The sequence below is a fragment of the Microtus pennsylvanicus genome, chromosome 21 (genome assembly GCF_037038515.1).
Source record: "Microtus pennsylvanicus isolate mMicPen1 chromosome 21, mMicPen1.hap1, whole genome shotgun sequence".
NCBI classification, from domain to species: domain Eukaryota; kingdom Metazoa; phylum Chordata; class Mammalia; order Rodentia; family Cricetidae; genus Microtus; species Microtus pennsylvanicus.
In genome coordinates this window covers 15,104,916-15,177,004 of record NC_134599.1, presented here as the reverse complement: position 1 = coordinate 15,177,004, position 72,089 = coordinate 15,104,916, and the positions used below count along the sequence as shown (strand labels likewise).

Genomic DNA, 72,089 nt, shown 5'->3' with positions numbered 1-72,089 from the left:
TAACTCACCAGCAACTGGAAGCTCACAGATGCTCACTAGAACTTTACAGTCTCACTCTTTCAAGCCAGTTCCCCTTTGATGAAGCAGCAGCAGCAGTGTCACTGCAGAGCCTGTGGGGAAGCAGTCAGACCCAGAGCTCGATCACAGGTCACATGGTGTAAACCTGAAAAAGACATGAAAATGTTCACTGAACAAGTGTGTGTGTGTGTGTGTGTGTGTGTGTTCTGTGTGTCTCTGTGAGTGTCTCTCTCTCGTTCACTCTATCCCTCTCTTTCTCTGTGTGTGTGCAAGCATGCATGCATGCGAGCATGCGTGCGTGTGTGTATGTGTGTGTGTGTGAAATGACTACGTGGAGTAAGAATAGATCAAGAGCATACTGTTTGCTGGGGCTACTGTCATGAGTAAATAAAACAGCATTGAGTGAAAACAGAATTATACAAATATATATCTAAAATAAAATCTCTATTTCCTGGATGACTAGATCAAATCCATGAAGGTACTGCCTAGTGTATCAGCATCAGTGTAGATTCTTAGAGTTATTTGGACAAAACAAACTGAAAAATTTTTTAAGGATTTCAAACAAAAATTCATGCTTCCATCATTTGGCTTTTTTGGAGTGGATGCTCTGTGTCAAGTGATTAAATGACATTTATTGACATTTTATTCCATTTTTAAAACAACAACTTCACAATTCCACATTTTATATTTATATTATATATTATAATTATATATTATTATAATTGTATTTGTGTGAGAGAGAGATGGAGATAAAAGAAGAAGCTCAACCTTTATTCAGACTGACTTCAATCAAACTCATGAAGCTCCTGTCTTAGCCTGCAAAGAGCTGAGTTCATAGGTGTTGCCACCACAGCTAACTTCACTATCCATTTGAGTCTGTTGTATGTATTAAAATGATATTCCAGAAATATTAAAATGGACTTATGACATTCACAAGCTAAACTTAAATTTACTTGACATAATTTTGTATGAATATTTTAATTAACACTTGTATTTTGAAATATTAAAAAAAATTGGGTATTTTGACTTGAAATAATTGGATACTGTTCAAGAACTGAAAATATTTCTCACTGCTAATAAAATTCTTCCTCGATAATATGTCAGTAGCAGTGTAACAATCTTCAACTTAGAAAACTATTGAAAATTAGTTCATTATAATTAAACCACTGAAACTCCTACTGAAAATTATTCAGTTTACATTTTTGTAAGGATAACATTGAAACAATTTATGTAGTTTGTTTTCTATTTTAGGAAAATAAAATATGAAGAGAAAAAAGAATTTGATTAAAAGTGAAGTATAATTCTAGATACTTTTGAGCTGACCAAAAAAGATCTACTTCATTAGAAATTATTACAGTAGAATAAAAAAATGTAGGAAAAATTTTAATCTTATTAATATAATGTTAAGACCATCTTACATTTTACTAAGTCACGAAATGAAACTTTACTAAGAATTCCTAAGTATACACAAACATAACAGAACAGAAAAATACTGATAAACACTAAATTAGTTAATATTTGTTGCATAGTCCTGATGAAGTTCCATATAAATCAATTCATAGGTTTGAGAAAAGTAAAAAAATTAGAAAATATAAAATATAATTTATATGTGAGTGGATATATATATATATATATATATATATATATCTTAGTATTATAAATGTACTCCTGCACACCAAAGAATGTGTGTTCTTTGTGTTTTACCCTCTAAGCCATTTCGGGTGTTTTGTGAGAGGGTTGGAAATTTAACACAGGTGCCATTAGCTAGAAGGAACCGCATTTATAGAATTATAAGATTACACCCTCAGGAGAATCCATAGGCAGATATGCTCATTAAAATACTCTATTTGCGGTCACATTTTACAGAGATATGAATGAACATTTACTGTAAAAAGAGAGACTTCATTATATTTTCATTCAATACATAATACTCATTGATCACCTTCACCCTTTCAGCCTTCCCTGTCTCTCTATCCACACTTCTGCTAGGTGCTGTCCTCTTTCCAAAATGCGACCTTCTACATCACATACATTACAATCCGAAGTCATAGCATGGGAAATCCATTTTCTTTTACAAATCATTACACCACAGTGTAATCTGTGGTGTTTACTATTGATACAAATAGGCTCAAAAATAAATTCTAAACAGAGAACTCTCTAATCATTTTATTACAGAAAAACTCTGCTTCCTTCTACCCCCTACAACTCTCACTATTAATGAAGAGAAAATGAAGCACTCACCTGCCAGGACCTTTGATAAACATCCATTTGGAATGAGGCCCTAAGAAGTACTTATAGGGAAGAAATGTCATCAGCTCATCTCTCTCTAGACCCATAATCATCATGTCACCTGGAAAGAGGAAAGTTCTGAACTTGAGGTTGTTAGGAAGTGGCACCATTAGCTGGAAGAGTGAACTTCTCTAATTCCAGGACAACACTAGAGAAGGAGCAGCTGAGCTCTGGCTTCCCCACGTGTGATCTCTTCTCCCCAGACCCTATCTGTCTGTGTGGATTAGTGGATCGCTGTCCTTCTGGACAAAGCTAAAGTAAAAATAACATCACATCCATAAGAAGTAAGAAAACATTTAATTCCTCAAGGAATCCTTCCTGCTTCCAAAATATTCCATAATAGCCTCCATACTTACTTGACAGTGGCTTCATGACCTCACCAAGAGATTAAAAGCACTTTTGCTAATATTAAGAAAATGTACATAAATACACTTGGGAAAAGTAATCTTTCTTACAGGGGCCACAGACCTCAGGTGATATCATCATCAGATAGTGAGCTGTCGGCCTGGAGATGTAAATTATTTGGCAGAGTACGTGTATAGACATTGTTGTTAATGTGGGATACCATGGAGAAATCAAACCTTGAACTTCTATGCACTGGTTAGGGAGAAGAATCCCAAGTCAATGGTGAAAACAAGACGTTCAATGTGTTCTTAGAAAAAAAACTGTCCCATACAAAGGAAAGACTCACCCACACATATAAAAGAAGCACACAGAATACATTAAAGACAAGAACTGAAAAGGAAATTTCCATAGCATTTCGTATTTAAAACGCTCAGGAGACAGAGCAACAAATGTGCATTGAAAGTTGGAAGGGAAAAATTGCAAAACTCGAGTAAAGAACACTTCTCAAAGAACAGCTGATTGCTCGAGGAAAGCTTTGAAAGCCAGAAATACTGGATAATTCCACCCAAGTTCTAAATGACAGCCAACTTAAAATAATATGGCCAGCACAATTACTGCCATGATTGAAGGAAAAGGAAAATTTTTACTAACATTTACAGCCTAAAAATAATTTATATTCAAAAACCAAACCTAAGGTGATACAGGAAGCTTTATTTGGTGGTAAATAGAGGGATAAGAACAACATAGAGACTTTGGAAGGAACATGAGCCATAATTATTTAACCATAAAGACCAATGAGAACAAAATCAACAATGTGATGACTAGAACATTTACATTTCTATACAAATTCAAGCTTGAATGGCCTCAATTTTGCACTCAAAAGACAGTGTGATTGAATAAATCAAGAAATAAAATCTATCTGTTGCCTAAAAGAAACAGATTTCAGTTATGAAGATAGGCACCACCTTAGAGTAAAAAGATAGACAAAAGTATTCCAATCAAATGGAATCACGCAGAAAGAAGGTGTCACCATCCCATTATTTAAGATATTAGACTTGGAACAGAAACTGATCAACAGAAAGAAAGAGGGAAACTGCATTCTGATCAAGGGATCACTTAACCAAGAAGACATTACTGCCCTAAACATATGCGCACCAAACTAAAAGACACAAAATTTCAAAAAAAAATCTATCTCTCTTTTAAAAGACAGAGATTAATACTAATTAATAGTAGGAGAATTCAATACTCAACTTTCTCTAATAGACAAGATATCACACAAAGAAAAATATACATATAAACTACAGAATTAATTGACTTCATATATCAAATGCACTTAAAAATGCCTACAGAACAGTCCACCCAAATACAAAAGAATATATATATTACTCTGCATTCTATAGAAACTTTTATAAAATAGACCACATACTGTAATACAAAACAAATCATTACAAATGAAAAAATTAGCACAAGCTCTTTGCCATGGTTCATTATCTTCCCATAATTTCTTTAGTTCATCAGCAGTGAAAGGCACTATAATTTCTGCTGGGTCTATGCCTGCTAGTTGACGAAGTCTCAGCTTGCCTTTTATAATTAACTCAGAGACTTTTTCCACGTAAGTTTTCAGTTTCTTACTTGGTTTATGTGGTAAAAAGATCCATTCCAAAATAATATCATCTCTCTGCATTAAAATTCCTGTAGGAGAAATTTTTGATGGTAGTATGACGAGAATACAATCGAGCTCTGGATTCACCCTGTCCACATGTGCCTGTTGTAATTTTTCCTCAATCATTGTCAGTTTGTTTTCTGCTTCAGCTGTTAATTCTCTGGGACTGTTTAAATCTTTATCACGATCCAAGGTTTTATTCAAAAGAATTATTAGATCAGGTGTTATTCCAGTAGCTGGTCGTAGACTGGAAATGTCTCCAACAGTCTTTGAAAGTCATTAAGAGTCCATAGGCAATCTCTCCTAATTTGTGCTTTTTGTGTCTTAATTTTTTGCAAACCTATTTTATAACCTAAATAATTAACAGAATCTCCCTTCTGAATCTTTTCAGAAGCAATTTGCAATCCCCATTTAGGTAAAAGTATCTTTATTTCTTCAAACAGTCTGTTCAAGGTATCCATGTTTGAATCGGATAACAAGATGTCCATGTAATGGTATACTATAGATTTGGGAAATTTCTTGCGTATTATTTGCAATGGTTGGTTCACAAAATATTGGCAGAGGGAGGGACTATTTAACATACCCTGGGGGAGGACGGTCCAGTGGTACCTCCTCGAAGGTTGAGAATTGTTATAAGTATGCACTGTGAAGGCAAATTTTTCTCTATCTTCTTTTTGCAAAGGTATAGTGAAAAAACAATCCTTTAAATCAATAGCTATGAGAGGCCATCCTTTTGGTAATAAAGAGGGCAAAGGAATTCCATATTGCAGAGGGCCCATAGGTTGAATAACCTTGTTGATGGCCCTGAGATCTGTCACCATTCTCCATTTATCTGATTTTTTCTAAACCACAAATACAGGAGAATTCCAAGGGCTGGTAGATTCTTTTACATGTCCAGCATCTAATTGTTCTTGTACCAGCTGTTCTAAAGCCTGTAACTTTTCCTCAGCTAAAGGCCATTGCTTTGTCCATATTGGTTTCTCAGTCAACCATTTTAGAGGCAAGGCTGTTGGTATCTCTGAAGGGACATCAATTGCTTGTTATTGTACAGCCCAAATGGCCGGTTTTCTCCGTTTGTAATTATCTTTAATATTATTCTCAGAAATATAGGCTCTAGAAGTAGCAGGAATGTTAATTTCGGTATTCCATTGTTGTAATAGGTCACGACCCCATAAATTCATTTCAATATTCGCTACATATGGCCTTAATTTTCCTATTTGTCCCTCTGGCCTTATACATTCAACCAATCTCGTGCTCTGCCTTACTCGAGATAGGGTTCCAATTCCCAGGAGCTGAACATTTACATTCTGAAGAGGCCAATACAGATGCCAAGATTCTGGGGTAATGATACTTACATCAGCACCTGTGTCCAGCAGGCCAGTAATAAAAATGCCATTTACACACACTCTCAGTTTAGGTCTTTGATCATTTATAGAAGTTTGCCAAAACACAGGTAACTTATCTTTCTGATCATTATTGCTTGTAACAGTAGGCATGGGCCTTCCTAATTGTCCTGATGAGACACGTTCTCTGCAGAAACTGGAAATGACTGAACCATGTTTGCCATGGGGGCCTGTGAGGCCCCCCCTCTCACGTTTCCCGACTGTATCAGGTTGCCTTGTCTATCTCTTGTAGACCTGCATTTATTCGTCCAATGTCTGCCTTTTCCACATCTTCTACATAAACCTGAAGGCTGAGTCCTCCTATTTCTGTTATTTCTAGAAGATGCATTATTATTATTATTTCTGAAATAAGCATTATTATTATTATTATTATTTCTGAAAATCCGTTGTCTACAATTCCTTTTCATATGACCCATTTTGCCACAATTAAAACATTTGGTATTCTGGTGTCTCCTTTTACCATTGGAAATTGCTTCTTCTACCCATGCTTCAGTGCCATAATCAAATGTATCAACCTTGAGTGTATGCAAGACCCATTCTTCCAAGGGCGCTGATCTGAGCTTTAAAGGCCCCAAAATCCTTTTGCATTCCACATTTGCATTTTCATAAGCCAAAGACTCAATCATTATACATCTTGCTTCTGGGTCAGATATCCCTATTTGTACAGCCTTAGTTAATCTTTGTAAAAAGTCACTAAAGGGTTCTCTCTGACCCTGTTTAACTCTGACAAATGATTCCATTCTCTGTCCTGGGTCTTGTACCCTGTCCCAAGCCCTTAAGCCTGCTATAGTACACATGGAGAGTGTGCTTTCATCCAAATTAGCTTGTTCCTGAGGGTCGGAAAAGAGCCCTTCACCTAGAATTTTATCTAGGGAAATGTCAATTCCCTTTGCTTTTTACTGCTGTTCTAAAAGTCTAGCCTCTTGCCTGAATAAGCATTTCCATTTCAATTGTGGTCCACTCTCAAGTACCGCAGAGCTCAGCTGGAGCCAGTCTGAGGGGGTTGCTCTGCTTGTTGTGGCCCAAGATCTTAGCACCTCTTTAACAAAAGAGGCTTGCATCCCAAAAGTCATGACAGCCTGTTTAATATCCTTGAGGTCATTCATACAGACAGGCTCCCATGTATCCTCCTTGATGACCCTAGGGTTTCTGGAACCAATCACCTTCTCTGTTGTTATTACTGGAAAGGCAGGTAGAGCTTTGTGGAAATTGTCCCAGAAAGATTTACCCACTGATGTAGTTAAAATTTGCCTTTCTACCCTTTGCTCTTCTTCATCAGAATTTAGAAATTCCTCAATCTTTTCAATTCTATTCACCATTGCCTTCTGCAATGTCTGAATCTCCTCTCCAGAATTATGTTCCAAAGCCTTCACTGATGATTCTAAAGTATGAAGTTTGTCCGTTAGAGATAACATCCCATCTTTGGACATAATTTTTATGGCATAAACCGTGCCTTCTTGTATTGACAATCTTTCCGTCAATCTGTCATAAGCTTTAGAAAAAATCCGATTGTCACATTCAGCAGTTTTGATTCTCTCAGTTAATGTTTCATTTCCTACAGAAAGGGACTGAAGCTTACAATCCAAATCAGCTGTTCCCTCTTCCATAGTAATGAATTTCTCTTAATATCAGCCACTAATGTTTCAGTTCCTACAGAAAGGGACTGAAGCTTACAATCCAAATCAGCTGTTCCCTCTTCCATAGTAATGAATTTCTCCTTAACATCAGCCTGGAGAACTTCAAACTGATTCTTGAGAAGATTGTTATCAGCCTGGAGAACTTCAAACTGATTCTTGAGAAGATTGTTGTCATTCTCAATTGTTTTTAAGCATTCAATCTCTGCCTTAAGAATCCTGGATTCGTCTCATAAAGACTTTATGATATTTCTATTATCAAACCATTTGGTGCCAATGAAAACTACGAATCCCAGAAGGATCCATAGATGTGGGGTGATAGACACCTCTTGTAAAATCTCCCACATGGTACAATTAAAAAAACTGTTAAATTCTTGAATACTAACGTGTTCAGACATTTTATTTATAAAAGAAAATTTTTTGCCTGCAATGATATTCCTGAATTTGTCAAATGCAAATGGAGTAGATATTGTTGATGTATTTATTGCCTGTATATAGTCATTGTACTTAATGTATATAGTTTTCTTTCTTTTTTTTGGCTTGCTGTATATTGCCTTTGTTATGTTTAGGTATGTTTCTTGTATCCCTGCTCTCTCCAAGACCTTTATCACGAAGGGATGTTGTATTTTGTCTAAAGATTTTTCAACATCTAATGAGATGATCACTGTGGTTTTTATTTTTCCAGTTTGTTTATATGGTGGATTACATTGACAGAATTTGTATGTTGATCCATCTTTGCATCTCTGGGATGAAGATGACCTGTATAGTTTTCTTTTCTTTTTTTTTTTGGGGGGGGGGTGAGACAGGGTTTCTCCGTAGATGTTTGGTTCCTGTCCTGGAACTAGCTCTCATAGACCAAGCTGGCCTCTAACTCACAGAGATCCGCCTATCTCTGCCTCCTGAGTGCTGGGATTAAAGGTGTGCGCCACCACCGCCCAGCCTATAGTTTTCTTATATTAGTTATAGCCTTCTTTTTATTTTACACAAAAAGGGAAAATTGTAGTGATATTTCATTTGTCTTTTAATAAATAAGGCTTGCCTGAAGATCAGAGAGTAAAACAGCCCCCATTGATAAGCCTTACAGACCAGGAATCAGTGACATTCACCTTTAATCCCACTAGCCAAACTGTTTGCAATAGAAACCAGGTGGTAGTGGAACACACCCTTAAACCCAGGTATAGAGAGGAATATAAAATGGGAGGAGACAGCTCTCTGATACAGACTTATTCTGAGATTCCTGGATGCAGGATCATCATTTCAGACTGGAGTAGAGGTAAGAGCCAGTGTGTTGACAGAGGTTTGTGTACTGCCCAGTCCAGCAGACATTCAGTCCCAAAGAAACACACAGAGGCCTACATTAATTACAAACTGGTTTGGCCTATTAGTTCAGACTTCTTATTATTTAACTCTTACATCTTACAGTAATCCATAATTCTTATCTGTGTTAGACATGTGGCATGGTACCTTGTGTCAGTGAGGCATTCTCATCTTGCTTCTCTGTGTCTGGGTGATGACTGAAGACTGGACTGACTTTTTCTCATCCCAGATTTATCCTATTCTTATTATCCCACCGTTACTTCCTGCCTGGCTACAGGAAAATCAGCATTTTATTAAACCAATACAAGTAAAACTCTTTACAGGGTACACCAGTGGCTGGCAGTTTTGCTTTTCTGACCTTCAGGTTGAACACTCTGACTGTGTCTGAGTTTTTGTTAATCATGCTACAAGATACCCTACCAGTCACCTCCCAGCCTATCTGCTTATGATACAGTTACACCACTTCACATCTGTGCGCTCTGTAAGAAATATAACTTTATAAAACCCAGTTTAGAGGAGGTAACATTTCCTTTATTTTCTTTCTCCCTAATTATTTTTAGACAAATAAAGAGTTTATTTTGGTATATGGTTTCACAGGATTAAGAGTTCATCATGTCAGGGAGTCATGCCAGAAAGAGGCAGGCATGGCTCAGAAGCAGAAAGCCAAGAGTTTACCTCTGGAATAACAAGCATGAAGCAGCAAGGAATGGAAATAGTATAAGTCCTTAACAATCAAAGCCTGCTTCCAGTGACAAACTTCCTTCTAAAAGTCATACCTCTTAAACCTCCCTATACAAAAATGTCAACTGGGAACTAAGTGTTTAAATTCCTAAGACTTCAGGGGACATCTCATTTAACCATCCCAGCTGTGGTCCAGTTTAGATCATGTGCTGTGTGCCCCATATCTTAGCCCCTGTGTAGCAACTTTCAAATCTCTACTTCAGGCTTTATTTTAGATAAGGTAAGAATTTTTGAGTATTTCCTTTTGAATAAGTTCAAAGCACAATTTTTAACTATAGATGTTCCCCCCCCTTCCTTCTCTTCATTGTCCCCTTCTTCTTTCTTATTCTTCTTTCCTATAGTTTGGCTGTGGGTCTGCATCTGTTGATGGATGAAGCCTCCCTGATGACAATTGAGCTACGCAAAAATCTACGTGTATAAAAGAACATTGTTAAGCATCATTACATTGACATTCTTCTTTTGTTGTGTGTGGTTCTATCCTAGGTCTCTAGGCCATCCAGTCTCTGTGTCCTGGTAATCCAGACAGTGTTAGGGGTGGACTTACTCTTCTGCATGGATTTTAGGCTAGACTGGTGATTGACGGACCACTCCCTCAGTCTCTGGTTCACCCTTATGCAAGCACATCTGACAGACAGAACAGGCTGTAGATCAAAGGTTGCATGGCTGGTTGAACATTCTGTTAATTTCAGCAAAAGTTATGTTAATTTCTAGATCAGACTCTGGAGCTGCTGTCAAGTAAGCATGGAGGCTACCAGGAATGTTTGGAAGCAGGAAGGATACCTTGGGGAAGAGAATTTTTTTTTTTACTTCTTTTAAATTGGATATTTTTTATTTTACTTTTGCTTTTTAACAAGGACTGGTATCAGCTAATGCACACAGACATGTAGGGCCTGGGGAGAATAGCTCACACACGGGAAACCCAGAGCTCAGCTGTTCCTACTGCACTGTTTTCCTGGAATTAGGAAAGTTCACTTTCCCATTTGATAGTTGCACTTCCTAACAACTTCAAAGTCAGAACTGCCCTCTACTGATGACATGAAAATTATTTTTTTAGAGAAAGATGTGCTGAAGACATTTCTTCCTTATAACTGCTTCTTAGAGCCTCATTCTACATGGTGTTTATCAAAGGCCTGGCCAGGTGAGTGTGTTTGTTTTTCTGTTTATTAATAGTGAGACTTGTAAGAAGGTGATGAGTGAATCCAAATTTTCTGTAATGAAATGATTAGAGAATGCTGTGCTTAGAGTTTACTTTTGAGCCACATTGTGTCATAAACAAACACAACAGGTTTTTTTGTAGACATAAAATAGCAGTTTAGGGGCGCTGGCGCTGGGACGGGGTGCTGAGGACAACGGGACCGGCAGGAATTGCTTTCTTTCAATAGCCTGCCTGCAGCAAGGTAGGCATAATCCTGGCCACCAAAGAAAACTAATCCTGTTCCGGGGGACCCATCAGAGTGGTTGGTGAGTGTGCTCTTGACCCGCAGAAACAGAGCAGGGACATTCCCTGACCCCCTTCACTCCCCGGTCATTCAGCAGAGGCTGCTCCCCTCTGCTGGGGCCTCTCTCTCCCTAACCCATCCCAGTTTGCACCCAGGAACCTCCTCCCTTCTCCCTCCCTTATGCGGGGCCATGGGATCCGCCAGCTCAGCCTGTTTGGGCACTGATGCTGGGACAGGGTGCTGAGGACAAAGGGGCCAGCAGGAATTGCTTTGCTTCAATAGACTGTCTGCAGCAAGGTAGACCTTTTGTTAACGAGGTTCCTGGCCACCAAGGGAATCTGATCCTGTTCCATAAGATCCATAGGATAGCATATGAAGGAAGAGGTGGGCAGGTGCCAAGGCAAGAATTCCTCCACCAATCTGAAAAACACCATGAAAACACCAGAACCCAGTGATCAGACAACAGAAGGTTTTGAACACCCTAATCCAGAAGAACGGGAAAAATTGACATTATGAAAGTGATAGAGTCCCTTAAACAGCATGTAAAAAACACCATTATAGAAATGGATGAGAAGTACAACAAAAAGTTTGAAGAAATGAATAAATATGTAAATGATACCATGGGAAACCAAGAAAAAACAAGCAAACAGGTAATGGAAACAGTTCAAGAATTGAAAAGTGAAATGGAGACAAGGAAGAAAACACAAACCGAGGGTCGACTAGATATGGAAAATCTAAGGCAACAAAAAGAGATTACAGAAACAAGCATAACTAATAGAATACAAGAGATAGAAGAAAGAATTTCAGACTCTGAAAACAACATTGAGAAAATAAAAGCACTGATCAAAGAAAATAGCAAATCCAATAAATTCTCATCACAAAACATTCAGGAAATATGGGACACAATAAAAAGACCAAATCTAAGAATAATAGGAATAGAAGAAGGAGAAGAATTACAGCTCAAAGGCACAGAAAATTTATTTAACAAAATTATGGAAGAAAACTTTCCCAGCATAAAGAAAGATATTCCTATGAATATTCAAGAAGCGGACAGAACAACAAATAGACTGAATCAAAAAAAAATCCCCTCACCATATAATAAACAAAACACAAAGCATACAGATTAAAAAAAGAATATTAAGAGCTGCAAAGGAAAAAGGTCAAGTTACTTATAAAGGTAAACCTATGAGACTCACACCGGACTTCTCTATGGAAACCATGAAAGCCAGAAGGTCCTGGATAGAGGTACTGCAGACACTAAGAGACCATGGATGCAAGCCCAGACTACTATACCCAGCCAAGCTATCATTCACTATTAATGGAGAAAACAAAATATTCCAGGATAAAAACAAATTTAAACAATACGTAGCTACAAACTCAGCCTTACAGAAAGTAATAGAAGGAAAATCACAACCCAAGGAATCCAACATTGCTAACACTGCCTATAATAACTCAGACAACTAGAGACCCTTCACCAGCACAACTCAAAGTAGGGAAACACACAAATTCTACAACCAAAAAAATAATAACTGGAGTCAACAACCACTGGTGAGTAATATCACTTAATATCAATGGACTCAATTCACCTATAAAAAGGCACAGGCTAAGAGACTGAATATGAATATAGGATCCCAAATTCTGTTGTTTACGAGAAATACACCTGAACCAAAAAGATAGACATCTACGTGCCCAAAGAGGGAAGAGAGGCAGAAGGGGGCAGGGTTCTGGATTTCTGGATGCAAGCTGGGTGGGATAGGAAGAGAGAGGCAGTATGCGGGGGGGGGGGGTTATAGGCCCTGCAGGAAGGCCAGGAAGTATAGGGGGGGATGATTCAATGCAATCCCCATCAAGGTCCCATCAAAATTCTTCACAGATTTAGAGAGGACAATAATCAAATTTATATGGAAAAACAAAAAACCCAGGATAGCGAAAACAATCTTATACAATAAAGGATCGTCTGGAGGCATTACCATCCCTGACTTCAAACTCTATTACAGAGCTACAGTATTGAAAACAGCTTGGTATTGGCATAAAAACAAAGAAGTCGACCAATGGAATCGAAAAGAAGACCCTGACTTTAACCCACAAACCTATGACCACCTGATTTTTGATAAAGGAGCTAAAGGTATACAATAGAAAAAAAAGAGCATCTTCAACAAATTGTGCTGGAAAAACTGGATGTCAATCTGTAGAAGAATGAAAATAGATCCATATCTATCACCATGCACAAAACTCAAGTCCAAATGGATTAAAGACCTCAATATCAGTCCGAACACATTGAACCTGATAGAAGAGAAAGTGGGAAGTACTCTACAACACATGGGCACAGGAGATCGCTTCCTACGTATAACCCCAGCAGCACAGACATTAAGGGCCTCATTGAATAAATGGGACCTCCTGAGACTGAGAAGCTTCTGTAAAGCAAAGGACACTGTCACTAAGACAAAAAAGAAACCCACTTACTGGGAGAAGATCTTCACCAACCCCGCAACTGACAAAGGTCTGATCTCCAAAATATATAAAGAACTCAAGAAACTAGACCATAAAAGGCTAATCAACCCAATTATAAAATGGGGCACTGATCTTAACAGAGAATTCTCAACAGAAGAAGTTCAAATATCCAAAAGACACTTAAGGTCATGCTCAACTTCCTTAGCCATCAGGGAAATGCAAATCAAGACAACTTTAAGATACCATCTTACACCTGTCAGAATGGCTAAAATCAAAAACACCAATGATAGCGTTTGCTGGAGAGGTTGTGGAGAAAGAGGTACACTCACCCATTGCTGGTGGGAATGCAAACTTGTGCAACCGCTCTGGAAAGCAGTGTGGCAGTTTCTCAGGAAATTTGGGATCAACCTACCCCTGGACCCAGCAATACCACTCTTGGGAATATACCCAAGAGAGGCCCTATCATACAACAAAAGTATATGCTCAACTATGTTCATAGCAGCATTGTTTGTAATAGCCAGTACCTGGAAACAACCTAGATGCCCTTCAATGGAAGAATGGATGAAGAAAGTGTGGAATATATACATCTTAGAGTACTACTCAGCAGTAAAAAACAAGGACTTCTTGAATTTTGCATACAAATGGATGGAAATAGAAAACACTATCCTGAGTGAGGTAAGCCAGACCCCAAAAGAGGAACATGGGATGTACTCACTCATATTTGGTTTCTAGCCATAAATAAAGAACATTGAGCTTATAATTCACGTTCCTAGAGAAGCTAAATAAGAAGGTGAATCCAAGGACAAACATATAGGCATCCTCCTGAATATTAACCTTCATCAGGCGATGAAAGGAGACACAGACAGAGACACACACTGGAGCACCGGACTGAAATCTCAAGGTCCAAACCAGGAGCAGAAGGAGAGAGAGCACGAGCAAGGAACTCAGGACCGCGAGGGGTACACCCACAGACTGAGACGATGGGGATGTCCTATCGGGAACTCACTAAGGCCAGCTGGCCTGGGTCTGAAAAAGCCTGGGATAAAGCCGGACTAGCTGAACATAGCGTACAATGAGGACTACTGAGAACTCAAGAACAATGGCAGTGTGTTTTTGATCCTACTGCACGTACTGGCTTTGGGGGAGCCTAGGCAATTTGGATGCTCACCTTACTAGACCTGGATAGAGGTCGGCGGTCCTTGGGCTTCCCACAGGTCAGGGAACCCTGATTGCTCTTCGAGCTGATGAGGGAGGGGGACTTGATGGGGGAGGGCGAGGGAAATGGGAGGCGGTGGCGGGGAGGAGGCAGAAATCCTTAATAAATAAATAAATTTTTTAAAAAAGAAAGTGAGGTGTTCATAGGTTTGTGGGTTAAAATCCGGGTCTTCTATACGATTCCATTGGTCGACTTCTCTGTTTTTATGCCAGTACCACACTGTTTTCATCACTGTAGCTCTGTAATAGAGTTTGAAGTCAGGGATGGTAATGCCTCCAGAAGATCTTTTATTGTATAGGATTGTTTTGGCCATCCTGGGTTTTTTGTTTTTCCATATAAAGTTGATTATTGTCCTCTCAAGATCTGTGAAGAATTTTGATGGGACCTTGATGGGGATTGCTTTGAATCTATAAATTGCCTTTGGTAGAATTGCCATTTTTACTATGTTGATCCTCCCAATCCAAGAGCAAGGGAAGTCCTTCCATTTTTTGGAGTCCTCTTCAATTTCTTTCTTCAATGCCTTAAAGTTCTTGTCAAATAGATCTTTCACTTCCTTGGTTAGAGTTACCCCAAGATATTGTATGCTGTTTGTGGCTATCGTGAAAGGTGAAGCTTCTCTGATTTCCCTCTCTGCTTCCATAATCTTTGTGTATAAGAGGGCGACTGATTTTTTGGAGTTGATCTTGTATCCTGCCACATTACTAAAGGTGTTTATCAGCTGTAAAATTTCTTTGGTGGAGTTTTGGGGGTCGCTTATGTACAGTATCAAATCATCTGCAAATAATGAAAGTTTCATTTCTTCCTTTCCAATTCAAATCCCTTTGATCCCCTTATGTTGTCTTATTGCTATTGCTAGAACTTCAAACACTATATTGAAGAGGTATGGCGAGAGTGGACAGCCTTGTCATGTTCCTGAGTTTGGTGGAATGGCTTTGAGGTTCTCTCTGTTTAATTTGATGTTAGCTGTCGGCTTGCTGTATATAGCTTTTATTATAATTAGGTATGACCCTTGTATCTCTAATCTCTCCAAGACTTTTATCATAAAGGGATGTTGAATTTTGTCAAATGCTTTTTCAGCATCTAATGAAATGATCATATGTTTTTTTCTTTCAGTTCATTTATATGATGGATTACATTAATAGATTTTCATATGTTGAACCAGCCCTGCATCCCTGGGATGAAGCCTACTTGATCATAATGGATAATTTTTCTAATGTGTTCTTGGATACGGTTTGCCAGTATTTTGTTGAGGATTTTTGCGTCGATATTCATGAGTGAGATTGGCCTGTAATTCTCTTTCTTGGTTGAGTCTTTGTGTGGTTTTGTTATCAGGGTAACTGTAGCTTCATAAAAGGAATTTGGCAATGACTCTTCTGTTTCTATATTGTGAAATACATTAAGGAGTATAGGTATAAGCTCTTCTTGGAAGTTCTGGTAGAATTCTGCATTGAAACCATCTGGTCCTGGGCTTTTTTGGTAGGGAGGTTTTTGATAACAGCTTCTAATTCTTTGTGACTAACAGGTCTATTTAGATTGTTCACCTGGTCCTAGTTTAACTTTGGTATATGGTATTTATCTAAGAAACTCTCCATTTCTTTTACATTTTCCAGTTTTGTGGCATACAGGCTTTTGTAGCAAGATCTAACGATTCTCTGAATTTCCTCTGTGTCTTTGGTTATGTCCCCCTTTTCATTTCTGATCCTATTAATTTGCATATTCTCTCTCTGCCATTTGATTAGTTTGGATAGGGGTTTATCAATCTTGTTGATTTTCTCCAGGAACCAGCTTTTTGTTTCATAATTCTTGGATTGTTTTCTGTTTTTCTATTTTGTTGATTTCAGCCCTCAGTTTGATTATTTCCAGTCTTCTACTCCTCCTAGGTGAGTCTGGACTTTTCTAAAATCAAGTACTGTGATAATGAAGGGGTAAAGTGATTTTCTTGTAAGAATGTAGAGCTATGTATCCACGCAGCAGCCCTTGGCTTTTATTGTTGCACATCTCCTCACACAGCTGCCTGCAGACAGCTTGGTCTCTATGTCTGGGACAATTTAATAGTGATGGCTTCTACATATTGTGAAGGTTTATATCAATGGTAGATTTTTTTCCTGGTTAAATCTCTATGCTGAGACTGGAACATCAAAAATTAAAGAGGCAGGTTAATCAAGAATAAGTAGAGACAACTGAATGATGATATAGACACATTGAATCACAAGTCTAATGTATATTGTATTATTTTTTCTTGTTGGAGAAAGTTGAGTATTGAATTCTCCTACTATTAATGGATTAGTATTAATCTCTTTCTTTTAAAATAGAGATAGAATTTGTTTGAAATTTTGTGTCTCTTAGTTTGGTGTGAATATGTTTAGGGCATTAATGTCTTCTTGGTTAAGTGATCCCTTGATCAGAATGCCGTTCCCCTCTTTCTTTCTGTTGATTAGTTTCTGTTCCCAGTCTGTTATCGTAGATGTTCGGATGACGACACCTTCTTTCTGTGTGATTCCATTTGATTGGAATACTTTTGTCTATCCTTTTACTCTAAGGTGGTGCCTATCTTCATAACTGAAATCTGTTTTTTTTAGGCAACAGATAGATTTTATTTCTTGATTCATTCAATCACTCTCTGTATTTTGAGTGCAAATTGAGGTCATTCATACTTGAATTTTTATAGAAATGATTGTGTTTTTGTTGTTGGACAACATGTTGTTGGTTTTTGTTCTCATTGGCTTTATGGATAAATAATTATGGCTCATGTTCTTTCCAAAGACTCTGTGTTTTCCTTGTCCCTCTGTTTAACCCAAAATAAATCTTCCTGTATTACATTAGGTTTTGTTTGTTGAAGTTAAATTATTTTTAGGCTGTAAATGTTTGTAATATTGTTCCTTTTCCTTCAATCATGGCGGTAATTGTGCTGGCCATATTATTTTAAGTTGGCTGTCATTTAGAACTTGAGTGGTATTATTCCAGTATCTTTTGGCTTTGAAAGCTTTCCTTGAGCAATCAGTTGTTCTTTAAAAAGTGTTCTTTACTCGTGATTTGCACTTTTTCCCTTGCAACATTCAATGAACCTTTATTGCACTGTCTTCTCGGTGTTTTAAATATGAGATGCTATGGAAATTTCCTTTTCAGTGTTGTCTTTAATGTGTTTTGTGTGCTTCTTCTTCTATATGTGTGGGTGAGTCTTTCCTTTGAATGGAACAGTTTTTTTTTCTAAGATCACCTTGAAGGTCTTGGTTTGCCAATGACTTGGGATTCTTCTCCCTCACCTGTGCATAGAATGTCAAGGTTTGATTTTTCCATGATATCCCACATTAACAACAATGTCTACACATATACTCTACCAACTAAGCTACATCCCCAGGCTCACAGCTCATTATCTGATGATCATATCACCTGAAGTCTGTGGCCCCTGTAAGAAAGATTTCTTTTCCCAATTGTGTTTATGCACATCTTCTTAAATTTAGCAAAAGTGCTTTTTAATCTCTTGGTGAGGTCATGAAGCCACTGTCAAGTAAGTATGGAGGCTATTATGGAATATTTTGGAAGCAGGAAGGATTCCTTGAGGAATTAAATGTTTTCTACTTCTTATGAACGTGATGTTATTTTTACTTTAGCTTTGTCCAGAAGGACAGGCATCCACTAATCCACACAGACAGATAGGGACTGGGGAGAAGAGATCACACGTGGGAACGCCAGAGCTCAGCTACTCCTTCTCTAGTGTTGTCCTGGAATTAGAGAAGTTCACTCTTCCAGCTAATGGTGCCACTTCCTAACAACTTCAAGTTCAGAACTTCCCTCTTTCTAGGTGACATGATGATTATGGGTCTAGAGAGAGATGAGCTGATGACATTCCTTCCTTATAAGTACTTCTTAGGGCCTCATTCCAAATGGATGTTTATCAAAGGTCTGGCCAGGTGAGTGTACTTTTTCTCTTCAGTAATAATGAGGGCTGTAAGTGGTTTTCTCTAATAAAATGATTAGAGAATTCTCTTTTTAGAATTTATTTTTGAGCCTAGTGGTATCTATAGCAAACACAACAGATGTCTGTAGACATAAAATATCATTGTAATAATTTGTAAAAGAACATATATTTCACTTGCTATAACTTCTGATTGTAATGTATGTGATGTAGAAAGTGGCATTTTGGAAAGAGTACAGTGCCTAGAAGAAGTGTGGATAGAGAGACAGCGAAGGGTAACAGGGTGAAAGTGATCAATGGATATTATGTATTGAATGAAAATGTAATGAAATCTATCTCTTTACAATAAATGTTCATTCATATCTATGTAAAACTGACCCCAAATAGAGTACTTTAATGATCATACCTGACTATGAATTCTCCTGAGGGTGTACTCTTAATATTCAATAAACATGGCTCCTCCTAGCTATTGGCAGCTGTGTTAAATTTCCAACCCTCTCACAAAACACCTGAAATGGCTTAGAGGGTAAAACACAAAGAACACACATTCATTGGTCTGCAGGAGTACATTTATAATATTAACATATATATATGTGTGTATATATACATATATAAATTATATTTTATATTTTCTCTTTTTTTTACTTTTCTCAAACCTACGAATTGATTTATATGAAACTTCATCAGGACTATGCAACAAATATTAACTAATTTAGTGTTTATCAGTATTTTTCTGTTCTGTTAAGTTTTTGTATACTTAGGAATTCTTAGTAAAGTTTCATTTCGTGACTTAGTTAAATGTAAGATGGTCTTAACATTATATTAATAAGATTTAAATTTTTCCTAGATTTTTTTATTCTACTGTAATAATTTCTAATGAAGTAGAATTTTTTTGGTCATCTCAAAAGTATCTAGAATCATACTTCACTTTTCTTCTTTCATTCTTTTTGCTCTTCATATTTTATTTTCCCAAAAAATAAAACAAACTATATAAATTATTTCAATGTTATTTTTACAAAAATGTAAACTGAGTAGTTTTAAGTAGGAGTTTCAGTGTTTTAATTATAATGAACTAATTTTCAATATAAACCAGAAACTGCAAGGTAGCTAGGTAGAGAGAAAAATTAAAAGTTCCTCTGCGAGGTTAGATTTTTTTTTTTTAAGGTGAAACTACAAGGAGGCTTTACAGAGCTGCTTTGGCATGGGTGCAAGATCCTTACTCTTTTCCATAGCTTGTCTTGGTTTTCTTTATCACCAGGTGGCTGGCTGAGTGTCTTTGTGCTTTGGAATTTCTCGGGTGGGAGGGGGAAGGAAAGCATTATCTTTCTGTGAAGCTAGTCTGTGTTTCTAATTTTAAAACATTCTGCTAGGAAATTCTCATCCCTTTGAGAATAAGGGGTGAGGGTCTCACAGTGACCTGTGATTGGGCTCTGGGTCTGACTGCTTCCACACAGGCTCTGCAGTGACACTGCTGCTGCTGCTTCATCGCAGGGGAACTGGCTCGGAAGTGTGAGACTGTAAGGTTCTAGTGAGCCTCTGTGTGCTTCCCGTTGCAGGTGAGTTAAATTCAATTTCTAAAGAGTACATGATACTTTAAAATTTTTAAGAGTTGAGGCAAGTGCTATGAATTAATACCTCAAATTAGTAATTCCTAGTGGCATATCATTCCATAAAAATCTGCTCGTGGACCTTATTTGAAGCTCTAAGGTCCTCATCTTTCTGAAATTCCTGAAGACATTTTAAAGTTGCTGACAGTGGACAGGACATTAACCACCACCACCACGTATCTTGTCATCTGAAAGTCACACAATCACTCCATGTTCTCTCTGAGCAGTCACACTGCATTTAGGTCATTGCTCACTAAATATGGTAAAACTTAAAATGAGAATGATAATTTTCATCTAATATGTTTGTATGTTCATTATATTATTATCTCCTCAGAGAAGAATGCAAAGACTAGTATAAATTCATAAAACAAGACTGTTCTAAAATCAAATGCTGTGATAATGAAGGGGGAAATTGATTTTTCTCAGAACAATGCTGAGCTATGAGATAATAGCTTGTTGTTTTTTTCTTTGCACATTTCTTAAGACAGCTGCCTGCTACCTGCCCAGTCTATTGGTTGGATCCTTTAATAGTGATGGCATCCGCACTATTACGAATGTTTATTGACTCTGTTCGGGTTTAGTCCTTACACTTAAGTAGAACTTACACTAATGTGAACACACAACCGCTGCATTTTTTCAAATAAAATGAATGACTTTTCTCAGTTTATGGATATGTTGACAACTCAGTATGTCGCTGTGGTAGCTGTGATTTTCTGGTCCAGTCTCACCTCCAGTGCACCCCAGAAAAAGATGGCACTTGAGGAATGAGAAGAAGCTTCATTTTCTGTTGGTGATAATATTTACTAAGCAAAGGTTGTGAAGTAGAGATGTTGAAGTAAATAGCCTTGAGATAAGAAAAAATTTTTCGATTACCATCTTTAAGTTCATTATAATCTTTTTATTTTACTTATAGTACATTGCCTTATTAATAAGTTATAGTTGTGTTGTTAATAAAGTGATTATACATATAGAATTTGTCCATTTGCACTTTTCAAATTGGAATGTGCTACAGTTCTTTCCGTTTAGAGACCAAGGTTTGAATTAATTGATATCTTAATCAGATATTTCTTTCTTCCTTTGATATTTACTTATTTTATTTTCTACATATGCATGTTTTACTTGCATGTACATCTGTGTGCTACTTGCTTGCAATATCAGAGAAGGCAATAGATTCCCTGTAACTAGAGTTACAGATTGTTATGAGCCACCATGTCATTGCTGGGAATGTAGCACAGGTCATTTGCAAGAGCAAAACATGCTCTGAACGACTCTGTCATCTTTCCAGCCTGTATCCTAAAACTTTAAAAAAAACAGAACACTACTGTGCAGATTAAGTGTATGCTGGTGGGAGAATCATATATTTGGTTCTGGCAATTAGACTCATGAATCTATGCCTTTGCCAGATAAAGCTTTTTAAGATAAAATATAATGTATATGTGTGAAATGTATGATTTACTGGCATACTCATGGGGATGTTATCGCATGGTCTCATTTACTGACTTCTGAATTATGTCTCTCTCTCTCTCTCTCTCTCTATATATATATATATATATATATATATATATATATATATATATATGAATGCACGTATATTTGGAGTATACAAGTGAACTTGAAATTGCAGTTGGCCACTCTTTCTCACAAGAATCTTAGTTGGTATAGTTTTCTATTTCTCTATCAGAGAGTTGAATTTAAAGTAACAAATCATACTAGTTTGATAAAATGATCATACTAGTAACCACGTTGAATAATTAACAAAAGCCCCAACTAAGACTATTTGTTGCAATTATAAAAACTGTCTCTGTGTTGTTGAGATATGATAACAATGGGACCCTTGATTTCCACTGCGTGGGGAGGAATCTCTTTTAAAACAGAGATTCTAAAACAGGATCACTACGTGGTCACCTTGTCTGTCACAATGTGTTGAAAGCAGAGTTTGTCTTAGTGTCACGTGCTCTCTCTTGTAGGGGTCTCCTGGCTCCACATCTTCAGATGAGAGTATTTACCTGTGTAAACTACAGATATCAGGAAAGCAAAATGGGACCATGGCAAGAGGGGGTTGATCGTGGGTAGCAATGTAGAGAAGAACAGGATACAAACTATCTTACCACAGAAATGGGAAAGGGTGGACTACATAGCAGGGAGGAGGGAGGTATATATAGAAGAATGTGGGAGGAAGGTACAGGGGAGTAGCAGTATATCATTGATTTGAATCGGAAAAGGAGAAAATTGGGGTTTCTTATTAAAGAGGAGGATTTAATTACAGAAGATAGAATAGGTAGGTAAAGTATCAAGGGATGGATGAAAAACCCCAAGAAAATCATACTATTAATGATTTATCCCCCGCCACTGTCCTGCTGTGAAATATAAAGAAAAATAACATTTGTTTTGTTAGCAGAGTGTTTGTTATTAAAACCAGAAGCAGAGTTCACACAAGTTTTAAATGGGATGGGATGTAAACTGGGAGACATCTAGGAGAATTTATATCAATAACAGTTACAAAATTAATATGCTGTGTAATGTGCTCTAATCAACTCCAACTGTATCGTTGTCTTTAATTCCAGATTCTAGGGCGGTGAGTTCATTGAAAAATAAAAATAGATGAATTGAGATAGACATACCACTGATTAAAATAGTGGGATTATCATGAATTATCAACTGTAAATCCACTAGAATTATGAATGAAAGCATGGATAGTTGTAAAATAGAGCTTAGGAAAATTATGAACTATGAGACTGACTCACCTCACTCTTTTGTATTTCCTTTGTGATTTCTCCCCAGAACAACATAATTTTTAATAAGTTATACAAATATGATTATGCTCCTCTATTCTCATCACTGCTGTTTTCAGTGTTAACTATAAAATGAGACAATGTAAGTCAAATCATTTGGATTCAATTTCTAAGGCATGCAGTCTAGGTGCAATACAGGCACATAAAGTGTGCATTCTGCATAGGCTATGGCTAAGAATGCATTCATCATGCTCAATATTTTGCACGTCCAGGAGAAATATTGAGACTATTTAGAAACATAGGCCTTGTCTAATGTGAAACTTCAAAAATTAAAGATATGTATCAATCAAGAATAAATAGGCAAAACAGAATGATGATATCGACATACTGACCAGAGAATCAAAAGTTTGGTGAATACTCTATTATTATTTTTCAGATATTTGAAATAGATTTCCACAACCATCTGTGTTGGGATCTGGTGTCCTCTGGAGGAAGATACCTGGTCAGTTGTCCTCATCAACATAGACCATGAAACCCAAGATGGACAAGGTCAACAGAACAACCACATACGGGCAGCTCATGCATGCTTCAGCATTGCCAGGGCATAGATTTCATTCTTTCTTTTCTTGTTTTTAAGATGAATAGAATTTCTACATATGTCCTCATTAATGATTGTCCTTAATTTCCAAGCTGGACTTGGAGTCCTGGCCAATATGTTTCTCCTTGTTTTCTACACTTTCATAATTCTAGGTCACAGACCTAAGCCCATGGACATGATGATCTGTCACCAGACCTTCATCCACATAGTGTTACTCATCACTGGAACCGATGATTTGTTTGGGGACATATCTGAGTCACTGAACATTGACAAAGACTTCCAATGTAAGACGAATTTTTACATAGCCAGGGTGATGAGAGGCCTCTCCATCAGCATCACCTGCCTCCTGAGTGTGTTCCAGGCTGCCACTATCAGTCACATTACCTCTTTGTTGGCAAAATTTAAATATAAACTAAAAAGAAACATGATTTCTGCTTTCTTATTTATTTGGTCTTTGAACTTGTTATTCAATTGCTACCTTATCTTCTATGCTGGTGCTTTTACTAATGTGAGCGCAACCAACCAGATGAAGGTCACTAAATTCTGCTCACTCTTTCCCATGAACTACATCATCAGGGCACTGATTTTAACAACTGCAATCTGCAGAGATGTTTTTCTTGTAGGACTTTTGCTGGCCACTAGTGCATACATGGTGATCATCTTGTTCAGACATAAGAGACAACACAAGCATCTTCACAGCCTCAGCCACCTGAGAGCATCTCCTGAGAAAAGGGCTACCCAGACCATTTTGCTGCTGGTGGTTTCTTTTGTGGTCATGTACTGGGTGGACTTCATCATCTCATCCACTGCAGTTTTGTTACAGATGTATGATCCAGTCACTCTGAGTGTTCAGAGGTTTGTGATGAACGTCTATCCCACAATTACTCCTCTGATACAAATCAGTTCTGATAACAGAATAACCAATATGCTGAAACACATCCAGTCTATGTGCCATCAGATTTTTAAAAAGAGATAATTTTTCACATTTTTCATAAAATGACTTATTTATTGTTTTTATATTCATGAGTATATTGTCCGCTTGTATGTATCTGTTAATTCCTGGTGCCCACAATGTCAGAAGAGGCCATTGTCTCCCCCTCCTGAGTTGGACAGACAGTTGTTTGTGTGGCGTCATTCTGATGCAGCCACAACTGATTTTTCAAAAAAAAAAACATATTCTTCTTAAACTCTGCAATAGTTCAAGTAGAAAATCAAGATTTTTCATATTTTAAATAAAATTTGTGGTATTACACATGAGCATTCTTGTGATATTTCTGCTGCCAAGTGCTGTCAATTCCTTAAACTTCATTCTACACTATAGTTGAAATTTCCACAGGAATTTTTTTCCTCTCTCCTCTTTATATCATAAAGTTCCCTGATGCTGAGGGCGCTCTAAGGAAGCTCCTTGCTGATACCGACTCTTTACATTTTTCTTTTGAATTTAATCTACTCTCAGTTATCAAAAAGAGTTCAAATGTCCCATTGCAGCTTTAATTCTCTTTTCTAAGTGTAGTTTCTCTGGATCCATAAATACTGTGAATTTAAAATTTCCATTTTTACTACAGTTACTTAATGAGTCTTCGATGAAAATCCCATGTGCCTGTGTATTTGTACTTCATCAATACAGAATTATTAGTAGGAAAACAAAAATTGTTTGTAGATATTCATATTGTACAGTGTGTTTTTAGTGTACATGTGTTTGCATGTGTGTGTGCACAGATGAAGGATGTGTGTGCATGTGTATGTTGAGGACAAAAGACAGCGTTTTCTGTTTTTCTTTAGAATCCACTCACCTTGGTTTTGATATTGTCTCCAGCGACCTCGGGTTTGCCAACTAGGACAAGATGATAGGCCTAGGTATTTCCCTGTCTCTGACTCTCCAGCTCGGGATTACAAGTGTGCAACGCCACACTCCACTTAATCTTTTTCTTTTATTGATAATAAAAAATATTTGTTTTTTACAAACAGTATATTCTGAATAGAGTTTCTCTTTCCTCTCAGTTATTTCCAGGAGAGCTGAGCTTAGGCAGTGAAGGAAACCATAGAAAACAGAGAGCTGGTGAAGATGTCATTGAGAGAGGGGTGGTATTACAGCCCCAGAAAGCAGCAGAACTTGGCAGCTTAGGCCACATTGTTCTGGCTTTAGATGAAGGTTACAAGAAAGAGGTTGTGTAATCTTCCTGTGACTGAGGAAAGCTGCTGAGGCAAGGCACAGAGGTGTCACTGCATGGAGGCCTAGAGAGGCCATTTTATGAAAATGTGAAAGTCAAACCGGGATTGCTTCAGAGACCTCAGGCTGTTGGAGATGCCAGAGCCATGTGATACCTGCTGAACAAAGCTGCTAACAGGGAGTGGAACCAGCCCAAGTGAGAAAAGTGTGATGTGGTTTTGATCCTAGCCATTCTAACTATTCTGGTGCAAGATGGTAGCTCAGAGTCATTTTGAGTTGCATTTCCCTGATGATTAAGGATGTTGAGCAATTCCTTAACTGTCTTTTAGTCTTTTGAGACTTTTCTGTTGAGAATTCTCTGTTTAGTTCTGGACCCCAGTTTTATTTTATTTATTTTGTACTTTGATATCTAGTTTCTTTATTTCTTTATATACTTTGGAGATCAGCCCTCTGTCAGATGTTGGGTTGGTGAAGATATTTTCCCATTTGTAAGTTGTCTTTTTGTCTTATTTATGTTGTCCTTTGCCTTATAGAAGATTTTCAATTCCTCTAGGTCCCATTTATTGATCGCTGTCTTAGTGTCTATGTTACTGGTGTTATATTTAGGAAGTGGTCTCCTGTGCCAATGTGTTGAAGGCTACCTCCACTTCCTGCTCTGTCAGGTTTAGTGTACCGGCATTTATGTTGAGGTCTTTGATGCACTTGGACTTGAGTTTTATATCGGTGATAGGCCTCGATATATTTTCAGTGTTCTCCATGATGACATCTAGTTATGTCAGCACTATTGTTGAAGGTGTTTTTCCCCCATTATATAATTTTAGCTTCTTTTTAAAAAGTCAGGCATTCATTGGTGTGTGGTTTAATATCAGGGTCTTCAAATTGTTTCTATTGGTCCTTGTGTGTGTGTCTCTTTTTATGCCAATACCAGGTTTATTTTATTTATTTATTTATTTTTTATTATGGGTCTATAGTAGAACTTTATGTCGTGTCAGGGATGGTGATGTCTCTGGAAGTTCCTATATAATATTGGATTGTTTTAGCTGTCCTGTGTTTTTTATTTTTTTCCAGAATGGATTTGAGTATTGTTCTTTTGAGTTTTGTGTATGATTGTTTTGGGATTTTGATGGGGATTGCATTGAACCTCTAGATTACTTTTGGTAAGATTGTCATTTTCATTATTTATTCCAGCCTATACAAGAGCATGGGAGATATTTCCATTTTCTAATATCTTCCTCAACTTCTTTCTTCAAAAACTGAGAGTTCTTGTCATTTTGGTCTCTCACTTGTTTTGTTAGAGCTGCTCCACAATATTTCATATTATTTGTGTCTATTGTAATGGGTGATGTTCGCTGAATCCTGCCTGTTTATCATTTGTATATAGGAGGGCTACTGTTTTTTTTTTAGTTAATTTTGTATCCTGATAAATTACTGAAGATATTTATAGGCTGTAGGAATTCGCTGGTAGAATTCTTAAAGTCACTTATGTATACTATATTTCATTTGCATATAGCAAAAGTTTTACTTCTTTCCAATTTGTATCCCATTTATCGCCTTTTGTTGTCTGGTTGCTCTAACTAGAACTTTGAGTAGTGTATTGAATAGATTTGGAGAGACTGGGCAACCTTAGCTTGCTCTGGATTTCATTTAAATTGCTTTGAGTTTCTCTTCATTTAATTTGATGTTGGCTGCTGGTTTGCTGTAAACTGTCTTTGTTAAGTTTAGGTCTGTTCTTTGTAAACCCAATGTTGCCAATACCTTTATCATGAAGGGGTGTTGGATTTTGTCAAAGGCATTTTCAACATCTAATGAGATAATTGTGTGAGTTTTTTCTTTTAGTTTTTTTATGTGGTGGATTACATTGACATATTTTCTATGTTGAACCATACCTGCATCTTTGGGATAAAGCCTACTTTATCATGATAGATGATTTTTTGATGTGTTTTTTATTACGTTCGCCAGTATTTTATTGAGTAATTTTGTACCAATGTTCATGAGGGAGACTGGACTGTAATTCTATTTCTTTGTTGTTTCTTTGCCTGGTTTGAGTATCAGGGTAACTGTAGCCTCATAAATGGAGTTTGGCAATCTCCTTCTGATTCTATTGTTTGAAATAATTTGAAGAGTATTGGTATTAGTTCTTCTTTGAAATTCTGGTGAATTTTTCAAACAATATCTCTTCCTCCTCTCCTCCCATTCTCTTCTCCACTCCATTCTCTCCCCCACACCTCCCTTCTACTCCCCCCCATCCACTCCTCCATCTCCATTCCAAATATGTAAGGCCTCACAGGGAGTCAAGAAGGCATGGCAAATCAAGTTGAGGCAGGTCTGTGCTCCTCCCTTTTGCATCAAGGTGGAGCAAGGCATCCCACCATAGGAAATAGGTTCCAAATGCCAGGTCATGCACCAAAGGCAGGTTCTGATTCCACTGTTGGAGGCCCTACATACAGATCAACCTACACAGCTGTCACTCACATGCATGGGACTAGGTTGGTCTCATGAAGACTCACTTGCAGTTGGTCTTGAGTCCATGAACTTCTACAAACTCAGGCCAGCTGTCTCTGTGGGCTTTCCATTCATGATCTTACCTTACCCCCTTGCTCATATAGTCCCTTCTCTTCTTCGGCTGTATTCCTAGAGTGTGGTCGTAGGCTCGGCTATGGATCTCTGCATCTGCTATTGATGATCTTTTTGGTGTGTTCTTGGATTTAGTTTGCAAGAATGTTGTTAAATACTTTTGCATCAATGTTCATTAGTGAAATTGGTCTGTAATTCTCTTTCTTTGCTGAGTCTTTGTATGATTTTGGAAGTAGAATAACTGTGGTCTCATATAAAGAATTTTGCAAAGTTGCTTCTTTTTCTATGTTGTGGAAAAATTTGAAGAGTATTGATATTAGCTCTTCTTTGAAAGTCTGGTAGAATTCTGTGTTAAAACTGTCTGATCCTGGGCATTTTTTTGGGCTGGGAGATTTTTTATGAATCTTTCTATTTATTTAGGTGTTATTGGTCTATTTAAATTTTTATTTGATCTTTATTTAATTTTAGTAAGTGGTATCTATCAAGAAATTTGTCCTTTTCTTTTAGATTTTTCAATTTTGTATACCCTAATGATTCTCTCTATTTCTTAGAGTCTGTTGTTATGTCCCCCTTTCATTTCTGATTTTCTTGATTTGGAGATTTTCTTCCTTTTATTTAGTTTAGATATTTGGGACCAGTTTCAACAAAATTACCACTTTCCTGGGTAAGGGTGTGGGAAATAGAGATATAAGTAAAGAGTATTAAGATGCAAAAATAATAAAACAGAAATCATAGAATAGTACTTGCAGGGAGTTCTAGTAAATAATGAGATTGCCTACATTTATTTTCAAATTGCTTAAAATACCCCAACCCAGGTTGTTAGGAGTAAGATAAAAAAACTGCATCGACATGATACAAGAAAGTGACCAGACCAGTTTAAGGTTGTGGGCTATATTCATAGATAAACATTCTGTTGGTAGAACAAAAAGAGTATCACTCACACCCAAGACCAAAACATTCTCTAGGCAACCCACCCTCTGGTTGGAATTCAATGTTAATATCCTTAAGGGAACTGGAACTTTCTTGGATTCTTACTTAGACTTTAATTTGGAGTAGAAACATATCCGCTTCTTTATACTTGAAGCACAAGGTCTGGATATTAGCCACACCTTTTGATAATAACCTTGAGAGAGCAGAACTCTCTGCGCAAAATCTAGGTGATACCTTTGTTTGAGGTAGAAACACAATAACCTTGAAGGAATAGAGGTAAGTTCCAACTTTCTGACCTTTCTTCAAAGTTGAAATAGGCTCACATTTTTGGGCCTCCACGTTTAAATAAAGGCTTATCCATTGTTGATTTTCTCAAAGATTCAACTCTTTTTTCATTGATTCTTTGTATTGTTCTCTTTGTTTCTATTTTATTGATTTCAGCCTTCAGTTTGATTATTTCCTGCCATCTACTCTTCTTAGGAGTTCCTGCTTCATTTGTGTTAGATCTTTCAGGTGTGCTGTTAACTCAGCATGTGCTCTCTCAGAATTCTTAATTAAGACTCCTTGTGCTGACCAAGAGAGCCATCACTGGGGTGAGTTTCGGATCCACAGCAGCAGCCTGGGAAATGGAACTCAGACATTCCTCATCCTCCCTATATTTCCTGGCCTTCCGGCTGGGCATATGCACCCAGCATACTGCCTCTCTCTTCCTATCACACCCTGCTTGCATCCAAAACCCTCCCCTCTTTTGCCTCCCTCACTCTTCGGGGCACTGGGGCCGAATCCCAAGGGCAAGCTAGCGGGCAGGAGCTCCTTTGTTTCAAAAGCCTGCCTGCAGCAAGCAAGGTAGGGGCTTTGTTTATGAGCTACCCAACCAGCACAGAGATCTGATCTCGGCACCAGGAGAGACATCACTGGAGCGTCAGGAGAGCCATCACTGGGAAGGTACATCAGTAGGCAAGGAGACCTGGTCCTGTAAAAGAAGATCCATAGGCGAGCATTCAGAAGAAGAGATGGGCAGGTGCCAATGCAAGAATTAACCCAACAATATGAAAAGCAACATGAAACCACCAAAATCCAGCGACCTCACAACAGGAGGACATGAACACCTTAATCAAGAAGAAGTAGAAATAATTGACTTTATGAAAGTGAAAGAGGCCCTTAAACAGCATGTAAAAAATGCCCTTATAAAAATGGGTGAGAAGTATAATAGAAAGTGTGAAGAATTGAATAAATCAGTGAATGATACCCTAGGAAACCAAGGTAAAACAATCAAACAGATAATGGAAACAGTTCAAGACTTGAAAACTGAAATGGAGGCAAAGAAGAAAACACAAACAGAGGGCCGTCTGGACATGGAAAATCCAGGTAAACGAATAGAGACTACAGAAACAAGCATAAGCAGCAGAATACAAGAGATAGAAGAAAAAATCTCAGATTCTGAAGAAACCATATAGAAAATAAACACACTGAACAAAGAAAACAGAAAGTCCAACAAACACTCATCAAAAAATCTTCAGGAAATATAAGACACAATAAAAAGACCAAACCTAAAAATAATAGGAGTAGAAGAAGGAGAAGAAGTGCAGCTCAACAGTCCAGAAAATATATTTAATAAAATTATAGAAGAAAACTTTCCTAACCTAAAGAAAGACGTACCTGTGAAGGTTCAAGAAGCATACAGAACACTGAATAGGCTGGATAAAAATAAAACATCCCCTCGCCATATAATAATCAAAACACAAAGCATACAGAATAAAGAAAGAATATTTAGAGCTGCAAAGGAAAAAGGCCAAGTTACTTATAAAGGTAAACCTATCAGACCTACACCTGACTTCTCTATGGAAACCATGAAAGCCAGAAGGTCCTGAATAGATGTACTGCAGAAAAGAAGAGAAGATGGATGCAAGCCCAGACTACTATACCCAGCCAAGCTTTCGTTCACTATAAATGGAGAAAACAAAATTTTCCAGAATAAAAACAAATTTAAACAATACATAGCCACAAATCCAGCCTTACAGAAAGTAATAGAAGGAAAATCACTAACCAAGGCGTGCAACAATGACCACAATAACTCAGACATCTAGAGACCCTTCACCAGCACAACTCAAAGATGGGAAACACACAAACTCTACTACTAAAAAGTGTCTGGAGTTAACAACCACTGGTCATTAATATCACATAATGTCAATGGACTCAACTCACCTATAAAAACGTACAGGCTAAGAGATTGGATACGAAAACAGGATCCAACATTCTGCTGTTTACAAGAAACACACCTCAACCACAAAGACAGGCACCTACTCAGAGTAAAGGGCTAGGAAAAGGCTTATCAAGCAAATGGACCTAAGAAACAAGCAGGTGTGGCCATACTAATTTCTAACAAAGTTGACTTCAAACTTAAATCAATCAGAAGAGATGGAGAGGGCCATTTTATACTCATAACAGGAACAATTCATCAGGATGAAGTCTCAATCCTGAATATCTATGCCCCTAATAAAAAAGCACCCACGTATGTAAAAGAAACATTACTAAATCTCAAGGCAGCCATCAAACTGCCCACACTAATAGTAGGAGACTTCAACACTCCTCTCTCACCAATGGACAGGTCAATCAGCCTGAAACCTAACAGAGAAATAAGAGAATTAATGGAGGTAATGAATCAAATGGACTTAACAGACATCTAATGAATATTCCACCCAAATAGGAAAGAATATACCTTCTTCTCTGCAGCTCATGGAACCTTCTCGAAAATTGACCACATACTCGGTAACAAAGCAAACTTCCACAGTTACAAAAAAATATTAGTAACCACCTGTGTCTTATCAGATCACCATGGATTAAAGTTAGAATTCAACAACAATGCTACCCCCAAAAAGCCTACAAACTACTGAACCATACCTGGATTAAGAAAGAAATAAAGAAAGAAATTAAAGTCTTCCTGGAATTCAATGAAAATAAAGAAACAACATACTCAAACTTATGGGACACTATGAAAGCAGTCCTAAGAGGAAAGTTCATAGCACTAAGTGCCCACTTAAAGAAAACCGAAAAAGGACACATTGGAGACTTAACAGTCCACCTGAAAGCTCTAGAAACAAAAGAAGCAGACTCACCTAGGAGGAGTAGAAGACTGAAAATAATCAAACTGAGGGCAGAAATCAACAAAATAGAAACACAGAAACAATCCAAAGAATCAATGAAACAAAAAGCTGGTTCCTGGAGAAAATCAACAAGATTGATTAACCCCTATCCAAACTAATCAAACGGCAGAGAGAGAATATGCAAATTAATAAAATCAGAAATGAAAAGGGGGACATAACCACAGACACTGAGGAAATTCAGAGAATCATTAGATCTTACTACAAAAGCCTGTATGCCACAAAACTGGAAAATATAAAAGAAATGGACACTTTTTAAGATAAATTCTATATGCCAAAGTTAAACCAGGACCAGGTGAATAATCTAAATAGACCTGTTAGTCATCAAGAATTAGAAGCTGTTATCAAAAACCTCCCTACCAAAAAAAGCCCAGGACCAGATGGTTTCAATGTGGAATTCTACCAGAAGTTCCAAGAAGACCTAATACCTATACTCCTTAATGTATTTCACAATATAGAAATGGAGGAGTCATTGCCAAATTCCTTTTATGAAGCTACAGTTACTCTGATATCAAAACCACACAAAGACTCAACCAAGAAAGAGAAATAGAGGCCAATCTCACTCATGAATATCAATGCAAAAATCCTCAACAACATACTGGCAAACCAAATCCAAGAACACATTAGAAAAATTGTCCATTATGATCAAGTAGGCTTCATCCCAGAGATGCTGGGCTGGTTCAACATATGAAAATCTATCAATGTAGTCCATCATATAAATAAACTGAAAGAAAAACAAACCATATGATCATTTCATTAGATGCTGTAAAAGCATTTGACAAAATTCAGCATTCCTTTATGATAAAAGTCTTGGAAAGATTAAGGATACAAGGGTCATACCTAAATATAATAAAAGCTATTTACAGCAAGCCGACAGCTAACATCAAATTAAATGGAGAGAAACTCAAAACCATCCCACTAAAATCAGGAACTCGACAAGGCTGTCTACTCTCCATACCTCTTCAATATAGTGCTTGAAGTTCTAGCAATAGCAATCAGACAACATAAGGGCTTCAAGGGGATTCAAATTGGAAAGGAAGAAGTTAAACTTTTGTTATTTGCAGATGATATGATAGTATCCATAAGCGACCCCCAAAACTCCACCAAAGAACTTTTACAGCTGATAAACACCTTTAGTAATGCGGCAGGATACAAGATCAACTCCAAAAAATCCGTCCCCCTGTTATAGACAAAGGATATGGAAGCAGAGAGTGAAATCAGAGAAGCTTCACCTTTCACAATAGCCACAAAACGCATAAAATATCTTGGGGTAACTCTAACCAAGGAAGTGAAAGATCTATTTGACAAGAACTTTAAGGCATTGAAGAAAGAAATTAAAGAGGATACCAGAAAATGGAAGGGTCTCCCTTGCTCTTGGATTGGGAGGATCGACATAGTAAAAATGGCAGTTCTACCAAAGGCAATTTATAGATTCAATGCAATCCCCATCAAGGTCCCATCAAAATTCTTCACAGATCTTGGGAGGACAATAATCAACTTTATATGGAAAAACAAAAACCCAGGATAGCCAAAACAATCTTATACAATAAAGGATCGTCTGGAGGCATTACCATCCCTGACCAAATTCTATTACAGAGCTACAGTAATGAAAACAGTGTGGTACTGGCATAAAAACAGAGAAGTCGACCAATGGAATTGAATAGAAGGCCCGGTTTTTAACCAATACCTATGAACACCTCATTTTCGATAAAGGAGCTAAAAGAATACAATTGAAGAAAAAAAGCATATTCAACAAATGGTGCTGGCACAACTGGATGTCAACCTGTAGAAAAATGAAAAGACCCATATCTATCACTATGCACAAAACTCAAGTCCAAATGGATTAAAGACCTCAATATCAGTCCGAACACACTGAACCTGACAGAAGAGAAATTGGGAAGTATCCTACAACACATGGGCACAGGAGATCACTTCCTATGTATAACCCCAGCAGCACAGACATTAAGGGCAACATTGAATAAATGGGACCTACTAAAACTGAGAAGCTTCTGTAAAGCAAAGGACACTGTCACTAAGACAAAAAGGCAACCTGACTGGGAGAAGATCTTCACCAACCCCGCAACTGACAAATGTCTGATCTCCAAAATATATAGAGAACTCAAGAAACTAGACTTTAAAATGCTACCTAACCCAATTTAAAAAAAAATGGGGCACTGAACTGAACAGAGTATTCTCAACAGAAGAAGTTCAAATGGCCAAAAGACACTTACGTCATTCTTAACCTCAGCGATCGGGGAATTTCAAATCAAAACAATTTTGAGATATCATCTTACACCTGACAGAATGGCTAAAATCAAAAATACCAATAATAGCCTTTGCTGGAGAGGCTGTGGAGGAAGGGGTACCCTCATCCATTGCTGGTGGGAATGCAAACTTGTGTAACCACTTTGGAAATCAGTGTGACGATTCCTCAGGGTATTCGGGATCAACCTACCCCTGGAACCAGCAATACCACTATTGGGAATATACCCAAGAGATGCCCTGTCATATTACAAAAGCATTTGTTCAACTATATTTATAGCAGCATTATTCGTAATAGCCAGAACCTTGAAACAACCTAGATGTCCTTCAATGGAAGAATGGATGAAGAAAGTGTGAAATTTATACACATTAGAGTACTACGCTGTGGTAAAAAACAATGACTTCTCGAATTTTGCATGCAAATGGATGGAAATAGAAAACACTATCCAGAGTGAGGTAAACCAGACCCAAAAAGATGAACATGGGATGTACTCACTCATAATTGCTTTCTAGCCATAAATAAAGGTCACGGAGTCTATAATTGGTGATCCTAAAGAAGCTAAATAAGAAGGTGAACCCAAAGGAAAACATATACTTATCCTCCTGGCAATGGGAAGTAGACAAAATTGCTGGGCAAAGAATTGGGATCTTGGGGGTGGGGTGGGATGGGAGTAAGGGGAGATGGGGAGAGAAAAGTGAGAAGGGGAGGATGGGGCGTACTTGGGGAAACAGGAGGATTGGGATAAAGGAAGGTTGGATAGGCAAGCAGGGAAACACAAATCTTAGTTAAAGGAGACACCTTAGGGTTGGCAATAGACATGAACCTAGAGTGGCTCCTAGGTGTCCAAGGCGATGTCCTCAGTTAGTTCCTTGGGCAGCTGAGGATATGGAACCTGAAATGACCCTATCCTATAGCCATACTGATGAATATCTTGCATATCACCATAGAACTTTCATCTAGTGATGGATGGAGATAGATGCAGAGACCCACACTGGAGCACCGGACTGAGCTCCCAAGGTCCCAATGAGGAGCAGAAGGAGGGAGAACATGAGCAAGGTAGTCAGGACCATGAAGGGTGTACCCACCGACTGAGACAGTGAGTCTGATGTATTGGGAGCTCACCAAGGCCAGCTGGACTGTGACTGAAAAAGCATGGGATAAAACCGGACTCTCTGAACATGGCGAACAATGAGGGCTGATGAGAAGCCCAGGACAATGGCAAGGGGTTTTGATCCTACTTCATCTTCTGGCTTTGTGGGAGTCTAGCCAGTTGGGATGTTCACCTTCCTAGTCATGGACATAGGGGGGAGGACCTTGGACTTTCCACAGGGCAGGGACCGCTGACTGCTCTTTGGACTGGAGAGGGAGGGGGAGAGGAGTGGGTGCAGGGGGAGAAGGGTGGGAGGAGGGGGAGGGAAATGGGAGGCTGGTAGCAGTCAGAAACTTTTTTTTCTTTTTCTCAATAAAAAAAATTTCTGTTGAAAGTTTTAGAACAGTGTTTCTCATTCTGCAGGTTACAAACCTTTAATGGGTTGAATGACCCTTTCACAGAGGTCAGCTAAGACCTTAAGAAATATCAGATGCTTACATTGTGATTCATAAAAGAAGCAAAATTATACTTACATAAAATAATTTTTTGGTCGAGAGGGTGACCACACCATGAACTATATTAAAGGGTCAAAACATTAGGAGAGTTGAGAACTATTGATCTCGAATCATGTCATGTAATTTATTTTAGTCAGGGTTGTCTAGAGTAAAAGAACATATATAATGATTCCATATCTATATAGAAAGCATATTTACTAGAATGGCTTACAGGTTGTGGCGAAGCTAATCCAATGAATACTGCCTACAATAGGAAAGTACAAAAATACAGTATCTGTTCAATTCACAAGGCTGATGTCTCAGCTGTTCTTTGGTATATGCTGAAATCCTGAAGACATAGGCTCAAATACCAGTGCAACATTGATCTTTCTGGAAACAGCAAGGGAACCACGCAAAGATAGAACAATCTTCTCTTTTCCATGCCCTTTAAATATACTACCATCTAAGGTGTGGTCCAGATTAAAGTTGGATCTTCCTACCTCAAATATTCAGAATAGAAGTGGGTTTTCTACTTCTAACAATTAAATGACAAAAAAAAAACACCCTTACCCAGGTATCTCTAGCCACTTTGGGGTTTGGTAATTCCAGATGTAGAAACATTGAAAACTAAGAATATCATCACACTATTGTAGCATCTGCAAATGAAGATGCTTTGACTTCTTTCCTATCTATGTCTCCTCAATCTCCTTCAGTAATTTTACTGCCCTATAAATACTTTGTGGTAGCTTGAATGTACTCAGAGCCCCATAATCCCAAGGGGAGTGGGACCTTCAGGAGGTGTGGACTTGGGGTGTAAGTGTTGAAGGAAGTGTGTCACTGTGGGGTGGGCTTTGAGGTCTCTTTTGCTCAACCTTCACTCAGTATGACACTCAGTCAACTTTCTGTTGCCTGATGTAGGGCTCTCAGCTACTTCTGCATCACCATGTCTGCCTGCCTGCTGCCATGTTGCTCCCCACCATGCTGATAATGGTCTGTATATCTAAAGATGCAAGCAAGCCACACCAATTAAACATTTTCCCTTATAAAAGTTGCCATGGTCATAGTGTCTCTTCACAGCAATAGAAACTCTAACTAGGACAGACTTCAAGTCCTATATTTAATAGGTATGGAGAGTGGATATCCTTGTCTTCTTTCTGATTTTAGTTGAATTGCTTGGTTTCTCTCCATTTAAGTTGATATTGCTATGAGTTTGGGATAAATTGCCTTTATTATGTTGAGTTAGGTACCTTGTATCCCCAATATTTCCAAGACTTTTTTTCTGAAGTGGTTTTGGATTTTTGTCAAGGGACTTTTCTTCATCTGATGAGATGATTATGTGGTATTTGTCTTTCAGTCTGTTTATACAGTGTATTGTTATTATTTTTTTCATCATTTTATGTATGTTGAATCTTCCCTCCTTCTCTAGGTAAAGTTTACTTAATCAGGGTAGATGATGTGTCTGATGGTATGATGTTTTCTTGGTTTGGGTTTGCAGGTATTTTATTGATAAACTGTTGCATCCATGTTCATAAGGGAAATTTATCTGAATCCTCTTTCTTTATTGTGTCTTTATGTAGTTTATGTTACAGGTTAATTGAGACTCATAAAAAGAATTAGGCAGTATTCTTTCATTTTTAAATTCGGTGAATAATTTGAGAAATATTTTGGGGTGGTGATTTGCATAAGAGTGGCCCCCAGAGGCTCATATATTTTAATTTTTAGGGAGTGATACTATTTGATTGACTAAGTGTGGCTAGGTGTTTGGAGGAAGTGTGTCACTGGGGGTGTGTTTTGAGGTTTCAAAAGCCCAAGCCAGGCTCAGTTCCTCTCTCCTTTCCTGATGCCTGTGAATCTGGATGCTGATCTTTCAGTACCTTCTCCAGAACCATGTCTTCACGGCATCATGCTTCCCACCATAATGATAATGAACTGATCTTCTGAATTGTAAGCAAGCCCCCATTAAAGGCTTTCCTTTATCAGAGTTTTCATGTTCATGGTGTCTCTTCACACAACAGAACACAGGCCAAGACATGGGCTTAACTCCCTTTAGGAAGCCACAGAAAATTTTGTCCTAAAACTGTATTGCCCTTGGTTTTTCATTTTTTTAAAAAAATCTTTGTTTGGGAGACTCATATTACTTCATCTAATCCTTTGATATTATTGGTCTGTTTGGATTGCTTATTTAACCTTAATTTAACTTTGAAAGGTCACATTTATTCATCAAATTATCTACTTCTGATTCAGAGATTCACAGCGGAGCACTGGACTGATCTTCCAAGGTCCAGTCGAAAAGTGAGAGCAATGAGAAGATAAGCAAAGAGGTCAAGACCATGATGGGGATACCCACTGAATCAGCGTACCTGAGCTAATAGGATCCCACTATCTCCAGTCTGAAAGTGAGGGAACCAACATAGGCCAAATAAGGCCATCTGAATGTGGGTGACAGTTGCATAGCTGGGGCACACTGTGGGACTACTGGTAGTGAGACCAGGATTTGTCCCTACTGCTTCAACTGGTTTTTTGAAATCCATTATCTTTGGAGGGATAGCTTGCTCAGCCTAAATATAGTGGGGGAGGGCTTTGACCCTGTCTTAAAGCAATGTGCTAGACGTTGTTAACTCCCCATGGGAAACATTGCCCCTTCAGAAGAACAGCAAAGTCTTCTTGGTTAACTGCTCCATTGATCAGAATGCAGTTTCCGTATTTATTTCTCTTTCAGTTTTAGTTTCAAGTCTTTTATGTCAGATGTCTTCCTGGATCCATTTGATTGGGAGTACTTTTGTCTATCTTTTTTTTTCTTTTTTGGTTTTTCAAGACAGGCTTTCTATGTTGCTTTGGTCCTGACCTGGAACTAGCTCTTGTAGTTATCCTTTTTACCCTAAGGTGGTGCCTGTCTTCATAACTAAAATCTGTTTCTGGTAGGAAAACGATTTTGTTTCTTGATCCATTCAGTAACTCTGTCTTTTGAGTGGAGAATTGAGTCATTCATGCTTAAATTGTTACTGAAATGTGTGTGTTAGTTCTGGTCATCACGTTGTTAATTTTTGTTTTGTTCTCAGTGGTCTTTATATTTTAATAATTGTGGCTTGTGTTTATTTTAGTTTCTCTGCTTTCCTTATTCCTCTCTTTACCCCAAATAAACCTTCCTGTATTATCTTAGGTTTGGTTTATTGATTATAAAATTTTTTAGGCTGTCAATGTGTGTAAAATTGTTTCTTCTCCTTTAATCATGGCAGTTTTGCTGGGTGTAATATTTTAGATCAGCTGTCATTTGAGTCTTGGGTTTTATTAATCCAAAGCTTTCTGGCTTTGAAAGTTTTCCTTGAGAAATCAGCTGTTCTTTGATGGGTTTTCTTTACTCATGATTTGCACTTTTTCTCTTGCAACTTTAAATGCACCTTTATTGTTCTGTCTCCTCAGAGTTTTAAATATGAGATGTCATGGAAATTTTCTTTTCTGATCTTTTTTTTTAATGTGTTCTGTGTTCTTCTTCTATGTGTGTGGGTGAGTCTTTCTTAAGTTTGGGACAGATTTCTTCTAAGATCTCCTTGAAGGTCTTGTGTTCGCCATTGACTTGGGATTCTTCTCCCTCACTGTGCATAGAATTTCAAGGTTTGATTTCTCCATGGTATCCCACATTAACAACAATGTCTACACATACACTCCACCAACTAAGTTACATCCCCAGCCTACAGATCACTATCTGCTGATTACATCACCTCATGCCTGTGCCCGTGTAAGAAAGTTTAATTTTCTTACAGAGTGTTTGGAGGTGGTGACATTTTCTTAATTTTAGCAAAAGTGCTTTGATTTCTAGGCAAGGTCATGAAGCCACTGTCATGTAGTTTGGAGGCTATCAATCAGGAAAGTTTTGGAAGCAGGAAGGATTCCTTGAGGAAACAAAATGTTTTTCTACTTCTTATCAATGTGGTAATATTTTTACTTTAGTTTTCTCCAGAAGGACAGGAATGAGCTAATCCACACTGACAAATATGGCCTGGGAGAATAGCTCACACACAGGAAAGCCAGAGCTCAGCTGCTCCTTTTCTAGTGTTGTTCTGGAATTAGAGAAGTTCACTCTTCCAGTTAATGGTACCATTTTCTAACAACCTCAAGTTCAGAACTTTCCCTTTCCAGGTGACATGATAATTATGGGTCTAGAGAGAGATGAGCTAATGATATTTCTTCCTTATAAGTACTTCTTAGGGCCTCATTCGAAATGGATGTTTGTCAAAAGACCGGCCAGGTGAGTGTTTCTTTTTCTCTTCAGTAATAGTGAGAGCAGTAAGTGGTAGAAGGAAGCAGAGTTTTCTGTAATAAAATGATTAGAGAATTCTTGTTTAGTTTTATTTTAAGCCTAATTATATCAACAGCAAACACCACAGATGTCTGTAGACATAAAATATCAGTGTAATGATTTCTAAAAGAACATAGATTTCCCTTGCTGTGTCCTCTGATTGTAATGTATGTAACAGGAGATGGTGGCCTATTGGAAAGAGGACAGGCCCTAACAGAAGTGTGGACAGAGAGACAAGGAAGGCTAATTGGTTGAAGCTGATCAATGTATATTATGATTTGAATGAAAATGTAATGAAATCTATGTCTTTTTCTTACAGTAAATGTACATTCATATCCATGTAAAAAGTGACCCCAAATGGAATATTTTAATGAGCATATCTGCCTATGGATTTTCCTGAGGGTGTACTCTTAGAATTCTATAAACAATGTTTCTCATAGCTAACAGCAGTTGTGTTAAATTTTCAACCCTCTCACAAAACACCTGAAATGACTTAGAGGGTGAAACAAAGAACACACATTCACTGGTTTGCAGGAGTACATTTATAATATGAAGATATATTTAAATTATATTTTATATTTTCTCATTTTTCTACTTTTCTCAAAACTATGTATTGATTTATATGAAACTTCACCATGAGTATGCAGCAAATATTAACTCATTTAGTGTTACCAGTAACGTTTCTGGTAAATTTGCATTTACTTGGGAATTCTTAGGAGATATTTACTTCATGGCTTAGTAAAATGTAAGATGGTCTTAATGTTATATAAATAACTTTGAACATTTTTTCATAGATTTATTTTTCCTATTGTAATAATTTCTAATGAAGTAGATCTTTTTTAAGTATCTCAATGTATCTATAAGGCTTCCTTCACTTATTCATTAAATTCTTGTAACATTATCTTAATTTTTTTTTAATTTTTCCATTAAAAAATTTATACTTCCTCCCCTTCTCCCATTCTCCTCCTGCTCCCTGCTCCCTTACTTACCCTTCTCCCTCTTCTTCCCTGCTGGAGAGAGGGCAGGGAACCCTGCCCTGTTGGAAGTCCAAGGTCCTTCCTCTTTCATTATCTTTACAAAAATGTAAACTGAGTAATTTTCAAGAGGAGTTTGAGTGCGAGTGCTTTAATTAAAATGAATTGATGTTCAATTAATTTTTTTAAGTTCAACATTGTTATACTGCTACTGATAAAATATTAAGTTTTGATTAGCAATGAGATATATTTTCAGTTCTTGAATAGTATCAAATTATTTAAAGTAAACTCCCCACGGTTTCCTCTAATGTCTGCAAAATACAATTGTTCATTAAAATATGCATACTCAAAAGATACCAAGTAAATTTAAACTTAGCTGATGAATGTCATAAGTCCATATTAATGTTGCTGGAATATCATTTACTAATACATACAGGAGACTCAAGTGGAAAGTGAAGTCAGGTGTGGTGGCAAGACCTATGGACCCAGCACTTTGAAGACTAAGACAGGAGCTTTCTGAGTTATATTGAAGCCAGTATAAGTTGAGCCCCTCTCTCTGTCTCTGTCATTCTCACACACAAAAACAACAAAATTATATTGGTAAATAGATACTACAGAATCATGAAATAATTGTTTTTAAAGTGGAATAACACAATGCCAATAAATGTCATTTGCTCACTAGACACAGCACTTCCACGCCAGAAAAAAAAATGATGGAAGTATGAATTTATGTTGGCAAGTCTCACAGAATATTCAGTTTATTTTGTATAATTAACTTTAAGATTCTGCACTGATGCACTAGGCAGGACCCTTGTGGATTTTATTAAGTCACCCAGAAAACAAAGATGCACAATCCATTTCCCTTAAAGTTCATTTTATTTCAGAAACATATTTAATATAATCCTCAGTTTTTCACTTAAGTGTGTTCATGTAATCATGATAGCAGCCTCCGCACACAGTATGATATTGTTCTATTTTTAGTCCAGGTAACACACATACACACACACACACACACACACACACACACACACACACTTCCAGCGAACATTTTCATGTCTTTCCCAGACTTACACCATGTGACATGGATCGAGCTCTGGGTCTGACTGCTTCCCCACAGGCTCTGCAGTGACACTGCTGCTGCTGCTTCATCGCAGGGGAACTGGCTCGAAAGTGGGAGACTGTAAAGTGCCTGTGAGCTTCCAGTTGCAGGTGAGCTAAGTTCAATTTCTACAGAGTAACTGATACTTTAAAATTGTTTAAGAGATTAGGCAAGTTCTATGAATTAATACCTTAAATTAGTAGTTACTATTTATTCCTTCTGGCATATCTATTTCATAAAAATGTCCACATGGAATTAATTTGAGTGGCTAAGGTCTTCACCCTCCTGAGAGTTTCAAAGATTTATTAACATTGCTGACAGTGGACAGTACATCAGCTAACTCCACGTATCTTGTCACCTGAAAGTCATACAATCACTCCTTGTTCTCTCTGAGCCGTCACACTGCAAATAGGTCATTACTCACTAAATATGGTAAACTTAAAATGATTATGATACTTTTGCTCTAATATGTTTTATGTTCATTATATTACTATCTCCTCCAGAAGAATGAAAATACTATCATAAATTCACAAAACAAGTCTGTTCTAAAATTAAATACTGTGATAATGAAGAGGGAACGTGATTTTTTCCAGAAGATCGTAGAGTTATGCAGGAAACAGCTCTTTGTTTCTTTTGTTGCACATTTCTTCAGACAGCTGCCTGCTGCCTGCTAAGTTTTTGGTCTGGATCCCATTAAGAGTGATGGAATGTTACTATTATGAAGACTTATGGATACACTTTGGGTTAGGTCCTTACTACTAAGTACTACAACATAAACTAATATGAAATTCCAAGCACTGCATTTTTTTCAAATAAAATGAATGACTTTTCTTAGTTTATGTATATATTGAAAACTCAGTTTGCAGCTATGATAGTTATGCTTTTTCTGTTCCAGTCTCAACTCTAGTACACTCCAGGGAAAGACACCACATAAGGAATGAGAAGAAGTGTCATTTTATGTAGGTGACAAATATTTACTATGCAATGGATATAAAGTAGAGAGGTTGAAGTCCATAGCTTTCAGATAAGAAAATAAATTTAATTACCATCTTTACCTTCTATTATCATCTTTTTATTTTATTTATTTTACAATTCCATATTAAAAATTATAGATCTACAATGAATACAAATGTTTATATATATACAGTGTTTGTCCATTTGCAGTTTTAAAATTGGAATGTGCTTCAGTTCTGTCAGTTTAGAGACCAAGCCTTGAATTAATTATTATCCCAAATAAATCTGATAACATATTTTCTTTGTTTCTTTCTTTAATATTTATTTCTTTTATTTTACATATATATGTATTTTACATGCATGTATATCTGTGTACTACTTGCTTACAATATCAGAAAAGGAAATAGATTCCATACAACTAGAGTTACAGATGGTTATGAGCCACCATATCATTGCGGGGAACCTAGCCCATATCGTATTCAAGAGAAAACATGCTCTGAACCACTGTGCCGTCTCTCAACTTGCATCCTGGAATATTTTTAAAAAAACAGAATGCCAATGTGAAGCTACTGTAAATGTTTGTTGGTGGGAGAATCATATGTTTGGCTCTGGCAATTGGACTCAACCTATTCTTTTACTAGATCAAGTTTTAAAAGCAAACATAATGTATATATGTAAAATGTATGATTTATGTTGTCATATTCGTGGGGATGTAATAGAGTGCTCTCATATACTGACTTCAGCAATATTGCTATATATGCATGCATGCAGCTATGTATGTGGAATATACAATTGATCTTGAGAACACAATTGGCTTCTCTTTGTCACAAGAATCTTAGTAGATATAGTTTTCTATTTCTCTACCACAAAGTTGATGTTAAAGTAATGAATTATACTAATTTTCTAAAATAATAATACTGGCAACCAGACGAAATAACTAACATCAGCACTCAAGCTAAGACTATTTGTTGAAAGTAAAAAAATTGTCTGTGTGTTGGTGACATATGATGACACTGGGGCCCTTGATTTCCACTGCATGGGAAGGAATCTATTAAAACAGAGATTCTAAAACAGGATCACTATGTGGTCATCTTTGGCAAGTTCATGTTTGTCACAATGTGTTGAAAGCAGTGTTTTTCTTGGTGTCACATGCTCTTTATTGTTTGGGGCTCCTAGCTCCACATCTTCAGATGAGAGTATTTCCTGTGTAAACTACAGATATCAGGAAAGCACAATGGGACCATGGCCAAGATGGGGTTGATTGTGGGTAGCAATGGAGAGAAGCATAACAGGGTACAAGTGATCTTATCAGGGAAATGGGAAAGTGTGGGCTTCTTAGCAGGGAGGAAGGAAGTACATATAGAAGGAGGTGGGAGGAAGGTACAGGGGAGTAGAAGGAGACCAATTATCTGATAGGGAAAAATGGGGGTTCCTTAGTCAAAGAGGAGGATATAAATACAGACGATGGAATAGGAAGGTAAAGTAACAAAGGATGGATGAAAAAACCGAAAGGAATCATACTAGTAATGATTTACCAACCCCACTGACCTGCTGTAAAAAATAAGCAAAAATAGCATTTGTCTTGATAGTTGGGAGTTAGTTCTTTAAACCATTAGTAGATTTTACACAAGTTTTAAATAGGATGGAAAGTAAACTTGGAGACATCTAGGAGCATTTATAACAATAATGGTTATAAAATTAATACGGTGTGGAAACTGCACTAATGAACTCCAACTGTATCATTGTCTTTAATCCCAGATTCTGGGGTGGTGAGTTCATTGAAAAAGGAAAATAAAAATAGATGAATTGAGATAGACATTGTACTGACTAAATAGTGGGATTATCATGAATTATCAACTCTGATTCCATCAAAATTATGAATGAAAACATGGATAGTTGTAAAATGGAGCTTATTAAAATTATAAAATATGAGACTGACTCACCTCACTCTTTTGGATTTCTTTTGTGATTTCTCCCCAGAACAACATAATTTTAATCAGTTGTACAAATATGATTATGCTCCTGTTTTCTCATCACTGCTGTTTCCAGTGTTAACTATAAAATGAGGCAATGTAAGTCAAATCAGTAGGATTCAATTTCTAAGGCATGAGGTCTAGGTGCAATACAGGCACATGAGTGTGCAAGCTGTGTTGGATGTGGGTGAGAATGCTGTCTATCCAGGAGATATATTGAGATTATATAGAAACATAGGTCAAGTCTAATGTGGAACTTGAAATAAAGAGATGGGTTAATAAAGAATAAATAGGTAAAACATACATAGTGACCATGAATAACGACTTTCGTGAATAATATATAATTTTTTCAGGTATATGAAATAAGTGTCCACAACCGTCTCTATTGGGATCTGGTGCCCTCTTGAGAATGAGACCTGGTCAGTAATCATCATCATCAATTTAGACTATGAAACCCAATATGGACAGGGTCAACAGAACCACCATATTTGGGCTGCCCATGCATGCTTCAGCATTGCCAGGTCATAAATTTCATTTTTTCATATCATTCTCCTAAAATGAATACACTTTCCACTTATGTCCTCATTGAAGAATGTCCTTAATTTCCAAGCTGGACTTGGAGTCCTGGCCAATATGTTTCTCCTTGTTTTCTACACTTTCGTAATTCTAGGTAACAGACCTAAGTCCACGGACATTATCTCCTGTCAACTGGCCTTCATTCACACACTGCTGATCATCACTGGAGGGGATATTTGGCTTTGGGACATATTTGAGTCACTGAACATTGAAAATGACTTCAAATGTAAGACAACTTTTTACATAAGCAGGGTGATGAGAGGCCTCTCCATCTGTGTCACCTGCCTCCTGAGTGTGTTCCAGGCTGTCACTATCAGTCCCAGTTCCTCTTTCTTGGCAAAATTTAAATATAAACTAAAAAAGTACATGATTTGTGCTTTCTTATTTATTTGGTCTTTCAACTTGTTATTCATTAGCAACTGGATCTTTTATACTGGTACTTTTTCCAACATGAGTGAGACCAACCAGATGAAGGTCACTAAATTCTGTTCACTCTTCTCCATGAACTACATCATCAGGGCACTGATTTTAACAGTGGCAACCTGCAGAGATGTATTTCTTGTAGGAGTTATGCTGGCCACAAGTGCATATATGGTGATCATCTTGCTCAGACATCAGAGGCAACATAAGCATCTTCACAGCCTCAGCCACCTGAGAGCATCTCCTGAGAAAAGGGCCACCCAGACCATCTTGCTGCTGGTGATTTCCTTTGTGGTCATGTACTGGGTGGACTTCATCATCTCATCCACTGCAGTCCTGTTATGGATGTACAATCCAGTAATCCTGAGTGTTCAGAAGTTTGTGATTAATGTCTATCCCACAATTACTCCTTTGGTACAAATCAGTTCTGATAACAGAATAATCAATATGCTGAAAGACATGCAGTCCGTGTGCCACCACATTTTAAAAAGGGGATAATTTTTCTCACTTTAATAGAATGATTTATTTATGTTTTTATATTTATGAGTATTGGGTCAGCATGTATGTATGTGTGAATTCCTGGCACCCACAAGTTCAGAAGAGGCCATTGTCCTTGTCCCCTTTGAGCTGGACAGACAGACAGATATTTGTAAGGTGTCATTCTTTTGCAGCCACAACTAATTTTTCCTAAAACATATACTTCTTAAACTCTGTAATTGTTCAAATAGAAAATTAAGATTCTCCATATTTTAAATAAAATTTGTGGTATTACACATATACATTTTTGTGACATTTCTGCTGCCAAGATATATAGCATCCTTTAAGTTTATTGTACACCATAATTTGAAATTTCTTCAGAAAGTCTCTTACTCTTTCATCTTTAATTTATTTCATAAATATTCCCCGATGTTGAGGTTGCTCAAAGGATGGTCCTTGCTGATACTGACTTTAACGTATTTCTTTTGATGGATATTTAATATACTCTCAGTCATCAAGAGTAGGTTAAATATTCTATTGTAGCTTCAATTATCTTTCCTAAGTGTAGTTTCTCTGGGGCCTCAAAATACTGTGAATTTAAATTGTTCCTTTTTACCACAGTTACTTAATGAGCCTTATATAAATATTCCATGTGCCTGTGTATTCGTACTTCACCAATACTTACTCTTCTTCTGTTGAGAATTCTCTGTTCAGTTCAGTGCCCCATTTTTTTAATTGGGTTAAATAGCATTTTAAAGTCTAGTTTCTTGAGTTCTTTATATATTTTAGAAATGAGACGTTTATCTGTTGCGGTGTTGGTGAAGATCTTCTCCCAGTCTGTAGATTGCCTTTTTGTCTTAATGACGGTGTCCTTTATTTTACAGAAGCTTCTCAGGTTTAGGAGGTCCCATTTATTCAATGTTGCCCTTATTGTCTGTGCTACTGGGGTTATATGTAGGAAGTGGTCTCCTGTGCCTATGTGTTGTACAGTATGTCCCACTTTCTCTTCTATCAGGTTCAGTGTGATCAGATTGACATTGAGGTCTTTAATCCTTTTGGACATGAGTTTTGTGCATGGTGATAGATATGGATCTTTTTTCATTCTTCTACAGGTTGACATCCACTTGTGCCAGCACCATTTGTTGAAGATGCTCTCTTTCTTCCATTGTATGCTTTTAGCTCCTTTGTTAAAAATCAGGGGTTCATAGGTTTGTGGGTAAAATCCGGGCCTTCTATTCGATTCCATTCATCAACATCTCTGTTTTTGTGCTAATACCAAGCTGTGTTCATTACTGTAGCTCTGTAATAGAGTTTGAAGTCAGGGATGGTAATTCCTCCTGAAGTACCTTTATTGTATAGACTTGTTTTGGCTATCCTGGGTTTTTTGTTTTTCCATATAAAGTTGATTATTGTTCTCTCATGGTCTGTGAAGAATTTTGTTGGGATTTTGATGGGGATTGCAATGAATCTATAGATTGATTTTGGTAGAACTGCCATTTTTACTATGTTGATCCTCCCAATCCAAGAGCAAGGGAGATCCTTCCATTTTCTGGTATCCTCTTCAATTTCTTTCTTCAAAGACTTAAAGTTCTTTTCAAACAGATCTTTCACTTTCTTGGTTAGAGTTATCCCAAGATATTTTATGCTATATATACCCAAGAGATGCCCTAGCATACTACAAAAGCATTTCTTTAATTATGTTCATAGCAGTTTTATTTGTAATAGCCAGAACCTGGAAATAACCTAGATGCCCCTCAATCAAAGAATGGATAAAGAAAGTGTGGAATATGTATGCATTAGAGTACTACTCAGCAGTAAAAAACAATGACATCTTGACTTTTGCATGCAAATGGATGGAAACAGAAAACACTATCCTGAGTGTGGTAACCCAGACTCAAAAAGATGAATATGGTATGTACTCATAAGTGGATTCTTGTCATAAATAAAGACATTGAGCCTATAATTCATGATCCTAGAGAAGCTTTAAAAAAAGGTGAACCCAAAGAAAAACATATAGTTATCCTCCTTTATATTGGAAGGATACAAGACGGCCAGGCAAAAATTGGAAACTTGGGGGTGGGGGTGGGGTAGGGGTAAGGCGAGATGGGAGAAAAAAGTGAGAAGGGGAGGATGGGGAGAGCTTGGGGGAATGGGACGGTTGGGATGGAGGAAGAGTGGATATGGAAACAGGGAAGTATAAATCTTAATTTAGGGAGCCATTTTAGGGTTGGCAAGAGACTTGACTCTAGAGGTGTTCCCAGATGTCCTTGGAGATGTCTCCAACTAAATCCTTAGGCAGCCAAGGAGAGGGAGCCTGAAATGGCTCTATCCTATAGCCATACTGATGAATATCTTGCATATCACCATAAACCCTTCATCTGGTGATGGATGAAGCTAGAGACAGAGACCCACATTGGAGCAGTGGACTGAGCTCCCAAGGTCCAAATGAGGAGTAGAAGAAGGGAGAACATGAGCAAGGAAGTCAGGACTGCGAGAGGTGTGCCCACCCACTGAGATGGTGGGGCTGATCTAATGGGAGCTCATCAAGGCCAGCTGGACTGGGACTGATGGACCATGTGATCAAACTGGACTCTCTGACACTTGCCAGTGTAAGGGCATGGGAAATAGAAATATAAATAAAGAATACAAAGACATGAAAACAATAAAACAGAAAACACAGAACAGTACCAGGAGGCAGTTCCAGTGAATACTGAAATCACCTATGTTTATTTTCAAATTACTTAAAATATACCAACCCCAAGTGGTAGGAGTAAGAAAAACACTTCATTTACATTATACAAGAAAAGGAACAGACCAGTTGAAGGTTGTGGGCTACATTCCTAGATAACCATTCTGTTTTTAGAACAAAACAAGTCACACTTACACCCTAGACCAAAACATTCTGTAGGCAAACTACACATTTGGTAGAATATGGTAAGGTCCTCCATGGAAAGTTAGCAAAGTCTAGCATATTGCTTTGAGTCAAAAGCCATTCCCACTGTATCTAGGCTGAGCAAGGTATCCCTCCAAAGAGAATGGGTTTCAAAAAGCAAGTAGAAACAGTAGGGAAAATCATGGATTCACTACCACTGGTAACAGAGTGTGCCCCTGCCAGGTAACTGTTACCCTCATCTTGAGTGCCTAATTTGGTCCTATGTTGGTTCCCTCACTGTCAGACTGGAGATAGTGGGCTCCGATTAGCTTAAGCAAACTGTTTCAGTGGGAACCTCATAATAGTCTTGACTCCATTGTTGATCTCTGCATATGAAGTACACAATTTGATCAATAAGTCTGATATCCCATAGTCAAATCAGGTTAAATAAGAAAGCTAAACAGGCCAATACATCAATGGATTAGAAGCAATAATTATGAGTCTCCCAACCATACAAAAAACAAAAAAACAAAAAACAAAACCAACCAAACAAACAAAAAAATCCAAAAAACCAGGACAAAAAAGTTTTAGCACCAAATTCCCTGTGACTTCCAAACGGGAGTTAATTTCATGTTTTGGCCTGTGTTTGGTTGTGTGAAGAGACACCATGAACATGGAAGCTCTTATAAAAGAAAGTGTTTAATCAGAGCTTGTTTACAGTTCAGATTTTAGTCCATTATCATCATGGTGGGGAGCATGGTGCCATGCAGACATGATGTTGGAGAAGGCACTGAGAGTTCTGCATCCAGATTCACAGGCAGCAGGAATGGAGAGAGCCACTGGGTCTGGCTTGGGCTTTTGAAACCTCAAAACCTATCCCCAGAGAGACATACCTTCCTCCAAACACCTAGCCACACTAATCAATCAAATAGTATCAGTCCCTAAGCATTGAAATCTATGAGCTTCTGGGGGCCATTCTTATTCAAACCACCACCCCACAATATTCCTCAAATTATTCACCAAATTAAAAAATGAAAGAATACAGCCCAATTTTTTGAATTAGTTCCAATTTACCTGATACATAAGCTACATAAAGACCCAATAAAGAAAGTGATTCAGATAAATTTTCCTTAGGAACGTAGACGTACAAATTTATCAATAAAATACCTGCAAACCCAATCCAAGAAATCATCAAACACATCATCCACTGTGATTAAGTAAACATCATTCAGAGATGCAGGGATGATTCAACATACATAAATTGATAAAAAAAAAATAATACACCATATTAACAGTCTGAAAGACAAAATACCACATGATCATCTTATTAGATGAAGAAAAGTCTCTTGAAAAAATCCAAAACCCCTACATGAGAAAAGTCTTGGAAATATTGGGGATACAAGGTACATAACTAAACACATTAAAGGAAGTTTATAGCAAGCCCATATCTAATATCAACTTAAATGTAGAGAAATTTAAGCAATAGAACTAAAATCAGCAAGAAGACAAGAATGTACACTCAACATACCTGCTAAATATATACTTGAAGTCTGTCTTAGAGATTTGATTGCTGTGAAGAGATACTATGACCACAGCAACTTTTATAAAGGAAAACGTTTAATTGGGGTAGCTTACTGATATTTTCAGAGGTCCAGTTCATTATCAGCATGGTAGGAGCAACAGCGGGCAGGCAGACAGAGTGCTGGAGAAGTAGCTGAGAGTCCTACATCTTGCAGGCAACAGAAAGCTGACTGTCACACTGAGTGAAGCTTCAACAGAAGAGACCTCAAAGTTCACAGTGACACACTTCCTTCAACACCTACACCCCAAATCCACACCTTGTTGCGGGAGGTCCTCCCACTCCTCCAGCCAATAGCCGCTGAGATACCAGCCCATTGGGGCGTGGTCTCTCTCCCTTTAAAAAAGCAGCCACTTCCCTCTCCTCTTTCTCTTCACTTCCTGCTCCGCTGGCGACTAGACTCCTGATTGCGTAGAGGGCTGTTGCCTGGGACAGTGATCTGTAAGTTTTTTCCCCTTTAAATAAATATCACCCTATTAATCATAATCCCAAATTGGTGTGGCATTGTTTGTGACTTACGCCTTCATTTTGGCACCCAACGTTTGGTTTTAGAACCTCTCCCGGCTCGCAGCCGCGAGTTCGGCTTGGGCTCGCAGCCGCGAGTTCGGCTTGGCGGCCGGAAGTTCGGCTTGGCGGCCGCGAGTTCAGCTTGGCGGGCGCTAGTTCGGCTTGGCGGGAGCCGTCCCTTCCTCAGCCGCTGCCTGTGCCTTGCAGCGGCGGCCTTGGCCTCCCGTGGTTTGTTCTTTTCTGAGTTGTTTTTAAATCTCCCTTGCAAGCACAGCTCTTAAAGTGGCGCGAACCAGAGCACGCTGTTGCTGAAAGCTGCAACCCCTCAGGGTGACTCTGTCACGTGGAGGCATAAGCAGCTTCCAGATTGCTCTTCTCTACCCCTGGATTCTGGGTTTCTGGTTCCGTCTCTGGAATTGATTTAATTACATTTACTTTGTTGAGAAACTTGCATTTTCTAGTTTTTAACATCTACTAAGACACTGAAACAGGACCATGTTTTCATCGCGACTCTGCAACAGCGCCACCTGCTGGATAATAGGTAATATGGCAATTTTCGTTTCTAACGCAAATTTTACTGCTTTGTTTTCACTAATACAATGGATTAGTAATTTTATATTTACTAATACAATGAATTACATCATACAAGGTTTATATGCTTATGGGAATACCTTAATTTGCTTGTTACTAGGCTTCAGTTTTCTTTTCCATATTCTATCATTAAGGAAGAATATGGCACTCCTAAGAACGATAGAATCTTTACAAACTAATAATGAACAGAAGAATATGGCACTCCTAAGAATGATAGAATCTTTACGAACTAATAATGAACAACTAATTGACAGGAATAAAATTATTGAAAATCAGAGGTTATCTGAACAAGTGGATACTATGACAGACAAAATTGATTCCATATCCAAGGGTATTAGAAAGTTACCTGAAAGGGTTCAAGCTGTTGAATTTGACCTTCAGAGTTTATCACAAAGTTTTGATAAGGTAACAGACAGAATGTACCTCCAAGATGGGAATCTACATGATATACAAGAAAAGTTTAAGGAGGACATGTTATCTTTGAAGGAAAAAATTAAAGCTTTGGAATCACAGGAGCAGAATGGGGACCAAAAAATTGATACCTCAGTGAAATCACTGGAAATATATACAGGTCAGGAGATTCAGGATTTAATAGAGACAATGATAAAAAGGTTTGAAAAGATTGGAGAAATTATTGCAGCTGGTGAACAGAGTAAGGAGGCACAAGGACAGGATACAATGCCTCCACCAGCTATTAGAACTGGCTTACCCAGGGTTCTAGCGACATACCCTGTACTTAATTCTGACAAAGCGTCAACTTCTAAAGGCTCAAAGGGAGTCAGAGAAGCTAGATGGATACCAATAGCAATGAATGATCTGAAAGAAATTAAGCAAGCTGTTGTTAATTTTGGCTTGCACAATGCATATGTAAAGGAAATGATAAAGACTTGGGCTTCTAATGCTAGAGCTAACCCCCATGATTTCCATCAGTTAGTGTCTGCAGTTTTAGATAATGGACCTTCCTTGATGTTTGGAATTTATTTCAGAGAAGAATCCAAACATATGGAACAGCAAGGAAGAGCAAAAGGTATTGAGGTTTCCCAAGATCAAATTCTTGGTGCAGGAGAATATGCTGATCCACAGGTCCAAGCTCTTTATGACGATGAAGTACTGTGTCTATGTCACCAAGCAGCTTTAAATGCTTGGAATAGGATACAAGATCCAGCAAAAAGAGTTGAATCATATACCAGGATTAGGCAGGGACAGAGAGAACCCTTTATTGACTTTTTGTAAAGATTAATTAAGGCTCTGGACATAGGGGTAACAGACCCAGAAGCTAGACAAATACTTCTTGAATCTCTAGCTTTTGAGAATGCAAACATAGAATGCAAAAAGATAATTGGGCCTTTAAAGTCTAGATCATCACCTATGGATGAATGGATTCAGCATACGATGAATGTTGAGATGTTTAGCTATAATGATGAATCTTGGGTAGGAGAAGTGATTTCCAAAGCAATGAGGAGACATCAAACTGCCAGGTGTTTTAATTGTGGTAAATGTGGACATTTGCAAAGGGATTGCAGGTAAAGAATTTCTAGGAATAATATCTCTTCTGGGAATGACAAAAATAGGAGACCTTGGCCTTCAGGTATATGTAGGAGATGCGGTAAAGGCCGGCATTGGTCCAACGAATGCAGGTCAACAACAGGCAGATGGGGCAACCCGATATCATCGGGAAACTCCTTGAGGGGCCTCTCGCAGGCCCCCAAGTCAACAGTGGCCCAGTCATTCCCAGTCACAGTGGAGAACGTGCCTCACCAAGAAAATTAAAAGCTCCAGTTTCTGCTGTAAAAAGTAATACTGGTCTAAATGATGAATTACACATGGAGGATGAGTCAAAAAACCCAGTAGGACAGAGTAAACGTATATTTTGGCAGACTTCTATTAATGATCAAAGACAAAAGCTAAGAGTCTGTATAAATGGCACTTTTATTGAAGGCTTATTAGACACAGGTGCGGATATAAGTATCATTACTCCAGAATCTTGGCATCCGAATTGGCCTCTTCAAGAGGTAGATGTTCAGTTCCTAGGAATTGGAACCCTATCTCGTGTAAAAGAAAGCACAAGATGGGTTTGAGCCCCTATGCAGGGCTCAAAGGGCAAATAGGAAGACTAAGGCCATATATAGCCAATATTGCAATAAATTTATGGGGCCATGACTTGCTACAGCAATGGAATACCCAGATCAACATTCCTGTAGTTCCAGGAACTCATAATTCTGGGAAAGATATGATGAGGTATTATGGAAAAAGGTCACCAGCCATTCAGGCTGTACAAGAACGTACAGCAAATACCAAACCTTTAGAGGTACCAACAGCCCTCCCTTTAAAATGGCTAACTGAGAAGCCAATATGGATCAAACAGTGGCCTCTAGCTGAAGATAAATTACAGGCATTGGAACAGCTGGTGCAAGAGCAACTAGATGCTCACCATATTGAAGAATCAACCAGCCCTTGGAATTCTCCTGTGTTTGTTGTAAAAAAGAAATCTGGTAAATGGAGAATGGTGACAGATTTAAGAGCTGTCATCAATGTAATTCAACCTATGGGCCCACTACAATCTGGAATTCCTTTGCCTTCTCTATTACCAAAAGGATGGCCTCTTATAGTTGTTGATTTGAAAGACTGTTTTTTCACTATACTGTTACAAGAAAAATAGAGAAAAAATTGCCTTCACAGTGCCTACTTATAATAATTCTCAGCCTAATAGAAGATATCAATGGACTATCCTCCCACAGGGTATGCTCAATAGTCCTACATTGTGCCAATATTTTGTTAAGTAAGCCATTGGAAATAATTTGTAAACAATTCCCCAAGTTCATAATTTATCATTACATGGATGACATCTTGTTATCTGATTCAAATAAAGATACTTTAGAAAGGATGTTTGAAGAAGTAAAGAAAGTCTTGCCTAGGTGGGGATTACAAATTGCCCCTGAAAAGATTCAAAGAGGAAACTCTATTAATTACCTAGGTTACAGAATAGGGTTAGAGAAAATTAAAACGCAAAAGGCACAAATTAGGAGAGACTGGTTAAAGACACTTAATGACTTCCAAAGATTGTTAGGAGACATTTCCAGTCTATGACCAGCTGTTGGGATAACACCTGATCTAAGTGTTCATTTAAACAGAACCTTACATGATGATAAAGATTTGAATAGTCCAAGAAAACTGACAGCCAAAGCAGAAAAGGAACTGACAATGACTGAGGAAAAATTACAGGAGGCACATGTGGATAGGGTGAACCCAAATCTTAGCTGCATCCTAGTCACATTGCCTTCCAGAATTTCTCCTACAGGGATTCTAATGCAGAGGGAAGATATTATTTTAGAGTGGATATTTATACCTAATAAACCAAGTAAAAAATTAAAAACTTATGTGGAAAAAGTCTCTGAATTAATTATAAAAGGTAAGCTGAGACTTCGTCAACTAGCAGGTATAGACCCAGCAGAAATTATAGTGCCTTTTACTACTGAAGAAATAAAAAAGTTGTGGGAAGACAATGAACCATGGCAAAGAGCTTGTGCTAATTTTTTGGGAGAAATTAATAGCAACTATCCCAAAAGTGGTAGACTTAACCTCATAAGGAGAACTTCTCGGATTCTTCCTAGAATTGTACGTGATGCTCCAATAACTGGAGCCCGTACGTTCTATACTGATGCAAACAAATCAGGGAAAGCAGGTTACAAGTCAGATGAATTGAGTAAGGTGGAACAAAGCCCTTATAATTCTGTCCAGAAGGCAGAATTATATGCCATTCTTATGGTGCTAAGGGATTTTAAAGAACCTCTTAATATAGTTACAGATTCACAATATGCAGAAAGAGTTATCTTGCATATTGAAAGTGCTGAATTTATACCAGATTACACAGAGTTGACTTCATTGTTTATCCAGGTACAAGACATAATCAGGAACAGGCTTTGTCTGATGTACATAACACACATCTGGTCCCATACAGGTCTGCCTGGTCCTCTAGCATAAGGCAACCTTGAGATTGATCAATTATTGATTGGAAGTATGTTGCAGGCCTCAGAATTTCATAAGAAGCATCATGTCAATAGTAAAGGCCTAAAGAAAGAATTTTCCATTACATGGCAACAAGCTAAGGACATTATAAAGAGATGTCCTACTTGTTCTTTCTATAATCAAACACTGTTGCCTGCAGGGAGTAACCCAAAGGGTACTAAGAGAAATGAAATCTGGCAGATGGATGTGTTCCACTTTATGGAATTTGGTAAATTGAAATATGTACACCACACCATAGACACGTATTCAGGTTTTCAATGGGCTACTGCCCTGAGCTCAGAAAAGGCTGATTCAGTAAACACACATTTATTGGAAGTTATGACCATCATGGGTATACCTGCACAAATAAAGACAGATAATGGTCCAGCATATGTATCTAAGAAAATGAAACACTTTTTTGATTATTATAATATAAAACACATTACAGGTATACCAAATAATCCTACAGGTTAGGCAGTTATAGAAAGATCAAATCGTACTACAAAGGATATGCTGAACAAACAGAAAGGGACCAAAAATACCCCCAGAAATAGATTACATAATGCTTTATTAACCTTGAATTTTCTTAACGCTAATGAGAAAGGAACCACAGCAGCAGAAAGACATTGGATAATGGAAAAGTCTGCTGAACTAAGTCAACCGATTTATTTCAAAGATGTGCTGACCTCTCAATGGAAGCCAGGAGATGTGCTATGTTGAGGAAGGGGTTTTGCTCTTGTTTCCACAGGAGAAGAAAAATTGTGGATACCATCAAAATTAATAAAGTTTCGATTTGAAGAGAAGAAACCTCTTTGAAAGGAGAAATGACAACTCATCCACAATGATGATATTCATACAGGTGGTAAGAAAAACATATAGAATGGGGGCAGGGTTCTGTTTTTTATGAGATCCCTAGATATGAACTTGCCTTTCTTTATCTGTATGTGTTTTTTGTTCTTTTTCATTATCTCATTTTTTCTTGTTTGCTTTCTTTTTTTCTGATTTGTTTATTTTGTTTTACCTTGATATTTATTTCATTATTGGGCTTAGATGCTTGCTTGTTTTCTAAGGAGAGACAGAAAGGTGTATCTTGATGAGGGAGAGGAGGAACTAAGAGAATCAGGGGAACAGGGAACTCTAACCATAATATATTATGGGAAAGAAATCATTTTTTTCATAAAAGAGAAACACAAAATTTCAGTGGTGGGCTATGGTGGTGAACACATCTAAAGGTAGAGCTGGGGGTGACAGAGACAAGAGAATAACTGGAGCTACCATCTTGTGTTACAGTAAGAGATGCTCAAAATAACAATTTTTAGTTACCAGCAATGTTTCAAAAAGTGTGAATGAAATCAAGTTCAAATACACAGAGAAATGAATTTTTCGACCAAGACTCATTAATTAACCTTGATTAAAAATGGAAAATTCAATCCACATTGTTTTTGTGCTGCAGAGAAACTATACTTAGGATAGAGAGTTAAAGCTACAATAGGATATTTACAGTATTCTTAACGACTGGAAGTAAAGTCCCTTCAAACAAAAAATGTAAAATATCAATATCAGCAAGGAGCTTCCTTTAAATAACTTCAGCGTTAAAGGAACATTTACGATATAAAGTAAAAAGGAGAGAGTAAAAGATTTCCTGTGGAAATTTCAAATTATGGTGTACAGTGAACTTAAAGGACTATACAGTATTTGGCAACAGAAATCTCACAATAACGTACTTGTGTAATATCACAAATTTTATTTAAATATATAAAGAATCTTGGTTTGTTACTTTAGCTATTTAAAAGTTTAAGAAAAAAATCCGTATTTTGGAAAAATATAATTGTAACTGAACCAGAATTATGTCTTACAACCATCTCTATGTCCAGGTCAAGTGGGGCCAATAGCTTCTTCTGACCTCTGTGGGTATCAGGAATCCACACATACACACATGTTGATGCAATACCCATAAATAAAAATAAATAAATCATTTTATTAAAAATGAGAAAATTTATCCTTTTTAAAAAATCTGGTGGCACTTTGACTCCAAGCTTTTCAGTATATCAATTATTCTGCTATCAGAACTGATTTGTACCAAAGGAGTAATTGTGGGATAGACATTCATCACAAACTTCTGAACACTCAGGATGACTGGGTCGTACATCCATAACAGGACTGCAGTGGATGAGATGATGAAGTCCACCGAGTACATCACCACAAAGAAAACCACCAGCAGCAAGATGGTCTGGGTAGCCCTTTTCTCAGGAGATGCTCTAGGGTGGTTGAGGCTGTGAAGATGCTTGTGTTGTCTCTGATGTCTGAACAAGATAATCACCATGTATGCACTAGCGCCCAGCATAACTCCTAGAAGAAACACATCTATAGAGATTGTCACTGCTAAAATCAGTGCCCCAGCGTTGTAGTTCAAAAGGAAGAGTGAACAGGATTTACTGACCTTTATCTGTTTGGCCTCACTCACATTGGTAAAAGCACCAGCAGAGAAAATCTGGTTGCTACTGAATGTCAAGTTGAAAAACCAGATAAATAAGAAAGCACAAATCATGTATTTTTTTAGCTTATGTTTAAATTTATTCAACAAAGAGGTACCGGGACTGATAGTGACAGCCTGGAACACACTCAGGAGGCAGGTGATGCAGATGGAGAGGCCTCTCATCACCCTGCTTATGTAAAAAGTTGTCTTACATTTGAAGTCATTGTCAATGTTCAGTGACTCAACTATCTCTTTAAGCCAAATATCCCCTCCAGTGAGGAGCAGCACTATGTGGATGAAGGCCAGTTGACAGGAGATCATGTCCGTGGGCTTAGGTCTGTGGCTTAGGACTATGAAAGTATAGAAAACAAGGAGAAACATATTGGCCAGGACTCCAAGCCCAGCTTGGAAATTAAGCACAATCTTTAATGAGGACATACGTGGAAAGTGTACTCATCTTAAGCTTGTAGTAGAAGCATATTTCATACATCTGAAAAATAATAGAGTATACATCAGACTTGTGATTCACTGGTCAGTGTTTCTATATCATCATTTTATTTTACCTACTTATTCTTGATTAACTTGTTTCTTTAACTTTTGATGTTCTTTAATGGATATCATAGCCCACATTTCTATATACTTCTCCATGTATCTACCTGTGTATGTAGCATACTAGAGATGATAAATGCATTCACAGTCACATACTACACAGAATGCACAGTTTGTGGGCTCGCTATTCACTTATAGTTCATGCCTTAGAAATCCATTCCTATTGATTTACATTGCCTTGTTTTAGAGTTAATACATTAAACAGTAGGATGAACATAGAATAATATTCACATTTTTACAACTGAGTACAACTTACATTGATCTGGAAAATATTCACAAAAGAAATCCAAAAGCATGAAGTAAGTCAGTCTCATGTTGCATAATTTTAATGTGCTCTATTTTACAACCTTTTCAACTCTTAATTCTAATAGAATCATAGAAATAATTCATGATAATTCTGCATTTTAATCAGCAAACTGTCTATCTTAGTTCATATTTTTCTTTATTTACTGTCCCCTTTTCTATGAAATCTTACATCACCTCAATCTGGAATTAAAGAAATACATACAGTTGGAGACCATTATTGCAGTTTCCACACCTTATTTATTGCATTGCAATTAATTATGATAATAAATGATCTTTAATGTCTTCGAATTATTCCTATTTCATCAGCTTTTGGAACACTCACCTTCAGGTTTAAAGAACTACCTCACAAGGACAATGGCACTGGGTTTTGATCCTACTTCAGGTTCTGACTTTGTGGGAGCCTAGCCAGTTTGGATGTTCACCTTCCTAGACATGGACGGAGGGGGGAGGACTTTGGACTTTCCACAGGGCAGGGAACCCTGACTGCTCTCAGACTGGAGAGGGAGGGGGAGAGGAGTGGGAGGAGGGGGAGGGAAATGGGAGGCAGGGAGGAGGTGGAAATAAAAAAAATAAAAAAAAACCTAAGAAGATATAATTTGTCTGCACAGGACCAGCTTTGTACTGCTCTCTACTGTCTATGCAAGGAAATGATAATGTTTCAAGTATGTGGTTGTATTTTGACATTTTTAAATCTTTAGTTTTTCCTGTTTACTATTTTCTTGGTGGTAAATAAGATGTGAGTAAGCATGCAAGATACATAATATTAACTACTTTAAATACTGTGTCTTTAAATGAGGCCAGAAAAAATACATTTGGACATAAGGCTTATGTGTTGCAGTTTCTGTGAAAATTTACTAGGAATGTCCATAGAGATACATTTAAAAACAAATAAAGAAGTTTCCCCATTAACTAAAAAAAAACAACTACCTCAGAGCTATCAAGACAAGCACTGGTTTTTCTTTTATTGAGAGGGTGAGTAAATCATTCATAGTAGGAAGACTTATAAATTTTCTCTTTTTGCCTTATGACTTTTTCAGCCATCCATATTGTTATTTTACCTACCTCCTATTATATTTATCTCCCTCCACCCTAGCACCCTAATATAAAAGAACTCCCATTAAATTTTCCCTATCAGCTCAATTGTACTCTGCTACTCCCCTACATCTTCCTCCCACCTTCTGCTATATTTAACTTCTGTCCTCCCCCTGCCTAAGGATCTTTTCTTTTCCATTTCCCTCTTGAGATCACTTGTACCCTGCTGTGCTCCTTTCTAAGGCTCCACACACCACCCCAGTCCTGGCCATAGTTCTGGTTTGCTCTGGTCTCTGAAGTTACTACAGGCTATACACTCACATCTTAAATGTGGAGCTAGGAGCGTCCAAGAAGAGCGAACATGCCTCACTAAGACAAACACTATTTTCAACACATTGTAACAAACATAAACTTGCCACAGATGACCATCTAGTGATGCTGGTTTGCAATTTCTGTTTTAAAAGCGATTCCTTCCCATACAGTGGAAATCAAGGGTCCCAGCGTCCAAGAAGAGCAAACATGCCTCACTAAGACAAACACTATTTTCAACACATTGTAACAAACATAAGCTTGCCACAGATGACCATCTAGTAATGCTGGTTTGCAATTTCTGTTTTAAAAGCGATTCCTTCCCATACAGTGGAAATCAAGGGTCCCAGTGTTAACTCACATAATCAACAGTCTTATAATTATAATTTTGATAAACAGTCTTACCTTTGGTTCTTATGTTAGTTATTTGTCCCAGTTACCAATATCCTTAATTTGTCAAATTACTGTAATTCAGTACTTTCAAACAGCGTTGTGATAAAGAAATAGAAAACCACTACATTTACTCAGATTCCTGAGAAAAAAGAGTGCTCAATTAAATTGTCAAGATCACTTGTATTCCACACATATAGATGGATGCACGTATGTATATGTGGACATAATGCAGAAGTTAATGTGTGTGATTCTCCCACCAGTGTACATATACAGTAGCTTCACAGTGGTGTTCTGTTTTTTTTTTAACGTTCCAGAAAACAACCTGGAAGATGGTTCAGTGGTTGAAAGCATATTTTACTCTTGCAAAGTACCTGGATTTGATTTTCAGCAATAACTTGGGGGCTCATAACCATCTTTAACTGCATTTCTTCAGGTTCCATTTCCCTCTCTGACTCAGGCATGCAAGTGGCACATAGACAAATATAAAGACAAAACTCATATATGCAAAATAAAAGAAATAAATCATAGAAATAAATATTAAATACATAAATAAAAGCTCCAGGATAGCATTTAATTCAAATCTTCACCTCCAAAATAAAGAATGGTAGTTCAATTCTGTTTTTCAAATTGCAACTGTACAAACCATTTTATGTAAAATAACTTTCATTAATTGTATATCTATAATTATAGCAATATAGCGCATGTATTATATGTAATACAAAAGATGATAATATTAAGTAAAAGGTAATAATTTAAAATTTTTTCCTTAGCACAAAGATATGTTCTACAATCTGTATATTTCATATGCATTGATTTGTAAATATCTGTGACTTATATAAAATCAAGCATCTCCTAAATCATCATGTGTCATTTTTCTATGGAGCTCATTCTGGCTGAGACTTAACCAGAAAAAAAAACCCATATCTACCATTGATACAAACTGTACTATTACCATATAAATGCAATGAGAAAGGATATTTGTTTTACTTGAAAAATAAATCGCAGTGCTGGGGGCTTCGGGTCAGTTTCAGTTACATCATTTACTTATCAGTAGAAAACACGAAGTGTGGCCATAAGTATTCACAATATGCAGAAGCCATCACTATTAAATTGTCCCAGACCTAGAGACCAAGCAGTCTGCAGGCAGCTGTCTGAAGAGATGTGCAACAATAAAAACCTAGGGCTGCTTATGGATACATAGCTCTGCATTCTTACAAGAAAATCACTTCACCCCTTCATTATCACAGTACTTGATTTTAGAACAGTCTTGTTTTAAGACTTATGGTGATCTATGTATTCTTCTTGGTGGAGAATAAATACCATAATGAACATAAAACATACTGGATCAAATGTATCATTTTCATTTTAAGTTTTACCATATTTAGTGAGTAATGACCTAAAAGCAGTGTGACTACTCAGAGAGATCATAGAGCAACTTGTGACTTTTAGATGACAAGATACACGGTGTTGGCTGATGTACTGTCCACTGTCAGCAATATTAATAAGCCTTCAGGAATCTCAGGAAGATGAGGGTCTTAGCCACCCAAATGAGTTCCATGAGCAGATCTTTATGAAATACATAATGCCAGCAGGAACAAATAGTGACTCCCTTTTTAATTCATAGCTATTACCTGATACACTTATATAATTAAAATGAATAAATTATTACTTATGAAATTAAATTTAGCTCACTGGCAGCTGGAAGCACACAGATGCTCACAAGAACTTTACAGTCTCCCACTTTCGAGCCAGTTCCCCTGCGATGAAGCAGCAGCAGCAGTGTCACTGCAGAGCCTGTGGGGAAGCAGTCAGACCCAGAGCTCGATCACAGGTCACATGGTGGAAGTCTGGGAGAGACATGAAAATGTTCACTGGAAGAGTCTCTCTCTCTCTCTCTCTCTCTCTCTCTCTCTTTCTGTGTATGTGTCTGTGTGTGCTTGTGTGTGTCTCTGTGTGTGTTTGAAATGACTATTGGGGCTAAGAATAGATCAATAGCATATTGTGTGCTGGAGCTGATCTCATGAATGTGTGTACAGTACATGAGTGAAAAAATGAGAGTTATCACAAATATGTTTGTGAAATAATGAACTTTAAGGAAAAGGGAGAGGGTGTCCTTTGTTTTCTGTGTGACTTGATGAGATCAATGAGGGTCCTGTCTAGTGCATCAGTGCAGACTTTTAATGTGCATTCTGCAAAAAAAAAATCAAAATTCTATAATGCTTGCAAACAGAAACTCGTGCTTCCATCATCTGTTTTTGTGCTGTTCATAATCTGTGTCCAGTTATGAAATGACATTTACCTGCATAGCTTGTTCCATTTACTAAACAAATTCATAATTGTATATTTTCTGATTTCCACTGTAATATTGTTGTATTTGTGTGGGTCTGTGGGTTGCTGTCTCGACCTGTAGTTCAGACTGACTTTATTAAACGCACAATGCTTGTGAATTAGACTTCAAAGTGCTGAGATCAGAGCCGTGTGCCACCGTGCCTGCCTTCACTTTCCATGTATTCTCTCATATACATTAGTAGTGATTTTGCAGCAATATAAAAATGGACTCAAGACATTCAGCACTTAAACTTAAATTTACTTGGCATTTTTTTTGAACATGTATTTTAATGAACAATTGTATTTTCTAATGAACTTGGAGATTTGACTTTAAGTAATTTTATACTATTCAATAACTGAAATTACTTTCTCACTGCTAATGAAAATATTATTCAATATTGTATCAGTCTCAATGTTACAAAGTTCAATTTAGAAGACTTGGTATATTAAACTTAACTTATTTTACATAAAACACTCACTATGCAACTGATTTTTTTCCAACTTTAAACAATGTTGAAGACCATTTTATGGTTTAGTAGGACATAAGCTGAAACTTTCCTCATAATACCTAAGTATATGAAAACTTAACAAAAACTTACTGATAAACAGTAAATTAGTTAATGTTTGTTTTTTATTTCTGTCTTAAGTTTCATATACATAAATGCATGGTCAGTTAGCTTGAGAAAAGTAGTAAAATGACAAAAACAAAGTATAATTTAAAGGAAATTTATTATTATTAATGTACACCTGCAAACTAATAAATGTGTGTTCTCTGATTTTCACTTTCTAAGTTATTTCAGGTGTTTTGTGACAAGAATGGAAAACTAATACAGTGGGCATTACTAGCTGGAACCATGTTCTCAGAATTATTAGAGAACATGCAGGAAAATAGATAGTCAGATATCACTAAAATATTCCACTCGGGGTTACTTTTTACATGTCCTAGTGTACATTCATTGTAAAACTGAAGGATTTCATGACATTTTCATTCAATATATAACATCCATTGATTGTCCTCACTCTGTTAGCCTTTCCTGTCTCTCTCTCTACACTTCTGTTAGGCTCTGTCTTCTCCAGTAGCCCCACCTTCTACTGTCACACATATTATAATCAGAGGTCACAGTAAATGTAATCTATGTTCTTTTACAAATCATCACACTGATATTTTATGTCTACAAAAATCTGTTTTGTTTTTTTATGACACAATGTGGCTCAAAAGTAAAATTCTAAGCACGGTATTCTCTAATCATTTCATTGCAGAAAATCTGGATTCACTCACCACCCACTTACAACTCTCACTATTAGTGAACAGACAAACACACTCACCTGGCTGGGCCTTTGATGAACACCCATGCAGAATGAGGCTCTAAGAGGCAGTTATAAGGAGGAAATGTCATCACCTTATCTCCCTCTAGAAAAATAATTTTCATGTCATCAGTAGGGGGAAGTTTTGACTCTGAAGTTGTTAGAAAGTGCAACCATCAAATGGGAAAGTGAACTTTCCTAATTCCAGGAAAACATGCAGTAGGAACAGCTGAGCTCTGGGATTCCTGTGTGTGAGTTATTCTTCCCAGGCCCTACATGTCTGTGCGCATTAGCTGATCCCAGTCCTTGTGAGCAAAACAAAAGTAAAATAAAATTTTCCTATTTAAAAGAAGTAGAAAAACATTTTCACTTCTCCAGGGTATCCTTCCTGTTTCCAAAACATTCTTGGTAGCCTTCATACTTACTTGACAGTGGCGTCAGAGTCTCATCTAGAAATTAACATAAATTTTGCTAAAATTAACAAGATGTTCATACAGCCACATAACCTTTGATCTACAGCCTGTCCTGTCTGTTATATGTGCTTGGGAAAGGGTGAACAAGAGACCGGCCAGTTACAAGACTAGTCTAAAACCCATGGAGGAGAGTAAGCCCACCTTGACTCTGTCTGTAGTACCAGGACACAGAGACTGGATGGCCCAGGGACCTAGGATAGAACCACACACAACAAAAGAAAAAATAGTCAATATAATGATGCTTAACCATGTTCTGTTGTACTCATAGATTTTTGCCTGGCCCACTTGTTAGCAGACAGGCTTCATCCAGCAACAAATGCAGATCCCACAGCCAAACAATAGGAAAGAAATATAAGAAAGAAGAGGAGGAGGAAGAAGAGAATGGGGAAGAAACATCTATAGTTAAAAATCGTGCTTTTTTCCAAAAAGAAATACTCAAAAATTCTTACCATATCTAAAATAAAAACATAAGTAGAGATTTTAAGGTTGCTACACAGAGACTAAGATATGAGGCACAAAACAGATGATCAAAATTGGACCACAGCTGGGATGGTTTAAATGAGATGTCCCCTCAAGACTTGGGAATTTAAACCTTTAGTTCCCGGTTGACATTTTTGTATAGGGAGGTTTAAGAGGTGTGACCTTTAAGAAGAAAGTTTGTCACTGGAAATAGCGTAAGTCCTTAACAATCAAAGCCTGCTTCCAGTCTCAGAATAAGTCTGTATCTGAGAGCTGTCTCCTCCCATTTTTTATTCCTCTCTAGGGCTGGGATTAAGGATGTGTGGCGCTACCACCTGGTTTCTATTGCAAACAGTTTGGCTAGTGGGATTAAAAATGAATGTCACTGATTCCTGGTCTGTAAGGCTGACCAGTGGGGCTGTTTTACTCTCTGATCTTCAGGCAAGTCTTATTTATTAAAAGACAAATGAATTTTTGCTACACTTTCCCTTTTTGTCTAAAATAAAAGAAGGCTATAGCTAATATAAGAAAACTGTATACATTAATTCCAATGACTATGTACAATGTATACAGGCAGTAAATACATCAAAAATGTCTAGTTTATTTGTATTTGACAAATAATTCATATCTATCCTATCTTGGTAAGTCCAACATTCTGTACCTAGTTTACTTTTTACTGTAGATGGGTACTATTATGGTGAGCAAATGTACGGTGTGGTATGAGAGAGAGATAATGGCTCGTGTGCTATGGGCAAAAGCATATCTGAAGGGGTGAAAGCAGTGAGGAGCAGGTTAATGTGGCTTGATTGCCACCTAAGGCCATGATGAGGTCGGTGCCTGTCCTGCTGCAGCGACCATGTCTAAGTTCTTTGCTCGGTGCATCCATGGTTTGTGTTGATGTTCATGGCTCCTAATTCCGCCAAAGCCCTAAAGGATAGGATTGTATAGAATTGATCTTGTCCCTCACTTTCTGCAACACTATGGAGTATTGGTCCTGCCTCTCACCTAATGAAGCACTCGGGAGAGAGTCCTATACCTCTCCTGGCCAGCACAATAGAGATGACCTTATGTGCTCGGGCATGAGTGAGGGCATGAGAATGGGAGAGCAGGTCAAGCCTGCTATGTGGTTATGTGGTGAAGGAAAGACCCTTCCCCATTCTGTTAGCCAACTACGGCAGGTGAGGGACCTGATACAATCTCCCACCCTGCACCAGCTGCAACACTCAGAAAAGTGGAGCCTGCACCTTCTGGCTAGAGCAATAAGACAACAAAGTTGATCAAGGGGATTCAAATTGGAAAGGAAGAAGTCAAACTTTCACTTATTTGCAGATGATATGATCATATACATAAGTGACCCCCAACACTCTAATAGGGAACTCCTACAGCTGATAAACATCTTCAGTAATATGGCAGGATACAAGATCAACTCAAAAAAATAAAACCAGTATCCCTTCCTTATAAAATGATAAAGAAGCTGAGAAAGAAATCATAGAAAGATCAGCCTTCACTATCACTACAAATAACGTAAAATATCTTGGGGTAACACTAACCAAAGTAGGGAAATATCTGTTCAAAAAGAACTTTAAGTCTTTGAGAAATAAACTGAAGAAGATACCAGAAAATGAAAAGATCTACCATGCTCTTGGATAGGTAGATTCATCATAATAAAAATGACAGTCCTATAAAAAGCAGTGTATAGATTCAAAGCAATCTCCATCAAAATAACAGCACAATTCTTCACGGACCTTGAAAGAACAATAATCAACTTTATATGGGAATACAAAAAAAAACTAGTATAGCCTAAACAATCCTGTAGGCATCACTCCCTTAACATCAAACTCTATTATAAAGATATTGTAATAAAAACAGCTTGGTATTAGCATAAAAACAAACAGTTTGACCAATGGAATCAAATCAAGGACCTAGATATTAATCCACACATCTACGAACATCTGATTTTTGACAAAGAAGTTAAAATTACACAGTGGAAAAAAGTATCTTTAACAAATGGTGCTACTATAAATTGATGTCAGCATGTAGAAGAATGCAAATAGATTTATATCTATCCCCACACAAGAAACTGAAGTCCAAATGGATTAAAGACCTCAATATAAGTTCAACCACACTAAGCCTGATAGAAGAGAAAGTGAGAAGTAGTCTTCAATACATGCACACAGGAGACCTCTCCCCAAATATGACACCAGTATCACAGACACTGAGAGCAACAATAATTATTGGGACTTCCTGAATCTGAGAAGCTTCTGTTAAGCTTGTTGACACAGTCAAAAAGACAAAAACACAGCCTACTGAGTAGGAAAAGATCTTCACCATGCCCATATGAGACTGAAAACTGATCTTCAAAATATATAAAGAACTCAAGAATTTAGACATTAAAATTCCAGATAACCCAATTAAAAAATGTGATACAGAACTAAATAGAGATTCTCAGCAGAAGAATCTCAAATTGTTGAAAGACAACATCCTTACCCATCAGGAAAATGCAAATAAAAACTACTCTGAGATACCATCTTTCATCACTCAGAATGGCTAAGATCAAAAACACCAATGATACCTTATGCTGGGGTAAATGTGGAGTAAGGGGAATACTCATCCTTTGCTGGCGGGAGTGCACACTTGTACAACCACTTTGGAAGTCAGTATGGCGGTTTCTCAGAAAATTGGGAATCAATTTACCTCAGGACCCAGGAATACCATTCTTGTGCATATACCTAAAAGATGCTCAATCATGCTACAAGGACATTTATTTAATCTTTTAAATTTTTTTTTAGTTGCAATGATTTGTTTTGCATTTCAAGATGTGGTTTATTTTAGAAAAGTTTTTTTTATAATGCAGAGTAAAATGTATATTCTTTAGTATTTGGGTGGATTGTTCTGTGGGCATTTTTATGTCTATTTATTATATGAGGTCAATTCTGATGTTTCTATGTATATTTTTCTTTGCAAAATATCTTGTCAACTGGAGAAAGTTGGGTATTGAATTCTCCTGCTGTTAATGGATTATGTTAGTCTGTGTCTTTTAAAACAAAGATAGAATTTTTTTTAAAATTATGTGTCTCTGAGTTAGGTGTGCATATGTTTAGGGCAATAATGTCTTCTTGGTTAACTGCTCCCTTGATCAGAATGCAGTTTCCCTCTTTATTTTTGTTGATCGGTTTCTATTCCAAGTCTGTTATCTTAGATGTTCGGATGGTGATGCCTCTTTTCTTCATGGTTCCATTTGATTGGAGTACTTTTGTCTATCCTTTTACTCTAAAGTGGTGCCTGTCTTTATATTTAAATTTGCTTTTTGTAGGCAAAAGATAGACTTTGTTTCTTGATCCATTCAGTCACTCTCTGTCTTTTTAGTGGAAAATTGAGGCCATTCATGCTTGAATTGTTATTGAAATGTGTGTGCTAGTTCTGGTCTTCATGCTGTTGATTTTTGGTGTTGTGTTCTCAGTGGTCTTTATGGTTTAATAATTATGGCTCATGTTCATTCCAAAGTCTCTATGTTTTGCTTATCCCTCTATTTACCCCAAAATAAAGCTTCTTGTATTAACTTAGGTTTGTTTTGTTAAATATAAATTATTTTTAGGTTGTAAATGTTTGCAAAATTGTTACTTTTCCTTCAATCATAGCAGTAGTTTTTCTGGGCATATTATTTTAAATTGGCTGTCATTTAGGACTTGGGTGGTATTATTCCTGGTTCTTCTGGCTTTGAAAGTTTTCCTTAAGAAATCAGCTGTTTTTTGAAAAGTGTTCTTCACTCGTGATTTGCACCTTTTCTTGCAACTTTCAATGCACCTTTATTTCTCTGTCTCCTCAGTGTTTTAAATATGAGATGCTATGGAAATTTGCTTTCCTGGTCTTGTCTTTAATGTGTTAAGTGTGCTTCTTCTATGTGTGTGGGTCAATCTTTCCTAGGTTTGGTACAGTTTTTATTAAGATAGCTTTGAAGGTTTTGTGTTTGCCATTGACTTGGGATTTTTCTCATTCAACTCTGCATAGAATATGAAAATTTGATTTTTCCATGGTATCCCACATAGACAATTATGTCTAGGCAGGCATTCTACAAACTAAGTTACATCCCCAGCTCCATACCTCACTGTCTGCTGATTATATCACCTCATGTCTGTGCCCCCTGTAAGAAAGATTACTTTTCCCAAGTGTATTTACATACATTTTCTTAATTTTAGCAAAAGTATTTTTAATTTCCTGGAGAAGTCATGAAGCCATGTCAAGTAAGTGTGGAGGCCATTAAGGAATATTTTGGAAGCAGGAAGGATTCCTTGAGGAATCAAAATGTTTTTCTACTTCTTATGAATGTGATGTTATTTTTATTTTAGCATTGTCTATGACAGGGATCCACTAATTCACACAGACAGATATGGACTGGGGAGAATTATTCACACATGGGAAAGCCATGGCTCAGCTGCTCCATCTCTACTGTTGTCCTGGAATTAGAGAAGTTCACTCTTCCAGTTAATGGTACCTGGTTCTAACAACCTCAAGGTCAGAACTTCCCCTTTCCAGGTGACATGATAATTATGGGTCTAGAGAGAGATGAGCTGATGACATTTCTTCCTTATAAGTACTTCTTAGGGCCTCATTCCAAATGGATGTTTATCAAAGGTCTGGCCAGGTGAGAATTTCTTTTTCTCTTCATTAATATTGAGAGCAGTAAGTGGTAGAAGGAAGCAGAGTTTTCTGTAATAAAATGATTAGAGAATTCTCTGTTTAGAATTTATTTTTGAGCCTTATCGTATCAATAGCAAACACCACAGATGTCTGTAGACATAAAATATCAGTGTAGTGATTTGTAAAAGAACAGATTTCACTTGCTATGACTTCTGATTGTAATGTATGTGATGTAGAAGGTGGCCTATTGGAAAGAGGACAGGGCCTAGACAGGGAAGGCTAATAGTGTGAAGGTGATCAATGGATATTATGTATTGAATGAAAATATAATGATATCTATCTCTTTGTACAGTAAATGTACATTCATATCTCTGTAAAAATGACCACAAATGGAGTATTTTAATGAGCAGATCTGCGTATGGATTCTCCTGAGGGTGTACTCTTATAATTCTATAAACGTGGTTCCACCTAGCTAATGGTAGCTGTGCTAAATTTCCAATCCACTCACAAAATACCTGAAATAGGTTTAGGGTAAAATACAAAGAATACACATTCATTGGTTTGCAGGAGTACATTTATAATATTAAGACATATATAAATTATATTTTATATTTTCTCATTTTTCTACTTTTCTCAGACCTATGCATTAGTTTATATAAAACATCACCAGAACAATTATTAACTAATTTAGTGTTTATCAGTATTTTTCTATTCTGTTAAGTTTCTGTATACTTAGGAATTCTTAAGAGAGTTTCACTTCATGACTTAGTAAAATGAAAGATGGTCTTAACATTATATTAATAAGATTGAATTATTTCATAGATTTGGTTATTCTATTATAATAATTTCAAATGAAGTAGACCTTTATTGGTTATCTCAAACCTATCTAGACCCTGACTTCACTTATTCATCAAATTCTTTTTTTCTCTTCCCATGTTATTTTTCTAAAAAAGAAAACAAAGTACTTAAATTCTTTCAATGTTATGTTTAAAAAATGTAAACAGTAATTTTCAGTAGGAGTTTGAGTATTTTAATTAAAATGAATTAATTTAAAGTATTTTCAGTTTTCTAAGTTGAACATTGTTACATTGCTACTAATATAATATTGAGTAAGCTTTTCATTAGCAGTGAGAAATATTTTCAGTTCTTGAATAGTATCAAATTATTTTGAGTTAAATACCCAAAGTTTTTTAATAGTTGCAAAATACAATTGTTCACTAAAATATGCATACAGAAAATATGCCAAGTAAATTTAAGTTTAGCTGATGAATGTCATAAGTCCATGTTAATATTGCTGGAATATCATTTACTAATACATACAGGAGACTCAAGTGGAAAGTGAAGTCAGGTGTGGTGGCAACACCTATGGACCCAGCACTTTGAAGG

At 37.3% G+C, this 72,089-nt stretch overlaps 3 protein-coding genes across 3 annotated transcripts; 2 read left to right on the top strand and 1 right to left on the bottom strand.

The window, feature by feature from the left end:
• Positions 1–23,427: 23,427 nt before the first annotated feature.
• On the top strand, positions 23,428–24,345 carry LOC142839572 (vomeronasal type-1 receptor 90-like). Its single transcript, XM_075955792.1, has one exon. The coding sequence runs from the start codon at positions 23,428–23,430 to the stop codon at positions 24,343–24,345; it is 918 nt and encodes a 305-aa protein (XP_075811907.1).
• Positions 24,346–45,924: 21,579 nt separating this feature from the next.
• LOC142839148 (vomeronasal type-1 receptor 90-like) lies at positions 45,925–46,842 on the top strand. The gene has a single exon (XM_075955074.1). It carries the CDS (start codon positions 45,925–45,927, stop codon positions 46,840–46,842), a length of 918 nt encoding a protein of 305 aa, XP_075811189.1.
• Positions 46,843–58,380: 11,538 nt separating this feature from the next.
• On the bottom strand, positions 58,381–59,289 carry LOC142839187 (vomeronasal type-1 receptor 90-like). Its single transcript, XM_075955115.1, has one exon. It carries the CDS (start codon positions 59,287–59,289, stop codon positions 58,381–58,383), a length of 909 nt encoding a protein of 302 aa, XP_075811230.1.
• Between the last annotated feature and the right edge of the window lie 12,800 nt (positions 59,290–72,089).

Excerpts from the sequence above, each read along its gene's own strand:
- LOC142839572 (XM_075955792.1), top strand. The coding sequence starts at position 23,428 with ATGTCCTCATTAATGATTGTCCTTAATTTCCAAGCTGGACTTGGAGTC.
- LOC142839148 (XM_075955074.1), top strand. The coding sequence starts at position 45,925 with ATGTCCTCATTGAAGAATGTCCTTAATTTCCAAGCTGGACTTGGAGTC.
- LOC142839187 (XM_075955115.1), bottom strand. The coding sequence starts at position 59,289 with ATGTCCTCATTAAAGATTGTGCTTAATTTCCAAGCTGGGCTTGGAGTC.